Raw genomic sequence first — 67424 nt, 5'->3', positions numbered from 1 at the left:
GTCTCGTTGTCGAGCTCCTCTGAGATCCAGGGATCTACGTCCGCCTGGATCAAGATCCGAGGTTGCGCTCGTCCAGGGATACATTGCGCCTCAGATCCGAATGGAGCGACCGGTGCTAGTGGATTACGGGCGGGACGACGCCGATTAGCCGGGGCTGGGTTTGGCCCTCGCGGATCCGGATCCGGGTTGGTACCAGGAACCTCGTCATCGTCGGGATCATCATCCGGGGATCCACCGGATCCGCCGATCACAGGTCCACGCCGGGGAGACGCGTGCTGACGACGACGCTCGGCGGATCGGGATTGAGCCATCGCCTGCAGAGTCTGGGCTTCGAGCAACTCGTTGGTGATCTGGGCGGTTTCTTCATCCTCCTCTTCATCATCGTTGGTACCGCCAGTGCCGCTGGTATCCTCGCCTTCCTCCTCCTCGTTCTCGTCGTCAACCTGTTCGGCCGCCGGGTGGCCGTGATCTTCTCCGGGTTCGTCCTCGTCGTCCTCTACGAAGCCGCCGTCATCGTCGATTTGGCCTTCTTCAGCCAGATCGTCCTGATCCGGGTGGTGCGCTGGTTCCGACCCTGATTGATCTTTAGCCATCTCGACGTCGGAACGCTTGGCTCCCTGGTTAGGCACGGATCGGAGTGGGCGCTCGCCTGGACGTGCTGAATCGCGATTCGCCGCAGTGGAGTCACGGCGAGCACGTTTCGAGGGCTCCGGATCGGCGATCTCGCCACTTCGCTTGGGACGCTTCTCTTCCTGATCTGGGCGCTTGGCTGCTTCAGCGGGAAGATGCTCTGGGGCAGGCTGATCTGGGATCTCGCCGGCGCTCTGGCGATCTCCTTGAGGCTGAGGCAGCTCTCGAAGTGTACGGAGCAAAGCCGCCGGATCTCCCAACTCGTCGGAGGGGAGAGGTCGTGCACCTACTGCAGTGACCACGATCGCCAGACGTTGGAGAGCAACGTCATGCTCCAAGCGGAGAGCATTGCGATTCCGCTGTAGAGTGTCATGATCCAGCTGAAGGCGTTCATGTTGCTCCCGGATCTGATGGATCTGGCTCTCAAGCAGACCCACAGTCCGCTCAGCAGTGTCCAAACTCACCCCTGTGCGGCAGATATGCGTCAGTTCACGGCCAAGGAGTTTCACGCCAAGACGGAGGAACGTACGGAGATCCTCGAGCTCAGATCGTGCGCGATCTGCGTCCAGTATAGCGTTGTCCCGATCCTCCACGGTACTTATCAGATCCGCAGTGGCTGCACCTTGGTTGGATCGAGCGGTGTTGAGATCGGCTTGTGTCTGCCGGAGGAGCGCCCGGACGCCTTGCAGCTCGTCGCGGGTGATCCCCAAGCGACGGTCAGCCTCGGTGGATGCAGCTTGGGCCCGATCCCGCTCTTGGATGAGGCGATCTCGCTCCTGCACCAGATGATCTGGGGCGGAAGCAACGCGGGCCGCCCGATCTCGCTCATGTAGGGCGTCCTCAGCGTGGTAGAGGGCCTCTTGCGCTCGGATCGTGACACTCTCAGCTAATTCACGCGCATCTTGGGCGTGGTCGATCTGCCTGTCCAGCGACCTCTGCTCCTCGTGGAGATTATGGATCTCGGCGCCAGCCAACTCTACCTCACTCGCGAGATGGTCATTGTTGTCGCGAAGTCGATCTCGCTCCTGCGTAAGCCGAGCGACCCGACGTCCCAGATCTTGGGTCTCTGCAGTTTGCTGCGTGATCTGACTGTGCAGGCTCGCGACCTGCTGGGCATGGTCCCCACTCACGTCGCTGCTGGCGGAACGGAGGCCGGAGACCTCAGAGTGGAGACGTTGGAGTTCCTCACCTTGATTCTTGTAAAGGCGTTCCAACTCGCGCAGTTCGTGAGTCTGCTGAAGCAGCGTTCGAGAGATCTGGGTCCGCTGACGCTCGGCCGTGTCGCGGGCCGCCGTAGCTGCTCGGAGATCCGCGACGAGCTGGACCGAGCGAGTAGAGAGAGCCCGGTTCAAGCGACGGAGTTCTTCAGGCGTGGCGCCGGTCGGAGCAGTCAGATCGGGTGGATCCAGATCCGGGCGGTTACGCGGAGCGCTTGGATCCGTGCGCTGGCCAGACGACTTGCGGTCGGGGCCGGACATAGGGAACACTAGCGCGCCAGTGGGCAGAAATCAAAGGTGCCCGCAGTGATGCCGTTGTGCGGCAACAACTACGCGCAGGAGGCGATTGTGGAGAAGCGAATTCCGGGAAAGGGGTGATTGGGAGCAATCGGCAAAAAGATGGATCTTGACGGAGTCATTATACCGCGGAAGTGACACCCGAGAAGCCAGATCGAAGGGATCTGGTGATGCGGGTGGATCGGGGCTGTCAGATGTGTGTGGCGTCAAAGGGAGACTACTGGAAATACTACAAGATGACACAGAAGACGTCTACATACGGCAGAGGGCCAGATCCGCACTATCGGAAGTGGTTGGATCCAGATCACATGTACCCATGTGGATCCAGACCCGAGTCACCTGTACACGGGCGGATCTGAGCTTCTGAGGGATGACTAGGATACGCTAAGCGGTGGATGGAGCTTACGCCAGCCGAAGGACCCCAGATCAAGACAAGTTAACCCAGATCAGGGACGATGGGATCCGGATCACATGTACCCATGTGGATCCAGATCCAGATCACATGCACCCATGCGGATCTGGGCCTCTGAGAGGTGGCAATGGCAAACGAAGTGGGGAAAGGAGTTTGCGACGACCCAAGGACTCAAGATCAGCGAGGATCAGCGTGGATCAAGCGGATCTGGGAGAGGTGGATCCAGATCACATGTACCCATGTGGATCTGGATCCGGATCTCGTACGCCAGGGCGGATCCAAGCCTCTGGTAGACGGCTAAGACGAGGAAAGTGAGGAAAGGAGGTCGCAACAGCACAGGGACCCCAGATCAACGCAGACCGACCCAGATCAAGGCACTTCGGAGATCAGCGGATCTGGATCTGGGAATCAGGTGGATCTGGATCTGGGGATCTGGTGATCTGGTGATCTGGTGATCTGGGATCTGGTGATCTGGTGATCTGGTGATCTGGGACTCAGTGGGTGATCTGGTGGCTACAGCTCAACGGAGGGAACAAGCGACGATGCAGTGAAGGTAGAGGTGGTCCGTAGAGCCGGCAGGTACATATGGGAAGATAGTTCGGATTGGGTGATAGGATTTTGGGATAGGATTGGACATAACCATAAATCAGAGTCGAATTTGCCTGGAAGTGCTCAAGTGGTCTACTCGCAGCGGGGAAACGCATATTGGCCCCGCTCGACGTAAGCTGTGGAGATTGGATTTGGCTCCACACGCACCCCAAGACTACCAAGCGCCAGCAAGCGGCCCTCACCCCCCAAAGAGTCGAATTTGCCTGGAAGTGCTCAAGTGGTCTACTCGCAGCGGGGAAACGCATATTGGCCCCGCTCGACGTACGCTGTGGATATTGGATTTGGCTCCACACGCACCCCAAGACTACCAAGCGCCAGCAAGTGGCCCTCACCCCCCAAAGAGTCTAATTTGCCTTGGACAACGCAAGTACCTTCGCCTTCGCCTGGAATCGGGATCGACATTGGCCCACCAAGAAGCAGCAAGGTACTGGGTAGCAGATCTAGTGTTGGTTGAATAATCTGGATAATATATTGGCCAGATCAACCTTCCTAGTGAACTCCCTACAAGTGCAGATCCCAGATCACCCGGAGTTAACTACTTGGCCGGGTGATCCAAGACTCTCAACTACCCTGATCCCGCTATAGGAAGCGGCAAGTACGACAAAGGGCGACCTACCAACTCGCAACAAGGGCCTACAACACACCACAAGGCAACCACTCGGCCGGATCCAGATCCAGGCCGCCAGATCCAAGTCGGGAGTCACTTGATCTGGACCAAGAACCGCGAGCAGAGTGAAGATTTCCGCGCTGCTCCACCGGATCCCCGCGTCTCGCCAAGACGTTCCTACTTCAACACTTGGACTCTTCAGCAGTTACCAGAGGAGCAAGATCCAGCCCTACCGACGGGTACACAAGGTGAGGAGTTCAGCACTGATCACGGATCATCGGAGTACCCCCTCCGTTAGTCGGTGTCCGGGCGCTGTTGGGAAGTTGGATCTAGCAATCTCGCAGATTTTGCTGATCCCGCTACACTACAGGCGTCTGTTGCTCCCTCAGGAAGCGGCTCATCGCGGCTTGGAAGTAGGACTCCAGCCTGCCAGTCGATTCGTCGGAGCCGGATCCGATCGCCGTGGTGGCTTGATCTGCCTGCTTGGCCGCCTGCTTCCTGGATCCAGATCGAGGGTGATCTGGGCGCTGGGCCTTGGATCGAGCTTGGAGCATCGATGCGCCAGACGGTCCGAGCGACATACGTCGTGGTTCCGATGAAGTGTCGGATCCAGCTTCCGCGGCAGACACGAAGGGCGATGACGTCCGGCAGCTTGTCGAGTCGGCCTTGGTGGATGCTGATCCGGGATCTGGGACCATCGGCACCGATGTCGCCGGGATCTCACCCACCAAGACCCTCAGCTTGTCGAAGTGGCCGTGAGTCGAGGCTTGGATCTGGTCCAGATCCAGATCGAAGAGATCGTTTGGATCAAACTGTCCCGCCACAAGTCCGGTCTCCTTCAGCAGATGCATAAGGTTCTTCGCCGCGACCAGCTTGCTGTCATCCGTCGCGGGAGCTGCGATGGGGCCTTGAAGGTGTCCGATCTGCTTCAGATCCAGGATCCGCATCACTGGATCTTGGACGATGAAGTCACGCAGCTCCGCACGGCGGAACGCGAACTCCAGAGCGGCTTCCGACCATCCGGATCCGGGATCCTTGGGGTCTTCTTCGTCCAGATCCGGGGCCTTCATCTTCCTCCGCGCCGCCGATGTCTTCGGCTGGTCGTGATCGAGCGGCTTGGGCAGTGGAGGGGTGGAGGGAAGTTGCTCACGTTTGAGCTTAACCGGTGAATCAGCAAATATATACCGATTTGTGCCAGCCTTGGTTTGTTTTGTTGGTGGATCTAGACTCACGTCTAGATCCACCGGGGTCCCCGAAGGGACCTGGGGAGGAGGTTGAGGTTTGTCTTCCAGATCCGGATCCGGATCTGCCTCTCTTCCGTCGACAGAGGTCCTCCCAGCACTCTGTCGATCCGTGGATCTTGCTTCGTTCAGCGGCGTCGTCGTCGATCCCAACTCCGATGACGCCTGGTCCCCTTGTTCCATCCTCACTTGAACTTCTTCTTGGGACTCACGATGAAATCCCGAGTCACCAGAAGATCCGGGCACGCGCACCATTGTAGTGTAGCGGGATCAGCAAAATCTGCGAGATTGCTAGATCCAACTTCCCAACAGCGCCCGGACACCGACTAACGGAGGGGGTACTCCGATGATCCGTGATCAGTGCTGAACTCCTCACCTTGTGTACCCGTCGGTAGGGCTGGATCTTGCTCCTCTGGTAACTGCTGAAGAGTCCAAGTGTTGAAGTAGGAACGTCTTGGCGAGACGCGGGGATCCCGTGGAGCAGCGCGGAAATCTTCACTCTGCTCGCGGTTCTTGGTCCAGATCAAGTGATTCCCGACTTGGATCTGGCGGCCTGGATCTGGATCCGGCCGAGTGGTTGCCTTGTGGTGTGTTGTAGGCCCTTGTTGCGAGTTGGTAGGTCGCCCTTTGTCGTACTTGCCGCTTCCTATAGCGGGATCAGGGTAGTTGAGAGTCTTGGATCACCCGGCCAAGTAGTTAACTCCGGGTGATCTGGGATCTGCACTTGTAGGGAGTTCACTAGGAAGGTTGATCTGGCCAATATATTATCCAGATTATTCAACCAACACTAGATCTGCTACCCAGTACCTTGCTGCTTCTTGGTGGGCCAATGTCGATCCCGATTCCAGGCGAAGGCGAAGGCACTTGTGTTGTCCAAGGCAAATTAGACTCTTTGGGGGGTGAGGGCCGCTTGCTGGCGCTTGGTAGTCTTGGGGTGCGTGTGGAGCCAAATCCAATATCCACAGCGTACGTCGAGCGGGGCCAATATGCGTTTCCCCGCCGCGAGTAGACCACTTGAGCACTTCCAGGCAAATTCGACTCTCATTTATGGTTATGTCCAATCCCATCCCAAAATCCTATCACCCAATCCGAACTATCTTCCCATCTGTACCTGCCGGCTCTACGGACCACCTCTACCTTCACTGCATCGTCGCTTGTTCCCTCCGTTGAGCTGTAGCCACCAGATCACCCACTGAGTCCCAGATCACCAGATCACCAGATCACCAGATCCCCAGATCCAGATCCACCTGATTCCCAGATCCAGATCCGCTGATCTCCGAAGTGCCTTGATCTGGGCCGGTCTGCGTTGATCTGGGGTCCCTGTGCTGTTGCGACCTCCTTTCCTCACTTTCCTCGTCTTAGCCGTCTACCAGTGGCTTGGATCCGCCCTGGCGTACGAGATCCGGATCCAGATCCACATGGGTACATGTGATCTGGATCCACCTCTCCCAGATCCGCTTGATCCACGCTGATCCTCGCTGATCTTGAGTCCTTGGGTCGTCGCAAACTCCTTTCCCCACTTCGTTTGCCATTGCCACCTCTCAGAGGCCCAGATCCGCATGGGTGCATGTGATCTGGATCTGGATCCACATGGGTACATGTGATCCGGATCCCATCGTCCCTGATCTGGGTTAACTTGTCTTGATCTGGGGTCCTTCGGCTGGCGTAAGCTCCATCCACCGCTTAGCGTATCCTAGTCATCCCTCAGAAGCTCAGATCCGCCCGTGTACAGGTGACTCGGGTCTGGATCCACATGGGTACATGTGATCTGGATCCAACCACTTCCGATAGTGCGGATCTGGCCCTCTGCCGTATGTAGACGTCTTCTGTGTCATCTTGTAGTATTTCCAGTAGTCTCCCTTTGACGCCACACACATCTGACAGCCCCGATCCACCCGCATCACCAGATCCCTTCGATCTGGCTTCTCGGGTGTCACTTCCGCGGTATAATGACTCCGTCAAGATCCATCTTTTTGCCGATTGCTCCCAATCACCCCTTTCCCGGAATTCGCTTCTCCACAGCACAGAGGCGGCAGTGGGCGACGGGCGTCGGATGACGCTCGGCGAGTTAAGTGGAGCGACCAGGACAGGCGTGGACGCCCTGAGTATGGGCCGTGCGCGGCCTGCGGCGATCCACGTCACTCAGCGCAACGGTGCTTCCGGCGGTGCAAGTTTTGCACGCAAGTACACCCGAATGGGCAATGCGAGCACCACAAGCTCTTCGAGGAGGCAGTCAAATTCCTGAAATCGAAGCACGACAAGGACTCCCTTCCGAATGAGCTTCAAGGCATATTTTCCAGCAATTTATACGAGCGCGCCCGTCAACTATAACTGGGTTGGGGACTGGCGAGCTGCCACAGTTGGCGGAGCCGGCGATTGAAGCGAACTTCGAGTTCGCCGCTGTTCGGCGAAGCGAAAGGCAGAGAAATAATGATGCGACCGAGACTGAACGTGACAATGACAGGAGACTTAGCTTGGTCGACGAATTAATCTTACTGGAACCAAGTCAGGAGGTCGACGAATACGCGGGAATTATCACAAGTGCGACGGTGCGCGAGACGAGGACACCGCGGGACCGGGCGGTAACACTGCTTCAATGTGAACGCCAGGGGTGGTAGTCATGGACGCGGTTTGATAAATGCTCGCGGATGCGAGCACTTGTGATGGGAGCAGTAAATGACAGGAGGACGAAGATTCTGCTGGACACGGGCGCGAATGTGAGGGCGGTCAGCGAATCTTTCGCGAAAAGATTGCGGCTGAGACGGAGGGTGAATGCAGACAAGCGAATTTACATCCAAGGTATCGCTAAAGACAAGGTTTGGACGAATGAGCACGCCGTGGTCAAGGTGACTCTCGGCAGGGAGCTCGTCTACGAGTTTGAGGTATGGATAATGCCACACCACGCGGGGGTAGACGTCATTCTCGGGACAGATTTCATGATACCAGCGGGAGTTAGGTTGGATCTTTTCCGGTCAACGATGCAGAACCCTGACGAAATAGTGGTACCACTGATTAAGACACAAAGGGAACTTGACGAACGGGCTTCAGGACAGCATGTACCCGGGCGTCCATCGAAACCAATGGAAGTAGCCTCGGGTGAAACCGTCGAGTTCAAGTTGCAACGCAACCCGCCAAACGAGGCCACGCAAGAGTTCTGGACTCGGCGAACCAAGGATTTGGTCCCAACTATTGTGCTGGGCAAGTCTGGTCGGCCGGCTAAAGTCCGGTTGACGAATGTTACCGAACGCCAAGTTTGGTGTCCAGCTCACCTGACGTTTGTATGGTGGATACCGCGTGGAGATCTGCCACTCGACGATGGATACGTGCAACTCCACACCAAGAAATATCGCGAGTGGCAGATTATCGCCTACGGAGCGTCGAAAACCAAGCGCCTGCTGGAGCAAGAACGCCATCTCTACGAGGAATGGCTGGCAAGACAACCCCCAGCAGTAGAAAGGAAGGAATATGCGTCGCCGGGAGGCACTCACAGGCGACCTGACGACGCTCCATGCGGCCTCACCTGCGAAGAACAGTGGAAGAAGATCGAGGACCTAGCAGATAGAGACGCTCGAGAACAAGGGGTGATCGATGAAGTCTCGCCGAGTCGAACAGAGAGCGAAATATCAGACGAAGCACCGAAGTTAAGCTTTCCCTATACCACCATGAGACTCGGCGGTGAGCTCTGGACCCCCCAGCAGCCTGAAGAATCCAAGGAAAGTCGACCGACGAATCAACAAAAAAACGGATGTGAAGACCCACGGCTCCCACTCGACGATGATCGAGCTGCACAGCTGTTCAGTATGTTACAGTTGCAGGGTGGGGGAATGCGAGCGTTGAGTGCACGACCACGTTTCGTTCAGGGTACAATCCTCGATTGTGTTGGAACTGTCGCTAAGCCTGTATACGTGACAGTCGCCAGTTTGCCAGAACTCGACCAAGAATTAGGAGGTTCGGCTGCAGACGACCCGCTCGACGATCTACGGCTCCGCTACGCTGCTTCCACGGAAGCCCTCGCGACGGACAGTGACAACACTGAGGGGAACGAGGTTGAGCATGAGGCAACGGAGATACACTTTGAAGATTACGCACATGAACTTGCTTTCCTTCCAGACCTCACCACACCAGCCTCGACGAAGTTGGATTATGGATTGCCGAACGTGAAGAACTCGGCGTTGGATCCGGTGGACCAGCGCCGACTCATCGAGACACTGCGCAGGCATGAAGAAATCATGATTGCTAGCGGAAATGCACTACCACCGCCGGCGTATGGTGTGGTGTGTGACATCGATGTGCGAGGCCATGCCCCAATCAAGCAGCGAGCTCGGCGGATTCCGTTAAAATACCTGAGGAAGCTCTATGAATTACTGAAAGGATTGCTAGAGGCTGGACTAATTGCGTTCTCGAGCAGTCCGTGGGCCTCGCCGATCGTAATCGTGCTAAAAAAAGAACGGTCAAGATATACGGCTGTGCATCGACTACAAGATGGTGAATGCGAATACGCTTATCATGGAATACGCTATGCCGTTGGTCGATGATTTACTGACTGAAATGGAGAGTTACCTATGGTTCTGCTCGCTGGATGCAGCCAGCTGTTTTTGTGCGATCATGATGACGATGCGTGCCCGGTGGGTGTCAGCGTTCGTCTGCGCGCTCGGTCATTTCGAGTGGTTGCGCATGCCGTTTGGTTTAAAGAATGCGCCAATGATTTACCAGCGGATGATTGATAACGCGCTCTGGGGATACGTACAGCCGAAAGGAGGCTGGGGAGCGTTCGCTCAGCGAATGAAGCAAGCTGAAGCCAAAGCGCAAGCCCTACGCAAGGAGTTTGTGGTGCGGTCTCGTGGCTCGCCGAACGTTGACCAACACAGCTTGCAGACAAAGTATGAGGCCGACCACTTGGCCCTTGCCGAGACCGACCCGCTTATGGATTTGATTAACAGCCCAGATGCCGACATGTTTGCGACTGGCGAACCGGGCCAGTCCCGGCTGGTGCCGGTATTCCATCGCCGATCTTTCGTCGACGACATTTGCTTCGGTGAAGCATCGTTCGACGAGTGTCTCATGACCTTGGACCGGCTTCTATCCCGATTCGCCGAGTGCCGGATCAGTGTTAGCTTCACGAAGAGCATATTTGTCCAGTCCAAGGTCGATTTTCTGTCACACACAGTCACCAGCGATGGTATTCAAGCCGACAGCAAGAAGCTCGCTGCCATTGCCGAGCTACCCTTCCCCTCGTCGAAGAAAGGAATGCAGTCATTTCTGGGAGCACTGAATTACTATGGACGATTCATCCAGGGGCTGGCTGTTTATGGTGCAGTACTATACCAAACTAAAGAGAGCGACTTCGCACCCGGGGGTGACCTCCGGGTGGCCCGTAATGCCTTCACTGCACTACGGCAGAAAGTCGCCGAATCACCGATCCTACGGCATTTCGACGGCGCCAAAGAGGTGCATATAACGCTTTACGCCAACGAGTGGGCGCTGAGCAGTACACTCATGCAAATGCATGGTGACCTGCTCCACCCAGTCCGATTTTGCGGTCGGGTGCTCAAGGAGAATGAACTGAACTATCACCCTGCAGAAAAGGAGGTATTAGCTCTCCTCCAGGTGCTCAAGGTATGCTACACGCTGCTCGCGGGGAAGACACTCCACATTTATACGCGCTTCTTGACCCTGGAATGGGTATTCCAGTCCAAATCATTGTTTGGCAGGTCGGTGCAATTCGCCGTCTTCCTATCGCAATGGCATCTGAAAGTCAAGCGGGTCCGGGAAAGAGGCATTGAGTTCGCCAAGCTATTGCAATCGTCGATCACGCCATTCGTGGCGCTCGACGAGGCAGTGGCACCTCTCGCTCCGACCTCGAAAGGATCAGCAAGTGTACGAATGGCTCCACACCTTCTCTATGCGAGCGTGTCACGCGATTACGAAGGTTACGTCCTATCCTTTGATGGGTCAGCGAAAACAAAGAAGCACGGCGGACATGGGAGTTGCTCCTGGATTTTGTGGCGACTACCGGCATGGGACATCGTGATCGCTGCGAGTGCGCATCTGCCATCGACGACAGCCAATATCGCCGAGTATAGTGGCATGAACAATGGGGTCAAGGCGGCGATAGAACGTGGGGTGACCGATTTAATAATAGTCGGCGATTCACGACTTGCAATCCAGCAATCCATGGGGGTGATCGCGTGCCGGAAAGAAACGCTGCAGATGAAATTGGTACAACATTAGGAACTCACGGCAAAACTCAACTCAGTGCGGTATCTTCACGCAATCAGAACATACAACGCCTCAGCCGATTCGTTGGCCACCGAAGCTAAGTCACCAAAGTGGTGCTCAGCCAAACAAGGAAGACCGAGCTCAAAGCACTCAACAGGATCTCGGAGGTGCTGTACGTTGACGAGCAAATAGCTACCGAAGCAGACCTGAACGCCCAACGAGCGACGGACAGCAGACAGTCAACAGAGAACGAAGTCAATGAAGCACCGCAAGTTACCGCTTTAACAAGGCGTCACAGCCGGCAGGTGAAGCCTGTAGGCGCGAACAATCAACGAACTATTCCCCGAAGCAAGAGGTCGACGAAGCGAAACAGGGTAAACGCATCCAACACATCGCCAAGTTCGGCGAGCAAAGCACCCGGAAAGCTCCACACGAACACAGACTCTGCAGGACCGAATCCGGCGACAGCCGAAGACGTCAGTCGATTGCCGGACCCGGTGACAGTACAATCAGAGCGTATCCGACGAATTAGAATTGCCCAGGACGAAGAGAGGCGGTGGGCAGACTTGAAAACCTACCTCCGGGGTGACATGGAGTTCCTCAGCTTCACACAGGTGACCAATGCAAGCAAGCCCGCCGACCGGTTTGTCCTGGACGAAGAGGATGTGCTGCACTATGTCGGAAAAGGACGCAAGCTCGACGAGACTGGCGCCACAGAAGCTCAGCTAAGGTTGGTGGTACCGACGACTACGATCGCCGCAGTCCTGCAGAGCTGCCACGACTCGATCGAAGGAGGCCACCAAGGAATCGCGCGCACGTTTCACCGGGTCAAGAAAGATTACTTTTGGATTGGGCTTTACGCGGCAGTAACGCGCTACGTCCGTGCCTGTGCAGATTGCAGCACCAGCAAAGGCAAACCGCACCTAAAGGGCTACTCTCCGGGCAATGTGCTCGCCGACCGCCCGTTTCAGCTGTTGTCAATGGATTTTGTGACACCATTGCCGAAGACTCGACGAGGTAACACATCGCTGCTGCTATTCCAATGCTCTTTCACTGGATACGTAATCGCCAAGGCTATGAGCAGCACCAAGTCACAGGACGTCGCCGACGTCTTCGAGGAATGCGTATTTCGTCGTTTTGGAGCCCCCTCGATGATCCGACATGACCGCGATCCGAGGTTCATGAGCGAAACTTTCAAAGCGTTCCTCGAGTTAATTCAGTTGAGGTCGCGGGCGACGCTCAGCTACCGACCCCAAGCAAACGGACAACAAGAACGCTCAGTAAAATCAGTGATCCAAGCCGTAAATGTGTACGTAGAAGACCCACTCCAGTAAGACTGGGACGAGATTGCTGAGGAAATGGTGTACGCGATTAATAATTCGATGGATACAACAAGGAAAGAGACACCATTCTACCTCGTCCACGGCTGGGATACTCAATCAACGTTGAAGGCAATGACAAGCTCGCTGAGACTCGGCGATGGTGACAAGAGCGACGCAGCGGTTTGGAGACGCGAAGCTAGCCGACAGCACGAAATCGCACTATCTATGGCGAAGCATTACCAAGCAACGGAGAAGGCTCGGCGAGCGAAAGAACACAATGAGGCCCTGAGCAGGACGGAACGACTAGCGGTACCACTCGGCGAGCGAAGCAAACCGGCGAGCGAAACCACTCATCGACCACTGTTCCAACCGGGGAGCAGGGTGTGGTTGTTTATGGAACGAGTGAAACCCGGCCTCGTAAAAAAGCTCGCTCACCGATGGCATGGACCTTTCCGCATCAAGCGCAAGGTAGAAGAGTTCGCATACGAGCTTGAGCTGCCAAACAAAGCCAGCTACCGATTCTACCCAGTTGCGCACGTGTCCAGACTGAAGGCTGTAAGCGAGGATGATCATCGACCAACCGCAGAACTTATCGAAGGACTCGACGAAGATGAAAGGTTCGACTTCGATGAAGAACTGTTGCCTGAAGACAGCTGGGAACCAGAAGCTGGAGACGATAAGTACATCGTTGAAGCCATTTTTGACGACCGGTGGCCACTTTCGACAGGCACAGAGCGCACCCAGCGCGAATTCCACGTAAAGTGGCGAGGCTAAGACGAACCGACGTGGGAACCAGTATCAAATTTATCGTGCGGAGGACTACTGTTTGACTACCTCCTCCAGCGCAAGCGCGAGAACCGCTTCCAAATGGTTCAAGTTGCCGATGAAAGTTAGCAACAGCGCCAGGAATCCATCGACGGTGAGTACAGGCCGCCGAACTATGGATTTGAGCTACTGTACTACATATTGACCTCGGCGAGGGTGAGTACAGGCCCTCGTCGAGTGTATCACGACTGTACCAACTACTGCATAAATTGATTTGAATTTGATTGATATGGACTGGGCGCTGTGCGGAAAAGAGGACAACACTACGAAAAGAAAGGAACTTCCAACTACGACTACATCACAATACTACTTGAAGCTTGACGAACCGCACAGCTCGGCGAAGAACGAGAAATTAAGCGGAGTGAACAACGTTCGGTGGAACGAACGAGGTTTGGCCCGGGCGATTTAGTGGAACTCCAGTCGCCGAATGTAGAACTGGTGGCTCGGGCTCATCGACCAACGGCTCATCTTCGACCAGCCTGCCGACGGCGTCCGAATCCATGCCCGCCGGGACGAATAGTGGGAAGCCAGGATGAGCGGGGCGAAAAATGGTGTTATATGGGTGACGCCCGGGTGTATTGAGCCACCAGTTCCGCCAAGGCTCGTGGCTGTCAATCTTGGCTAGCTCGGCGACCCAGTTGGCCGACTTCGGGAACCATGGAAGGTTCACGAGAGGGCAGAATGGGACCGCAGGATCAAAGCATACCTCTGTATCCAGTAAAGGAGCCGGCTGGTCGTCGATCTTGTGGTTCACGACCTCCACAATAGTATCACCGAGCTCTTTCATCGCCAAGCGTAGAAGATCCGAACGCTGCTTGCGATCGTGGAGATACCGCTTCAACTTCAACCATAATTCCGTGAACTTCTCGTCGATCTTGTCAGGGTTTTTCGAAGCCAAGTACGTCTCGGCGAGCCAGATGTTAACACTGGACTCAACAATCCAATGCATCCGCTCCCAGAGCGCCAAAAACAAGTCCCAGCGAGCGATACCACGCGATCGGCATAGGCCGAGACTGAGCGACTCCAAAAGCGAGCTGGGCTTCTTCGACCGCTTGCCCTTCTCCACAGGAGGAAAGACATCCAGCACAGCATCGTCGACGAAGATCATGCTATTGGGGAGACGGTGAAATGCCACACGCCAAGGATGCTTGGAGCTGTCGAAATTAGTGAAAGCCACCAACCCAGCGATTGAACACGGCGTTGGCCGCACTCGTTCACCATCGTCAGTCTTCTCATAGACCACCTTAGGGACGCACGTGGCCAAAATTTTGTCCCAACACCGGCGGGAAGCCTTGTGAAAGAACGGCAAACTTCGAAGACGCTTCATCGGCCCCGATTCGCGAGATTCCAACCGAGTCGACTGCGCAGCGCGAGCCACTAAAACCTTCACATCAGTATGATGAGGAGGGGGACCATCCTCCTGCTTGACTCGGGCTTTCTGCTTGGGGTTGGACACCTTGGGCTTGGCAGCTTTAGATCCAGATTTCCTCTTAGAAGTGGCCATGGGATGGCCCGCCGAGATTTTCTTCGATGATCTCGTCGACCAGGCTGGAACCTTCGACGGTTTGGTCGACGACGCAGTCTTGGTCTTCCTAGCACGAACAGACTGAAGCGGAGGAGGCACTGAACCTGGCGCCTGGACAACGGAAGCTGTTGAACCCGTCTCGGGTACCTGAGCAGGGGCATCTCCGAGCGAGCGAGGAACGGACACAGCATCAGAATCACCCGGAGACTCAGCGAGTCTCGTCGGCAAATGTAGAGAAGGTGCAGCAAGACTGTTTCTCGCCGACGTTGTCTCACCGTCCGACTCGGAAGACCCCTGGCTGTCTTCAGAACCCTCGTCCTCGCTTCCATCGGGATCGCTGGGACTCCAAGCCGGATGCTTCCCAGGAGGAAAAACCCGGATCATGACAGAGTTGGTAGTGAGACGAGAGGATTTGGCACCCAACGAAGCAAGGGTAGAAGCTGCTTCGACCTTCTTCGCCGGCGAATTCTCCGTAATAAGAGGCGTACCAGGGGTAGAGGAACCGATTTCTTCAGTCGGACGCGGTTGAAAGAACTGGCGACTTGGTGGAGGTCCCTGGGGAAACACCGGGCACCGCCTTGTCGCCCTGGTGTTGGGAAGAGCACTCCGCGGCCGCCAGCGAGGTAGACTCGACCGCTTCCGAAGTCGACAGCGCCACTCGCTCGACGACCGAGGTTAGCTCAGCAACGACCTCGACCACATGCGACTCGTCGGCAGTAGCTTCGACGAACGAAGCATCACCAAATACCTCAGCGTCGCTCGCACACTCCTGGGCGCGCACCTCTCGCTGAATTGTGGATCCGTTCAACCCTGCGGTCCGAGTAGGGTAACGAGAAGGCAGAGCAGTGTCGCCGACCGGTGAAGCCGAGGCTGGGACTCCACCGACGACAGTCTCTGAGCTCGCCGACCGATCCGATGTCCTCTGTTTCGGCGGCCGATTCTTCCCGACCGACGCATTCTATCTCAGCGGGACAGCTTCCTGAGCCAGCCGGTGACGAACCTGTGAGGCCTTCTTCTGCTTCTTTGACTTCACAGCCGGACGAGGAGAGCCTTCGTCGCATAACGTACTGGACGAGTCTGCGTCTGGATCCCGGGACCGACGCCTCTTGGAGCGAGCAACGACCGGCGAAGGAGATCGCGATCGAGCGACCTCGGATGGAGCGGAAACCGGCGACGAGAGACTACCCGCGGGAGCAGGCGGAGCCGATGTGCTGGGGTGTGAGAAGCTCAGCGATCGCTGAGCTCGCTCCAGAAACCGACCAGCGCGCGACGATCTCGCTTGAAGACGGCGCTCAGAATCGTCCGACTGCTGGCCCGACGAGTGAGCAGGCCCACTTCGCGGTGGATGAAGAGGTCCACGCGAGCCCCGATTCGAAACAACAGGCCCCGGCGACCTAAGTTGAGGCCGAGAAAGGGGAGCGGGAGTGATGGGGGTGGCTGGTGGCGGTAAAGGCGGGATATACTGCCCAGTGTCACCGAACACTCCAAGCCCAGCCTGACCCAGTGTCTCGGAAGCGTCATGAAACGCTGCAAGTTCGTCTGCTGTCAAGCCGGGCATCGGCTGACCTGAAAATAAGATCGACGAGAGGACAAGATTGATGAGCGCGTGAATGGCGACCACATAGGCACGAAGAACTTACCGAGCATCGCAGCGACTGTCAGGAAAGAGTTCTGCCTCTGGAATTCGCTGACTAGCGGCGAGAACTTGAGATCTCGGACCAGTGTGCGGATCTCGCGATCTTTGTCTTGGAGTCGGCGCTTCAGGAGAGCGTACCCCGACCCATCCTGCATTAAGATCGCCCCGGACAGCTGCTGGACTTGCGCGTTCAACTCGTAACAGCGTCCGAGGAGGAGCTGACGGTTCGCTGAGTCTCGACGATAATCGTCCATCTGGGCCGCGATCAGGCGGTTCTTGTCCTGGACCTCAGCAGCACGACGTGCGCGCTCGGCTTGAAACGAGGTCCGCTCAGCATCCAGCAGGGTCAAGCTCATCTCTCCTTCGATGCTGGGTATTGCATGCGAGCCAACTGTTCCTTGAGAGACCGAGCGGGCGCAGAAGAGGTCTCCGACAATTCACGGTAGCGGGCAATTTCCTTGGACGCTTCACGAAGGTTGTGAGCCAGCAGGTCCGCCCGAGTACGCTCAGCGAACGCTTCGGCTTGCTTCTCGCCAGCCACAGCAGTCGGATGACGCCCATCCACGACCAGTCCCTCCAGCACAGGCAGCAACTCGTCGATCGACGAGGCACCTTGCAGTCGGCGATAGAGCTCGGGCGAAGGACCAACGGAAGGCTTGGCGAACATGCACGCGAGCAGCTTGCACATCTTGGCCTCACGCTCAGCCATCGAGAACTCCAGGCGGACTTCGCGCAGCGCTAACACTCGCTCCAAGTCGGCGAGAGTCAGTGGGCGAGCCTGCATCACCTCCGGCCCCGGGGTCAGCGGAGGCGCGGCTGGCGCTTGAAGCCCTGACGCAGTCAGCACGCGTGGGCGCTCGACCTTCACCGTGAGAGGCGTGCCGGAGGTCGGAGGAGCTGTGGAGACAGCGGAAGCAGGCGGCTCCCCGCTCACCGGCGCGAGACTCGACGTCAAGTCAATCGCAGTCTGCCAGACAGTAGCGGGAACAAGGCGACGACAGGTGAGCAGACGGATCGGTGGGCAAGATGACACGTGAGGTGACTACTTACCAGAGGGGGCGCAGGAGGTGGAGTGTCATCTGTAGCGTCGCTCATGGTGTCAGATATGTGGAAGCTCGGCGAACTGACAGTTGGTATTCCGATGGAGAAGAAAATCGCTGTCTGAGAGTGATGATAAGGACACTCGCCAGCTAAGTTCGGGTCCCGATCAGGAGGGTTGTGGTGAAGCGATTTCTGATTCCACACTAGGGTACATAATTCGGTGACCAGAGCCGGTCCGGTCCAAGTCGTACACGTGACACCGACCCGAGGAGTTTCGCCGAGGAAATCGGCGAGCTAAAGGGTCGGTCAGCGAAGTGACTTAGTTTTAGTATGGGAGAGGCCGTAACAACCCATTTTCATTAGATATTTGTACAGGGACCTTAGGGAGGGCCGTTGAGCCCAGCAAAGCAAACATAAATACAGAGTGGAATTTTCGGGGTCCAACACATGCGGCACGCGGCGACTCTTCGAGGTACGACCGTCCCCGTAGGACTAGATCATGCCCACCGCTGAGATCGGCTTACCGAAGTGACGGAAGTGATCTCGGCCACCCGGCAAGTCCACGAAGCGTGTGTGAGTGTGTGGTGGTTTCTGGACATCTGCCCCCAGGGCAAGGAGCTCGTCGAACGTACGAGCGCGGGTTTTCGGCCCGCCAGCGAATTAAGGTCGGTGCGGCTTTGCACCGACGGCCCGTCAAGGCGAAAGCCGCCGTCCATCCTTTGGTGGAGGGCACGGGTTCAAGGAGGAGAAGGAGAAGAAGAGGTGGACGAAGTAAGGGGAGCGTGCTGTGTGCTCGTGGCACGGCTCCTGGAAGGGCTTGGCAGGTGTCTGGGAAGGAGCCACTACACCGCTGTAAACGGACTGGGCGATCTTCGGATCACCCGACAAGCCTACGCTCGACGATCGTAGGTGTTGTGGGTGTGGGAGTGGGAAGCTAACGATTTTGGCACGTCTGCTACACCACATTATGCAGAAGCTGCTGACGTCAATGCCATTGACGCCATGCGAACGAGCACACCCACGTCGTCTCTGAAAGAACTGGCGACTTGGTGGAGGTCCCTGGGGAAACACCGGGCACCGCCTTGTCGCCCTGGTGTTGGGAAGAGCACTCCGCGGCCGCCAGCGAGGTAGACTCGACCACTTCCGAAGTCGACAGCGCCACTCGCTCGACGACCGAGGTTAGCTCAGCAACGACCTCAACCACATGCCACTCGTCGGCAGTAGCTTCGACGAACGAAGCATCACCAAATACCTCAGCGTCGCTCGCACACTCCTGGGCGCGTACCTCTCGCTGAATTGTGGATCCGTTCAACCCTGCGGTCCGAGTAGGGTAACGAGAAGGCAGAGCAGTGTCGCCGACCGGTGAAGCCGAGGCTGGGACTCCACCGACGACAGTCTCTGAGCTCGCCGACCGATCCGATGTCCTCTGTTTCGGCGGCCGATTCTTCCCGACCGACGCATTCTATCTCAGCGGGACAGCTTCCTGAGCCAGCCGGTGACGAACCTGTGAGGCCTTCTTCTGCTTCTTTGACTTCACAGCCGGACGAGGAGAGCCTTCGTCGCATAACGTACTGGACGAGTCTGCGTCTGGATCCCGGGACCGACGCCTCTTGGAGCGAGCAACGACCGGCGAAGGAGATCGCGATCGAGCGACCTCGGATGGAGCGGAAACCGGCGACGAGAGACTACCCGCGGGAGCAGGCGGAGCCGATGTGCTGGGGTGTGAAGCTCAGCGATCGCTGAGCTCGCTCCAGAAACCGACCAGCGCGCGACGATCTCGCTTGAAGACGGCGCTCAGAATCGTCCGACTGCTGGCCCGACGAGTGAGCAGGCCCACTTCGCGGTGGATGAAGAGGTCCACGCGAGCCCCGATTCGAAACAACAGGCCCCGGCGACCTAAGTTGAGGCCGAGAAAGGGGAGCGGGAGTGATGGGGGTGGCTGGTGGCGGTAAAGGCGGGATATACTGCCCAGTGTCACCGAACACTCCAAGCCCAGCCTGACCCAGTGTCTCGGAAGCGTCATGAAACGCTGCAAGTTCGTCTGCTGTCAAGCCGGGCATCGGCTGACCTGAAAATAAGATCGACGAGAGGACAAGATTGATGAGCGCGTGAATGGCGACCACATAGGCACGAAGAACTTACCGAGCATCGCAGCGACTGTCAGGAAAGAGTTCTGCCTCTGGAATTCGCTGACTAGCGGCGAGAACTTGAGATCTCGGACCAGTGTGCGGATCTCGCGATCTTTGTCTTGGAGTCGGCGCTTCAGGAGAGCGTACCCCGACCCATCCTGCATTAAGATCGCCCCGGACAGCTGCTGGACTTGCGCGTTCAACTCGTAACAGCGTCCGAGGAGGAGCTGACGGTTCGCTGAGTCTCGACGATAATCGTCCATCTGGGCCGCGATCAGGCGGTTCTTGTCCTGGACCTCAGCAGCACGACGTGCGCGCTCGGCTTGAAACGAGGTCCGCTCAGCATCCAGCAGGGTCAAGCTCATCTCTCCTTCGATGCTGGGTATTGCATGCGAGCCAACTGTTCCTTGAGAGACCGAGCGGGCGCAGAAGAGGTCTCCGACAATTCACGGTAGCGGGCAATTTCCTTGGACGCTTCACGAAGGTTGTGAGCCAGCAGGTCCGCCCGAGTACGCTCAGCGAACGCTTCGGCTTGCTTCTCGCCAGCCACAGCAGTCGGATGACGCCCATCCACGACCAGTCCCTCCAGCACAGGCAGCAACTCGTCGATCGACGAGGCACCTTGCAGTCGGCGATAGAGCTCGGGCGAAGGACCAACGGAAGGCTTGGCGAACATGCACGCGAGCAGCTTGCACATCTTGGCCTCACGCTCAGCCATCGAGAACTCCAGGCGGACTTCGCGCAGCGCTAACACTCGCTCCAAGTCGGCGAGAGTCAGTGGGCGAGCCTGCATCACCTCCGGCCCCGGGGTCAGCGGAGGCGCGGCTGGCGCTTGAAGCCCTGACGCAGTCAGCACGCGTGGGCGCTCGACCTTCACCGTGAGAGGCGTGCCGGAGGTCGGAGGAGCTGTGGAGACAGCGGAAGCAGGCGGCTCCCCGCTCACCGGCGCGAGACTCGACGTCAAGTCAATCGCAGTCTGCCAGACAGTAGCGGGAACAAGGCGACGACAGGTGAGCAGACGGATCGGTGGGCAAGATGACACGTGAGGTGACTACTTACCAGAGGGGGGCGCAGGAGGTGGAGTGTCATCTGTAGCGTCGCTCATGGTGTCAGATATGTGGAAGCTCGGCGAACTGACAGTTGGTATTCCGATGGAGAAGAAAATCGCTGTCTGAGAGTGATGATAAGGACACTCGCCAGCTAAGTTCGGGTCCCGATCAGGAGGGTTGTGGTGAAGCGATTTCTGATTCCACACTAGGGTACATAATTCGGTGACCAGAGCCGGTCCGGTCCAAGTCGTACACGTGACACCGACCCGAGGAGTTTCGCCGAGGAAATCGGCGAGCTAAAGGGTCGGTCAGCGAAGTGACTTAGTTTTAGTATGGGAGAGGCCGTAACAACCCATTTTCATTAGATATTTGTACAGGGACCTTAGGGAGGGCCGTTGAGCCCAGCAAAGCAAACATAAATACAGAGTGGAATTTTCGGGGTCCAACACATGCGGCACGCGGCGACTCTTCGAGGTACGACCGTCCCCGTAGGACTAGATCATGCCCACCGCTGAGATCGGCTTACCGAAGTGACGGAAGTGATCTCGGCCACCCGGTAAGTCCACGAAGCGTGTGTGAGTGTGTGGTGGTTTCTGGACATCTGCCCCCAGGGCAAGGAGCTCGTCGAACGTACGAGCGCGGGTTTTCGGCCCGCCAGCGAATTAAGGTCGGTGCGGCTTTGCACCGACGGCCCGTCAAGGCGAAAGCCGCCGTCCATCCTTTGGTGGAGGGCACGGGTTCAAGGAGGAGAAGGAGAAGAAGAGGTGGACGAAGTAAGGGGAGCGTGCTGTGTGCTCGTGGCACGGCTCCTGGAAGGGCTTGGCAGGTGTCTGGGAAGGAGCCACTACACCGCTGTAAACGGACTGGGCGATCTTCGGATCACCCGACAAGCCTACGCTCGACGATCGTAGGTGTTGTGGGTGTGGGAGTGGGAAGCTAACGATTTTGGCACGTCTGCTACACCACATTATGCAGAAGCTGCTGACGTCAATGCCATTGACGCCATGCGAACGAGCACACCCACGTCGTCTCTGTTGGACGACGTGAAGGCCGCGTACGCGCACGACGCGGACGCGGACGCGAAACTCTTGCTGGCCTATGGCACAGCACCTTCTGACAAGGCTCGTCAGAAGTTGCCCAAGCACCTCCGTGCGCGTGCACACCGATATCGGGTGCACGACGGACTGCTTCTTTATAATGCAGTCGACGACAACGCGGACCGCGTTGTCGTGCCGAATGACCATGACCTGCGACTCAGGGTCATGTACGAATACCATGATGCCCCGACTGCGGGACATCTCGGACGTGAGAAGACATATGTCCTTCTCACGCGCGACTTCTACTGGCAACGCCTGTAGTGGGTCTAACTTGACTCACTACTTTAGCTTACACGTTGCGCAACGTGTATGAGGAAGCGTAAGTACTTAGTAATTACTTAGGTTAATTATATTTGAATACACAAATATAAGTTAACTTAGACAAGACTCCAAGTAGCTAGTTTAAGGTAAAATGAGAACTGTATTGTTTGTAAATTGATCTTCCTCTAAAATCTGCTAAAAACTGTTTATCATCTATGAAAGGGTTGGCAGCGGCTGGCTGTCAGAGCCCCGCTAATATGCATGTCTCTGATTGGTAGAAAGATGCTGCTTTCTACCAATAGGATCTTTTGGGTATGTGTGGACCACTCACTGTGGTGGTCCACTTCAATGTATCCATCGGTGTGTCTTACACCAATGTGAGGAAGTATCCAAAACGTTTAACAGATAACCTATCTGTTAAATTCACAAGTGGCTTGCAGCCACTTGTACGTGTAACCCCGTTACACTATCCCCCTTAAGGTTAGACGCGCGGGGTCCCCGCACGTCAATCTTTGGAATTGACCATTCGTCAATTCTCCGCGTTTGGAGAAGAAATCCGCGCTCATTCAACGATGAGCGCGCCTCAGAAGAAGTCCGCAAAGTCGATGGGGAGTCATCTCACCATCGACGACTACTCGAACGCCAGAAGGCGAAGTACGGTGACGTCGTCGACTTCGACGACAACGATGAAGACATGGAGGGCGAGGAGGACTCGCCCTCAAAGCGTAAAGACTCAGTGTCGAGCGAATCGCTCGACCCTCACGCCAAGAACGTTCGCCCGCGTGAAGGGGGACGAATCGGACGCTTCGAGTTCGAAGCGTTCGCGAACTGAGAGTGATACCCCACTCGCTTCTGCTGAGGCTCTCAGTACTCCGCGCGCTGCAGCTGCAGCGCGTGATTTTAAAGCGCTGGCTTCTCCGCGCGCTGCGCCTGCAGCGCGCGATCCATGGATGCCGTCCGCGTCCGAGATCGCGGACCGGTTTGGGAACTCGGTACCTCCGAATGAGGTGCCGCTGTACGTATGCAGCGCCATCAAAGATGACGCTGTGGCTGCCGAGCTGCACTTTGATGCGGAAACGCATCAAAGGCGCGATTACTACATCGGACTCTTTCATGAGCTCCGATGGTTTCAAAGCAAGAAGACCTCTTCTCGCAGCAAAGTGCCCGAATGGCAGGCACTTTGTCAAAGCTGGAACGCCTTTGTTGAGAACTTCAACAAGAGGCCGAGTGCTTACCGTGATCGGATTAAGCAAGCGCGTGATCGCTTCGAGACGTACTCGAAGCGTGGAAAGCTGGAGCAACTTCATGTTGCTGCTGAGGAGGCAAATGTGCCGTGCGCTGTGCCCGAGGGCTTTCAGTGCGCGAAGTGCTTCCCAGGCGCGGTCCGCTTGAGCGACCGCGACCTGAACGGGTACACGTCGTTCCGTGTGCCCGAGAGTCTCAAAGAGCTCCGTGCTAAGTTCTTAGCACGTGAGGGTTCGGGCGCTAGCGATGATCGCAGCGCTCGTGTTACTTCCGCTGCGCCAGCGCGTACTGCTCTTCGTACGCCCTCACCATTTCCGGAACGTCCTCCAGCAAGACGTTCGGCGGCTCCCATGTATCTCGATGGGGAGGAAATCCTCTCCAACGAATACGAAAACGAGCCCCTTGAGGGTTCGTTTTCGGGATACTATGGTCAACAATCCGCTCAACAATCCAGCGGGTTGAGCCGCGGGCGTCACGGATCGGCGGTGGCGGGGTGGGAACACGCCCGGGTATGATCAGCCCCGGGCTGATCAGTATGCGCCTCTCCACGACCGGGTGACCGTCGTGGAGCGTCTGTAGAGCCGCTGAGTTCGCCGCCCTGAAGCAGGAGCTGGCGAACCAGAAGGCTTAAGTCGCGGCGGTCTCGCAGACCGCCTCGAATATCCAGGTCGAGCTGGGGACCCAGATGAAGGGGTTGCTCCAGCGCGTCCGCGCGCTGGAGGAGAGGTTGCTCGTCGCCGAGGCCAAGTCCTCCGCTTCTGCCTCGGCTCCTGCCGAGGCTTCGGGTCAGCCGAGCTAGATGGCTCGTGCTGCCGGTATGGCTTCAGCCGTCCGACGTAAAAGGTCGGATGGAGGCGCATGCTAGACGGTATGTCTAGCGTGTATGCGTTGCCGTGCCGTGCTAACACAGTGAACGGCCCGATGAAGCGCGGAGCAAGCTTGCTTGCTCCGAAATCCGAAACTGCATGTCTAGGCAGGTTTTGTGTAGCTAACAAAACTAATGAACCAACTTTGAATTCATTTGTGTTGCCTCTGCCCGCATTGTCTGCGTTCAGCTTCTGTTGATCAACAGAAGCTGCTATTGTGTCTTGGACAAACCGAATCACGGCTTGTCTTTTGGTGATGAAGTTGATTGCATCCGAGCTGAAGTCATTCAGCTCGCTCTCCGCTAGAGGCCTGGCCTCTGCGTGGTTCTTTGCGGTGTCTGCGCCCTGCGCAGACCCGTGGTCGTTAACCATGTTGTTAGGGAGTCTGCGCCCTGCGCAGACCATGTGGTTTGTCCATTGTTGCAGCTGACACTGTGCAAGTGTCAGCGGTTTTCTGCGGCTGTTGTATTGCAGTCGTAGATCCTCCCCCACTTAAAGTGGGAGCCATCACTCCGAGTAAACTCGGTAGACGTGGATGCCGCATGGCATTCACATAAAACGGTGTATGCCCGGTCGAGGCATGCACTGAGTTATTGATGGCAAACTCTGCCATCGATAAGCACTCGCTCCAGTATTGGAACGAGTGAGCGTAGCTCTTCAACATATCGACGAGCACGCGATTCACGCGCTCGGTTTGACCGTCCGTCTGCGGATGATCCCCAGTCGACATGGAAAGCTGGCTCCCAAGAAGTGTAAACACTTCTTGCCATAGGTGCGCTGTGAAGCGCGGGTCTCTGTCCGACACGATGTCGGACGGCATGCCATGGTGTTTGAACACCATGTCGACGAGCAGACGGGCCGTCTGCTTCGCGGTCACCTCTGCTGGCACCGCAGCAAGATGTACCATCTTGCTGAAGCGGTCTACAAAGACCACAACACCGGTATTCCCTCCGCTATCCGGGGGAAGACCAAAGATGAAGTCCAAAGACATGGACTTCCAACACTCCGACGGAGTCGGTAGTGATTGCAGTGGAGCCTGCGCGAATGGCGCAGGCTTCACGCGTTGGCATACCTCGCAAGCACGGATGTACTTGCGCACCCACTTATACTGGTGGTGCCAGTAGAAGTCGCGCGTGAGAAGGACATATGTCTTCTCACGTCCGAGATGTCCCGCAGTCGGGGCATCATGATACTCGTACATGACCCTGAGTCGCAGGTCATGGTCATTCGGCACGACAACGCGATCCGCGTTGTCGTCGACTGCGTTGTAAAGTAGCAGTCCTTCGTGCACACGAAAGCGGTGTGCACGCGCTCGAAGGTGCTTGGGCAGCTTCTGACGGGACTTGTCAGAAGGCGCTGTGCCATAGGCCAGCAAGAGCTTCGCGTCCGCGTCGTGCGCGTACGCGGCCTTCACATCATCCAACAGAGATGATGTGGGTTTGCTCGATCGTATGGCGTCAATGGCATTGACGTCAACAGCTTCTGCATAGTCCGGCCGACGTGATAACGCGTCGGCCACCACGTTCAATCTTCCGGGTTTGTATTCGACCCGGAAGTTATACTCCGCAAAGAATGAGAGCCATCTCGCCATTCTTTGTGATATGTGTGGTGACTTCACTGCGGTGCGCAGTGATGCATGGTCGGTGTAGACCACAAATGGTCTACTCCCAAGCAAGTACACTCGGAGCTTTGCGAGTGCATACTTCATGGCAAGGAGTTCCTTGTCATGCGCCGGATAGTTGCGCTCAGCTGGCTTCAGCTGACGCGATTGGTAGTAGACGACACGATCACGGCCCTCGTGATTGTGCTGCATTAACGCGCATCCGATCGCGAAATCGGATGCGTCACACACTACGTGAAATGGGCGATCTTGGTCAGCCACTGCCAAGATTGGCGCCTCAGTCAAGCCCCGCTTGACTGTATCGAATGCCTTTTGGCAATCGGGTGTCCAATTCCACACAGCTTCTTTCTTAAGAAGCTGTGACAGCGGGCGGATCTTGCCCGCATAGTCCTCCACGTACTTGCACAAGTACGTGGCCAAGCCAAGGAACTGCCTCAGTTCCTTGACACTTGAAGGCGTTGGCCATTCGTTAATCACTCTGACCTTTTCTGGGTCAGGGCGGACACCATTCTTCCCTACGAGACACCCGAGGACGGGTATCTCGCTTGCCCCGAAGATACACTTCTTCAGGTTCGCGTAGAGCTTTTGCTTTCGCATAAGCTCAAGTAGCTGCCGGAGATGCACCCTGTGCATCTCTACGTCGGTCTTCCCGTCCACAGCCCGGCTGTGGATGAATACATCATCGAAGTAGCTCGGTGCGAAGTCGCGCACCGAGCGCAACAAGTGCGTCACGCACCTGTTGACAGTCGCAGGGGCATTCGTAAGCCCCTGTGGCATTACTAGCCATTCCCAGAGCATGCCGCTTGGCGTGCTCACTGCCGTGAGAGGGATATCGCTCTCACGCATTAGGATTTGATAAAATCCATCTCGCAAGTCGAGAGCACTGTAAACGGTGCTCCCGGCCATCGAATCGATGATAACATCTTTTCGTGGTATCGGCGTCTGCGCCGGTACCGTCGCATCGTTCAGCTTGTTGTAGGCATGAACGATGCGCCATCCGCCCTGTGGCTTCTTGACACAGACCGTCGGAGCACTGTGCGGGGACTTTGATTCCCGCACTTGTCTCTGTTTTTACGACGACTTTCAAAGAAGTCGTCGATCGCTTTCACTTGCTCTCGCGGCAGTGGCCACTGCCGCGTGACACAGTACTTCGTGCCCGGCACGAGATCAATCTCGTGCTGAATGCCCTTATCCTGCGGAAGCTCCGCAGGAATGTCTTCCGGGAGTACGTCTTTGTACTCCCTCAACAATTCGTAATAGGGACTCGACTTCAGCGAGTCCCAACCTTGTTCCTCGAAGCGCTCTCGCTTCGTCTTCGCACTGAGAGTGTCTTCACTCTCAGTGGTACTTCCCATGAAGAGCTGCCTCAGCTCTTCGCTCTCGCTCGCCGTTCTTTCGCTGTCCGAAGAACGCAGACTTGCTCGATGCGTCCATCGTGCAAGTCGCGCGTGAAGCGATTCCAGCTCATGGCTGGAAGCGAAGTCAACTCCGACGCCGTCGTCGGAGGACTAGCGAGTTCCATGTCACGATACTGGAATCCAGTATCGGTGCGCGTCAAGACGCTTAGCGTCTTGACATTCGGCGTCACCGCCGCAGTCTGCCCAGCAGACTGCTCTTGTTGCGTCTCGGTCCCGGACCGAGACTTGCGCAGCGTTTTCCGCTTGCGCCGTCTTCTTGTTGTGCGGAGCCCGGCTCCGCACAGTTGTTCTTCTAGTCCAGGCCCGGCCGTGGACAGTCGTTCGCCGGCGGACCCTGTCCGCGGGCGCGCGGTATCAAGCCCGGCTTGACCGCATTTTCCTTCGTGCAGCCCGGCTGCACGGTAATGTGTCCCTTCGCCGGCAGACCCTGTCTGCGGGCGCGCGATATCAAGCCCGGCTTGATCGCATGGCGCTTCGTCGTGCAGCCCGGCTGCACGGCAGCATGCAAATTGCGTCAGTGCGGTACGTTTGCAACCGTCCGCACTGTTTGTAGCGTCAACTCCCGGAGTTGACACGCCTTCGTCACCTCGACGCCATTCATTGGCGGAGCCCCTCATGACTGAGGGTGCGTCGGCTCCCGGAGCCGACGCGTCGTTGTCGACCTGACCGCTTCGGGTCAGGGACTGTTCCTTACACGCTTGAACGTGGGTGTTGGTTCCCGGAACCAACACATCTTTTTCTTCCGACGTCGGCATCATTGCCGACGTGGGTCTCACTTGTGCGCGCCCTCGCGCACTTCTTGGGCACTCCGGGACAGCAGCATTAAGCGCTGTCTCGACTGGTGAGCCGCGCGCACCTGCTGGTGCGTGCGCTGCGGTAACAGGGCCATCGCTCTCTGTTCTGCTGTCGCGTCCGAAGCGCACGAGCGTGCGCTTCTTCCAGTCTATCACCGGATCATGCCGTGCAAGCCACGGCATGCCCATTACTACGTCGAACGTATCGTCCAGGTCCAGGACGATAAAGTGTTCTACAAACACTCGTTGTTTGTACGAGAAGCGCACGTTCACGACGCGCTTCTCGGTCTTCACGATGGCACCTGTTGCCAGTCGTACCTCCAGAAGACTTCGAGGTGTATCTACCTCCTCGAAGTCAAGTCTCGACAGGCTTCGTAGTCGAACAAAGTTGTTCGACGCGCCTGAATCTACCAAAGCTCGAAGAGAGTCACTCGCTCTCTTCGAGTAAACCTTCAAGATGACTAGGTTCGGCCTGTCATCTTGTTTCTTGCAGTGAGAGCTGGTCTCACTGGGGGCTGCAGTCCTCAGTGTCGCGTGCCCGATGTCGGCACGCGCGACTGCATTACCAGTAGGGCGCCCCGCGCCTACTGGATGTTCGCGTTTTTGTTGATCCGCGGCGATGCCTAGCATCGCCACGACGGCCACCTCCAGGGGGCATGGGAGTCGTGCACTCCCGTGTAAGTGACCGATCCTTCCGTAACGGAAGCATCGCACGTTACCTCCCTGCTGCCGGTAACCAGCAGTTGTTACATTCGAGAGGTCCATTGGTTCTGGACCTCCCGGCCTCGCTACCGGGCGCGGTTGCGGCCTCGGTACGTTCACATGTAGTTTAGCCTGCCGCAGGCTAAACTCTTCTTGCATGGCAAGAGTAATCGCAGCTTCGAGAGTACTCGGGTACTCTCGGAAGAGATAGGTCTTCACAGGCCCATCTCTAAGCCCCTTCATGAACGTGACGACCTTGGTCGCCTCGTCAATTGGGTTAGTCACGATATTTGATACCAAATATCGTGCGCGCTGCGCGTAAGCATGGACGTCATGCTTACCCTGCTGAAGGTCGAGGAACTCCGCCCTCGACCGGAACTCGTTTTGCGGGGGCTCAAACGCTTGTTTGAGCTCCTCTTTGAACACTTCGTACGTGCTGAAGCACGTAGGATCGGAGAGTCGGCGTCCATACGCCCAACTCCTTGCGCGTCCGCCAAGGCAGGACATGGCGAACGCGACCTTCGACAGCGGGTCGAGCGTCGAGCCGCTATGGCTGTGTCGAGTTCGACAAGCCATCGGAGGAGAGGCTCGCCCTCTCTTCCCACGTAATTGCTTACGCTCAACTTTAATGGTTGAGCACGCGGTGTCGTCCCTGACGACGCCGTCACTGAGGAAGCAGCCTCACGCTGCTCCTTCATGATGAACCCCAGAGCAACACCATGTTGCTCCGTCGGCGATAGCGTACGCAGCATTGTAGCTATCGCCGCTTCTCCAATGACTGTTGACAGTCGTTGGAGGGCCTCCCACTCTGGGTCAGACAGGTGGGGGCAGTCAGCGCGTGCAACATGCGTTGCAGGCGTGTTGGAGCTCTCCATGGGCACCTCCGTGCTCATGTGGTTCTCGGCTCCGCGTTCGTACACCGCGTACGAACGTCAAGCAGTCGGTCGTTGGACGGACTACAAAGTGCTACCAGGTGTAGTGGGTCTAACTTGACTCACTACTTTAGCTTACACGTTGCGCAACGTGTATGAGGAAGCGTAAGTACTTAGTAATTACTTAGGTTAATTATATTTGAATACACAAATATAAGTTAACTTAGACAAGACTCCAAGTAGCTAGTTTAAGGTAAAATGAGAACTGTATTGTTTGTAAATTGATCTTCCTCTAAAATCTGCTAAAAACTGTTTATCATCTATGAAAGGGTTGGCAGCGGCTGGCTGTCAGAGCCCCGCTAATATGCATGTCTCTGATTGGTAGAAAGATGCTGCTTTCTACCAATAGGATCTTTTGGGTATGTGTGGACCACTCACTGTGGTGGTCCACTTCAATGTATCCATCGGTGTGTCTTACACCAATGTGAGGAAGTATCCAAAACGTTTAACAGATAACCTATCTGTTAAATTCACAAGTGGCTTGCAGCCACTTGTACGTGTAACCCCGTTACAACGCCAGTATAAGTAGGTGCGCAAGTACATCCGTGCTTGCGAGGTATGCCAACGTGTAAAGCCTGCGCCATTCGCGCAGGCTCCGTTACAATCACTACCGACTCCGTCGGAGTGTTGGAAGTCCATGTCTTTGGACTTCATCTTCGGTCTTCCCTCGGACAGCGGAGGGAATACCGGTGTTGTGGTGTTCGCCGACCGCTTCAGCAAGATGGTACATGTTGCTGCGATGCCGGCAGAGGTGACCGCGAAGCAGACGGCCCGTCTGCTCGTCGACATGGTGTTCAAACACCATGGCATGCCGTCCGACATCGTGTCGGACCGAGACCCGCGCTTCACAGCGCACCTGTGGCAAGAAGTGTTTACACTTCTTGGGAGCCAGCTTTCCATGTCGACTGGGGATCATCCGCAGACGGACGGTCAAACCGAGCGCGTGAATCGCGTGCTCGTCGATATGTTGAAGAGCTACGCTCACTCGTTCCAATACTGGAGCGAGTGCTTATCGATGGCGGAATTCGCCATCAACAACTCGGTGCATGCCTCGACCGGGCATACACCGTTTTATGTGAATGCCATGCGGCATCCCCGTCTGCCGAGTTTACTCGGAGTGATGGCTCCCACTTTAAGTGGGGAAGGATCTACGACTGCAACACAGCAGTCGCAAAAAGCCGCTGACACCTGCACAGTGTCAGCCGCGACAACAAGGAACAAGACAACCAGGTCTGCGCGGGGCGCAGACCTTGGCAGGAAGAACCAAGGGTCAGCGCAGGGCGCTGACCCCCAGAACAAGGAAAACGAGTCTGTGCAGAGCACAGACTCCACAAGGAACAAGGACCACGGGTCTGCGCAGGGCGCAGATACCGCGAAGAACCACGCAGAGGTCGACCCTCTTGCGGAGAGCGAGCTGAACGAGTTCAGCTCGGATGCGATTGACTTGATCAATAAAAGACAAGCCGTAATTCGGTTTGTCCAGGACACGATTGCAGCTTCTGTGGATAGACAGAAGCTGAACGCCAATAATATTGGCAGGGGCAACACAAATGAATTCAAAGTGGATTCATTGGTTTTGTTATCTACTCAAAACCTGCCTAAACATGCAGTTCGGATTTCGGAGCAAGTACGCTTGTTCCGCGCTTCATCGGGCCATTCACGGTGATGGCACGCCACGGCAACGCATACACGCTAGACATACCGTCTAGCATGCGGCTGCACCCGACATTTTATGTCGGGCGATTAAAGCCATACCTCCATCACGAACCAAGTGGCTCGTCTGACCCAAAGAGACAGACTCGGCAGGGGAAACCCTCCTCTCCAGCGCGTAGTCGCGCTGGAGCAGTTAATACAGTCGGGCCTACAGCCCGACCGACACGTTCAAGGCGGTCTGGGAGACCGCCACAGCCGGGACACGATGGTTCAGAGCGGCAACCACCACGCTCTGAAGGTACTCCACAACCGTCACCTGGTCGTGGAGCAACACGAGATGAAGGTCAACACGGCGTTGACCATCGGGGCGTGTTTCCACCACCTCCGCCACCGCTGCGAGACGCACGCGGAGAAATTCGCTGGATCGCCCAGCGAATTGTTGATCATAGGAAAACAATCCGAGGTCCGGATTGTTTTCGCATTCGCTGGAGAGGTTTCCCTCTCCAACACGACACGTAGGAACCACGGAGCGTCCTGATGGAAGACGTTCCGGACATGGTGAAGGAATACGAAACCCAACACGCACTACCAGCAAATGGTAGTGTGAGCGCTGTAGTAATCTACAACGCCTGACGACTCGCGTGCTAGATAATTAGCACGGAGACCATGAAACTTTCAGGTATACATATAGTATACCTGTTGTGGTCGCGGTTGCTAATACGCACCGCCAGCTAGACGGACAGTGCGCACGACGCACGGACACCAGCCTCCACCGCAACAGCGTGGAGTTGCTAATACTTGCCCCACTTCGAGAAGGACTCGAAGTGCTTTGGCACTTGCTTACCCGATCACGGTAAGCAACATAAATTCGCTTAGAGATGTCGACGCACAGACGCGGTCGACATCGAAGAATCGTACACAGACACTGCGTTGTCTGTTCCCGTGGTAGCGGCGCACCTCGCCCTACCGCGCACGGTACTCAGCAACAAAGAGCTTACCCTCTGTTGCAATGGCAGTCTTCGGCTTGGTCGTACTCATTGCGGATGAGTACGGAAATCCCCAGCACAAACAATTGACAAGCAGTCAATATTAATTGACGTGTCGAGACCGACACGTCTAAGCTGAACGGGGGGTGGTGTAACGGGGATACACACACAAGTGACAACAGTCACTTGTGCATGACATTTGTCACTTATGGTTTAACAGATAAATATCTGTTAAAGGTTTTAGATACTTCCTCACATTGGTGTAAGTCACACCAATGGATACATTGAAGTGGGCCACCACAATGAGTGGTCCACACCTACCCAAAGATCCTATTGGTAGAAAGCAGCATCTTTCTACCAATTAGAGACGTGCATATTGGCGGGCCAGCCGCTGTCAACCCCTTTCATAGATGATAAACAGTTTTAGCAGATTTAGGAGGAAGATCAATTTACAAACAATACAGTTCTCATTTTACCTTAAACTAGCTACTTGGTGTTTTATTTGATTTATATTATACTTGTGGACTCAAGTATAATTCATTCAAATTATTAATAAACTCCTATGCCTCCTCATACACGTGGCGCGACGTGTAAGCTAAAGTAGTGAACCAAAGTAGGCCCACTACAGTTAGTACTTCACAACGACTTGTATAGTAAAACATTATTATTACTGCTTACTCGTCGACAGTGCAGTCATCAAGGGTCCCTCAGTTAAAGTCTTCGTAGAAGTGAGGTGTAACAAGATGACTGGTCATCAGAGCAGGGTAGGGTACGTGAGTTACTGTAGGGTTACTACCGGGTTACTCTGAGAGGGTACTATTTGGGTAGAGGGTATTAATCGGGAATTTCCGTTAGTATAACGTTCGGCTGCGAGATTTGTTTGCCCAGCTAGCCATTGTGTCTTGATGTTTTCCCCTCCAATACTTATTCCACACTACTTTTACCAGACGTTAGAGTTGATGCGATCTTATTGACCAAGCCTGTGTGGCACCAACAGTGCCAGATACTATCCCTACTCACATCTTGCCCAGATTTGAATCGAAGTTAGCGGGTGTGTCATGTCTCCCCAAGGAGGGGAAAGCCTATTGAACAAGAGCGTGAACCCCATTACGCTGTGCTTACGGTGGCATCACCATCTTCCGATTTGTCGAGTATAAGGTCTAACAGTTTACTCGAGGTTGCGTCAGTCGTGTCTGGTGTCGGTGTCGGCCTATCGTGTCCACTGTAACCTTCCGCGCTGGTATCACTAGGTCATCTAGGGAGTTGGTCGGCACCTCGGCAAATATCGCATCTTTGGTGATAAAGTATAGATCCTCCCGAGACCATGCCAAATCGCACGAGGGACCTATTGACCTACAAAAGACTAGGTAATTCGGGATAATCTATGGTTTTTCGTGTGCAAATCAGTCGCTCAAGAGAGGCAATGTAACTATTGGAATATCACGCTTTTCACGAACTCCTGCACTTGAGCACTCCCATGCCAACTGTAACGCCCTTACGCTCGCTACCCTTCGATCTTATCTGTTAAGGTTTTGGATCGGACATGTTAGAGGAAGGAATAGCAGAGGAATATAACAGCGGAGGACAGCGTGAAGGTGCCGAAGGAAGAGGTCTTGGAGGAGGAAGGATGCCCGGAGGTGCTTGTATTAGCAGTCAAAGACGGAGTGAGGACTGGTGGTCCCTGGCGGGGAGATAATCCCCCTTATTCTGCAACTAAATCAGTGGTCTACATTGTACGGGACAGCTCTGTGAGCGAGTCCCATGTTCTCCTGCAAAGCATCAGCACGTCGGAGATGCGCAACTTTAACATTATCCAAGTGCATCGACTCGAGCATGCACTGGTTCGATCGGGAGCGAGATCAACACGTAGAGGCGAAGTATGAGGGGGCATACTGCTTGCTCGGTGTGGTAATGCACAGACATGGTATTGAATTGGTGCGAATATAAACCCGCTAGCATGCGAGGACACATCTCGGCATCTGTCCAGTCACCAGCGTACCGGTCGAGATCATTAACTGGGGTTCGTCAGTGTGCAGGCAGCACTGGACACACTTACACTGGTATTTTGATTTTGTCTTGTATGTGGGCATGGAAAAGTCTACGTAAATCGGCAGAACACACAGCTACACGCTGAAAAACCGTGATTTGCTGGGAGATCTATTTATTAATAATCACGATATGCTTGCTGTCTCGAGAAAGATGTGTCTCCTCAGAGAACCACCACTTTTTCGCGCAGTTAGGGGTATTTCACCATCTACCAGGTATCCCGCTGGGTTTATACTCGGTCTCCGTAAAAGACCCAGTCTTTGACCAGAATATGCCGAACATGGAAAGCGTTCTACTATTCGTGTCCGTGTTTCGAACACTTCAAGTTCTCCCGCAGAGAACACCTTCCTGAGCCGAGCTGCTGCGCGCCGTCATGCCTGGAGACCAGGCTCTAATGACGCTCCCCCTGTTGCACAGCATCCGTTGGCGTAGTCGAAGCAGCATCTAGCTCCAGTGCAGAACCCATGGCGACCGTTGTTAGCAGCACCAGCTCGTGGCGCAAGCGACTATAAATACAGCCTTTGTCTAGCGACAAACGACGCGAACCAATCAGATCAGGGGCATTACGCCTGTCTATATCACCTAAAATAAAAAGCCAGGACTATACCTAGACGCCATCGACGCAGCCACGCCTAAAGCCCTGGTTTCTCTGGGTCTCGGAATAAACTACAGACAACGACGGATAAATCCGGACTCACTGAATGACATCCTCCATACTATAAGGCAATCTCCGCTCCCGACACAAAAATCCGGAGAGTAAAAATTCTGCGATTGGATTAGTTGATAAAATAACTTATGGTACAGAAAACGAAGTTGAAACCGTATGGAAAAGCAAAACAAATCCGTATTTTTAGACAGTTACCTTAGGGTACCTAGGAATTGTTTTTTTGATGCTGCGAATTATCGCCTTGTCGGTATGGCGTTCCACACAGCAATAGTGGCATGAATAGCACGAAGGCGTTTTTCATTTGCTGTGCCTCCAGTAGCTTTAGCACTATTTCTTAGCTTCGCTTTTTAGTGGCACCATGACACCAGCACTAAGCGGTTGGCACAACGGTGAGCTGTTCGGAGGCAACCTCACACCCGGATATGCGTCATGCTGACCTCCCACACCTCGGCGCTGCTCGCTCCCCCCCCCCTCCGCGTGCTCCAGATGCCCCACCACGTCCCCAAGACGGCGGCGCTTCAGCTGGTCCGTGCTCTAGTCCTACACGGGAACTGGGTGGCTCATGAGTATGGCCTTCCTGGAGCCGGGGAACCTCGAGGCGGACCTGCAGAGCGGCGCCTACACGCGCTACCAGCTGCTCTACGTGGTTCTACTCAGCACGTCCTTGGGAGGGCTCTACCTAGGTGCTGGCCGCCCGCCTGGGGGCCACCACCGGCCGCCACTTGGCCCAGTTGTGCCGCTCCGTACCCTGTAGCCGTCACTTGCTCGACGCGCTTCATTGCGCAAATGACCTCAAATTACTGTGTCAGCAAAGGAGTTTAGCTTCACACCACTCATTATCTTTAACTTTCTGATTGGCTCTAAAATAATTCATTTAAGCATTTCATTGGATAAAAATGGGGTTAGATATTGTATGGGGATCGAATGGGGATCTGTCTCACCCGGATTTTAGTGTCGCCCGGATTTATCCGTCGTTGTCTGTAAACGATTCTGATTGGCTGGCTGTTTATCCCCAGACAAGCTATTAATTCCCACCTCCAAGGGGGTGGGAATGGTTTGAGGATTTTAATCCGAGATAGGCATCAATTCGGAGAGGCAGACAATCGTGTGGATGCCATGGAAGACAAAGGCAACGACGCTGCAGCGCTTGTGGCACGTACTCGGGGGACCCGGGAGGAGCGCGCTTCGTCTCAGCCGGAGCTTCTTCGCGGGCAGAATCTCCTCCGTCGTCAGAGGTACTCACAGTGACGGGCTGCGCAGGGGGTGGGGAGGCCAACAGGCGGAGCGCCGCATCCGGCGCGGGCAACTACAGCATCTCCATGACACTTGTTTGCATGCCGATATAGTGGAAATTTCCAATTGTGAGGCGTCCTCCCTCGAGGCTAGAAAACGATTTTGACAGGGTATGTGTAGCAGCAACACATTCCCCAGCTCCAGCAATCTGGGGACAGCGTTGGGGAATTGCAATTTCGTTTATTCCGAGACCCAGAGAAACCAGGGCCTTACATGAATTATACATGTACATAGACGTCATAGTGGGTGCGAAAACGAGAGTGGAATCATGAGATTGGGTCATGTCTTTCGCGGGTGTTGATGGCGGGTGATTTTGGCTGTACTTTAAAAAATTAAGAGTTAAGAATATAGTTTAAGCAAAATACTCACTGCATTAGATGTTTCTAAGGGCATGATATCAACATGAAACATGACAAAAGCCTGATCAGACCAAGGGTAGATTTTAAACATGTAAATTACATGAGGAAATGCAGGAATCCTCACCCTCAGGGAAGATAGGAGATATTTCGGATGGGAATTCTGGCTCTATCGAACAGTGAACGCGTTGGCCCAGACTAGCAATTGGGGGGGGGTCACTTTGGAATTTGCTTTCCCTCGTTCAAGTCTCGTATCCCAAGAAAGGCTATTATTAATAAAGGAGGAGTATGCGCGTTCACTTCGGCGTTATAGCGCTGACTGTCACACTTCTCGCCTCCGCTGTACATGCAGCCGCTGGACCCCACCAGGCAATAGTGTCTGCTCGTCAGGGAATAACTATCGATCAAGGGCATGTTGGCACCAAACGGTCCCTGAGAGCGGATGGCAAGTCGAAGATAAATTATATCGAAGATCCCACCAGGGACGAAGAGCGAATCCAGTTACCACCAACCGAAGAACTGGCGAAAATCAAGGCCAAGTTCCCCCAGGCGTCGCAAAGCGATCATTTCCTCCAGAAGATGCAGTTCCACCTATGGAACAGGGATGGACTTAAACCAGACGATGTCTTCGATCTAGTGAAGCTTTACGAAACTGCAAAGACGGACGTTTACGCCAGCAAGTATCTGAACGCGTATATAGCGTACAGGCAATACTACAACAAAATTCACGGAATCCCGAACTGGTAGGTACGCGTTTCGCAATCAAACTCCAACACAGTACACTGTAACGAGCTCTTCATGCAGTTAGTTCTTGTACTACTACTACTACCTTAAACAGAATAAATGAGTCGTAAGGGGGAAATTGATTTAGACTCGCTGGACGAGTTGCACTGAGGTCGTCAAATTGGCGACAAAAAACAACTATTCATGCGTGGCATTTGCAGAATGGGCTCTTAGACTTGTCGGTTTGGCTAGTAGGACTCTACTTGGGCTAAGCGCTAAAAAGGTAAATGAGGCTCTGGGTATCCGGACCTTTGAAGTCCTAGAATCTTGCCAACACCGCGAGGTGTCTTCTTAATACTTTTATGAAAGAATGCCTCGAGCATCTTCTATCCCAAGATCGTTGCTCTGCCTCTCGATAAACCTAGCGCTTGTTGAAAAATCGACTTCCTAATCCTCAAAAGCTGTTGACAAAAAACATCGTGCTGGGATTGTCGAGTGTGGCCATTTTTGTTTACAGACAACAACGTTGACTCCCACCAAAGTATGTGTTTAGTCTTGCTGCGTGACCTCGACAAGTGTATTCGAAGCTTCTCTTTCATTTTCTGAAAGTACTTTATTTTATTTTGTTCGTTAGTACTGGCTGTTCGGAATTTACACAACATTCGGAGCTCACTACCGTTGACTGCTTAGACACACCGACAAGTCGAAACAAAAGAACTTCACAAGCATTCTCAAATATTTGGCAACATCCAGTTTCTTCGGAGAGTTCCAACGAAGAAACCACGATATACTCCGAGTACGTCATGTTCAACTACACCTCACCCATCGGACTGGCATCGTATTCCAGACACTGATCGAATAAACGACAAGAAGATAGCACTACTACTTGTCATGTTTGTCATTGAGCAACGTTATCCACGGTAATTCAGAAAGCAGCACAACAACGATAAAAAACAATGCAACACATTTCAAGATGTGGCAACAGCGCAAGGGTATACAGCAGAACTTAAAGCAATTAATTTGCTGAATTATCAGAACAATTCATCGATTAATCAGCTGTTCAATTGTTTTATGATTGCAACTGGTCGTGCAAGGTGGCGATTAACTCGCGCAAGAGCAATGACTGGGTTAGCGAGAGCTCAAACGTTTAGAAGTAACCTACACGAAAAAAAAATCATCGAGCAATCGCATGTACCGACTTCTTCGGGAAAATGTGAAGAGCAAAAAGATCTGAACAGTACTAGACTCTGTTCCCTGTTTAAGGCCTCCTTTTTCAAATGGTCGCGATTCAACTCGAGCGCTCCTGCTAGATTTGGATGTCGTTTCACCCCCTCGGACTGAAAACATGGGCTGTAGATTTTCCGTTTTCAAATCCTTAAATCACACAGTACAGTGAATTCAAGTAATTCTGGTTGAAATCAATCAGCCAGCAGTGTGGAGAATACCTTTTCTGGCCTGTACATTTGTCTTGATTTTTTTCGGGATAAGCGTTCAGATCTATCGGAAGATGTCTAGTTAGCAATGTCGCTATACTAAAACTTGACTGATTTCAGGCGAGCACAGCAAGGATACAAACGATACTTGCAATCTTTTCAATTGACGTATCTGTAGTCAATACTAGGGGAAATGAAGAACCGATGTTAATATTGTATAGTAGTTTTGTACGATCACCAGATAATTTTGCAAAACTACTTCGAAGTATATAGCAACAGTTAAAGAAAAACAACGAACTGCGATATCAAGCGGGCCTTAAAGCCCGCGAACCAGTGTCCGTGCTAGTTTAACACGCATTTGTAACGCGAATCGCGCGCGCGAAGCTCACAAATTGCATTTACTCGCTGCGGGACACTGATCTCTTGTCAGCGACAAGTTGCTTGTATGCCACAACCTCCTCTGTAGTCCCAAAGATTTGAAGCGCGCTATCCACCCGTGTGCCTATTATACTTGATCAGAGCCACAGCCGACATACGAGAGACAATATCCATCGTACTCTTTACAGAAAAAAAATGTCCAATGTTGTTGTTCACATCACCGTCATCATAGTTGACAATCATCATTGTTGACAAGAATCGGTGTTCCTCCAACAAGTTGTAAGCGGCGAACAGTGATGGTAAAAGCTATTATGAGCTCTTTCAATCTCGTTTCAAACGGGAGACCGCACTTCAAATATCAATCGAAGCCCCCATAAGGTTATGATTTCGCCGTCCGCAAAGTTCACACGGCTCCGCGCGATTGCTAGTTTGTAGCTGCCTCCGAGCTTCCGGGGCGAGTTGTATATCAGATACATGTATTGCCGCTTTCACTAATTTTGCCACCCTATCAGGGCTTCTTAATCGGACTTTGAGTATAATCACGATGGTACTAAAATCATATTATGAAACTGTAAAACGGACGTCGGGCCGAATAATTTTAGCCCTCAGAACTAACGTTACTTTAGATAGCAAGATGCAAGAGCCCCTCTTTGGAGCAGAAGAAGGCACGATGCCTAGTACGGTTCGTTACTGCTTGACGATAAAGAAAGGTGAAGCACCGTGACAAGGGACGTATGGCGAGGTTTGATTTCACAGTCGGTGATGTGCTCGATGTTTTGCGCGCGAAGGTAGCAACCAAGTTCGAGTCAGCTATACGGAAGCCGCTTGACTCTACTACGATAGTGTATTTGAAACCAAGCAACAATGCCCCCCAAAAGCTATACCAGCCTGTTGCAAGTTCCAATCAAGCAAAACGCAGTAGCCACCGCCGAAGAGTGCACTCTGCAATGCCAAGCACGAGAGATACCATACGAACCGGAGTGTCGTACGCATACAGCAAAATAACAGGTCTCCATCTTAGGTCTTCGGAGGAAGTCACTGTAAGCGAGAAAACCCCGAATGGACAGGTGATTGGCGGCATTCGGACTTTCTCGTCCTCTAACTTGCCTCTAATCTGAGTTTTAACTTTTAGCACAGGTCATAGCAAATCCCACCCTACACCTAGTCTCGCCTATCTTATTCCCGGTTTAAGACCTCGACTTGGCCAAAATGTGTGAAAGGCACAATAGCTGTTAGGTGTTCCAGCTGTCCGGGTTACAGTAGAGGAGACCACTCACGGTGGGACCACTTGTCACCCTGCCAGGGTGACTGACCCTGGTCCACCTCTGACGTTGACTGTCCCTTACGCAGACTCAAAGCCAGCATGTGCGGCTAGCTTGGTGAGCTACAATAGGACAAGCAGTGCTCGTGTCGGAGCTGAGACCACCCACACCCTTGATCTTGCCGCACCGATCAGCTGGACCTGTCGAGGCTCTGATGGGCACATTGCACTGACGATCGACTGCTGTCCGCAGCCCGCGGTCCATCGTCGCTACACGCTTCACTTTTCATTTTGGACACTTGCTCGAGGACTCGAGGTTTCCAGTGGTGATAATATCACCATATTATGGTGGTCAAGTATTACGCGCCGAGAGGCTCAGAGATGCTGCCGTCCGATCTCGACAGGCCCACGTTTCTAGCGAACGACAACAGCACTCCCACTACGCTGGCGGGCTACGCCATGCTGGAGAGCAACACACCGGTGGAGTGCACACAGATCCACCACCAGGAATCCCAGAGCGAGAAGAAGTCGCTGCAGAAATTACCCCCGACTCTACCAATGCCGAAGATACTTGGCTCGGTCATCCGTTCACCGCCGCCGTACGTCGAGACAAGACCGAGAAACAGCTCTCTTGTTGCCATGCTCGATGGGCCTGCTCCTGGTCAGGCTAAAGCTGCTCTGGGAGGCTCTGGACTTGCAACTTCCGGGGTGGCCGGCTTGAACAGCAGCCACTCGAGCTTTTTGCCGAGCGGGTCAGCCTTGAACATGCGTTTTCATCCGTCCATGACTAACATGTCAAATATGTCGCGGCCGAGTCGGTTAATGAACAAAACAGAGCTCAACGAGTTGATGGATCAGCTATGGAAAGGTTCAATATCAGGTGGACTCGGCAAGGCGCTGGTCACGAGCGCAGTCAGCTCGGAGGACTGTGCCAACCCTAGAGCACCAGGTCAGCTATCGTTTTTTACTAAACCATTCAACACATCTCGCAGTATTTCCAAGCGCAGTGAAGCCGCAACTCCTCCAGGGTCAAGCGGTGCATGGAGAGATTCGATGGCTTTTATCCCGTTGCCTCGGGAATCGGTTGCCATGATGGTTGACGCGGTTCGAGTATCCGCGCTCGAAGATGATGAGAAGTGTCGGTTCCTGTTTGAAATGTTCGATGTGGAGCATCGGGGTGTGCTATCGAAAGAGGGCGTGAGAGCGTTCATCGAAGCCACTTTTGCCGCCAACGGTGTCGAGTTTCTCGGGGCCTTTGACTACGACGCTGTTATCGATAAAGTATTCGATCGCTGCCGCCAGCACGATAAAATGACCTACAGCGAGTTCAAGAGTGCGTTCGGAGCCGTGGTTATTGAAGTCGACGACGACAAGAGCAAAACGGCGCTCGAACGACTGAGTATGATGGCGACGGAGACGCAGCGCCAGAAGGAGATTGTGCACAACAACGAGCAGGGTGGACACTGGTACCGCATCAAGAAGTTCTGCCGCAGATACAATGCCGAGATTTTCTGGTTGGCGCTCTACTTCCTGCTGATGGTCGCAGTGTTCATCGCCAAGGCCTCGCGGTTCGCCTACGACCCTGCAGTCGGGAACTGTCCACGCATCGCCAAGGGCTTCGCCGAGATCTGTCTCGTGAACACGATGTTCGTGCTGCTGCCTATGTGTCGGAACTTCGTGACAGGCCTTCGCACGCTCCCGGTCGTCGTCAGCCACCTTCCGATCGACAACCACATCGAGTTCCACAAGATATGCGGTGTCGTTTTGCTCATCGCCTCGCTCGGACACACGGCGGCTTGGCTGGCCATCGTGATTTACGTTCGAACAGTGCCTCTCGCTGTGTGGGAGGAGTCTCGCTATCACCACCTCACGTTCGTGCGCGACGAGAACCTGCTTCTCTTTGCACTCCGAGTGCCGATCTGGACGGGCGTGGCCATGCTCATTTGCGCCGCCATCGCTGCTCCGTTGTGCCTCGAAAAGGTTCGTCGCGGCAAGTTTAACCTGTTTTGGGTTTCGCACATGCTCTTCGTCCCGTTCCTCGTCTTGATGGCGTTCCACGGCTTCGCTCGCTGGGTGGCTGCTCCTCAAGCGCACTACTGGGTGCTGCCTCCGATCATCATTTACCTCATCGAGAAGCGCTATCGGATGACTCAAGTGTTCGGGGGACAGACCAAGATCGCTCAGGTGCAGCTTTCGAAGGAGGCGGTGGCGATCTTCATGAAGAAACCCAAGTCCTTCAATAAGCGACAGCGTTTCTTGCCGGGCATGTACGTCTTCGTCAATGTACCGGCAATCTCCAAATTCGAGTGGCATCCGTTCACAATTTCGTCGGCGCCAGAAGACAAATTCATCAGTCTCCATATCCAAAAATCGGGGGATTGGACTCGGGCACTCTACGACAAGCTGCAGCAACTGCACAAGGAGTATGAGATATCGCAAGCTGAGGACCAAGGCTGCCCAGTTTCGTCTCCGTACCCGACAATCTTTCTTGATGGGCCCATCGGCGCGCCTGCACAAGACTACTCTCGCTATCGCGAAGTCGTCTTGGTTGGCGCGGGCATTGGCGTGACCCCGTTCGCGTCAATCCTCAGAAGCATCATGCACCAGTGGGAAAGCTACCGATGCCCTCAGTGCGGCCACGTCCGGTTCCCGCCGAGCTTCCAGCTGCGCAAGATCTACTTCTACTGGGTCATTCGCGAGCAGAAGTCGCTCACGTGGTTCACGAACACCATGAACCAACTGAGCGAAATGGACACCGACAACCGCCTCGAAATCCACAACTTTTTCTCGTCCGTGAAGAGCGAGGCGGTGATCGCCCCCTTACAAGCTTTGCAGAATTTCATCCACGACACCGAGGGCCAGGATATTATCTCCGGGCTGCATACGAAGCAGCGGACACACTTTGGTCGACCGGACTGGAGCGCGGAACTCACTCAGGTGGCGCTCAATCATCGTCAGCTGGAGCCGCTCGAGGATGGAGATGGCGAGCGCGAGGAAATTGGCGTGTTCTTCTGCGGTCCCAAGCCGCTGGGCAACATCATCGATGAGCAGTGCACAATTTTGAATCAGACGAAGGTGAGGCGTACACGAGACGTGGAATTTGTTTTCCACAACGAAAACTTCTAGAAGCTCGACTGCGTTTGTATTTATTCAACTATCAAATACTTTGAAGTACTACTCAGGAATTTGTGGCTTTTTGGCCCCGCCTATCGTGTCTTCATGTGTAGTTAGTTACACAACGCGAAAAGTCATTGCTCCAGAAACAACAAGCCCCGATATTTCCTTCTTGTATCGAACAAGAAGCGTTCAAAATGCATGTGTGATCTTTTCTGGTGTTTTTCTCCCACGACCAATTCAGAAAACAATTCCTGTACCGCTCGTGCCTGTTCCTCCGAACCAATCTCCATAAGCAAGCAATTCCTTGCTCCACTATGCCTCAGCTCTCTCTTGCTAGAAGCCGGATCTCTTCCATTTGCCACCGTGGAGTTGTCTTTGTAAAGATTGGCAATACTTTCATACAGAAGGCGGTACATGCGCAAACCCCTCCGGATCTTCCCCGGCGTCGCCAACTGCAGACCCACCGTCAGAAAACAAGGCAAGGTGGGGTTCGTACTCGAGAACGTCAGCTCCGACGAGGGGTAGTTCCCGACTAGGAATGTACGGCGGGTTGCACAGTATCACGTCAAAGCGTCGGTAGAGCAATTCATCGTCTGCAACATCCCCTCGAAGTGTAGGCAGGGTCTGTAAGTCTCGAAGCAGAAACTCAGCTCGTCCGTCCAGGTTGTTTGAACGAGCGTTTTGCTTTGCGACAGCGAGAGCACCGGGAGAAATGTCAATGCCAATGCCAGTAGCACATGGAAACTCGGACAATGCTGACAGCAGCAGACACCCGGAGCCCGTTCCGATATCCAGGATCCGCAGCGGCGTCTGCGGATGAAATTGCTCCTGCACAGCCATCCAAAAATGAGCTTTATGACCTCCACGATAACCAAATAGAGATAGATAGACCGATCACCTACCACCAAGGTTTCAATCAGCACTTCGCTGTCACTACGAGGGATGAGCGTGTCCTTGGTCACCGCGAACTCCAAGGACCAAAACTCCTTCCTGCCGAGCACATAGGCCAGCGGCTCGCCCGCTGCACGCCGCTCCAAGGTGAAGCTCAGTGTCTCTGCTTCATGTTCCGTCAACTTCTCACAAAAAAACTAAATTAGTTAGGAAGATATAAAGTCTAGCGTAAGTTACGAGGAAAACGTCTTCTGGCACACCTGGCGCTCTCCGTGGAAGAAGACGTCGCTGCTGGACGCCAAGCGAGGCTGCAAAGCGTTGGCCACCAGCGCGTTGGCTTCGTTGCGAGCCGAGTCGTGGACGGTGGGGCCCGCCAGTGCGCCGGTCACGTAGCTCAGACGCTCGCGGGCTTCTTGCACCGCCTCCAGCACGATCTGCTGGCTGTGGATACGACGGCACAAGGCCGAGGAGTGCCGACGCAGCCCGAAGATGCGCTGCATGTAGAAATGGTGGTGGTGTGGGTAGAAACTGTGGCAAGCACGGGGCATCATGGGTTCATCAAATGGGAAGCGGTTTCATTGAAGGCAGTGGCTATATAGCCCGACTGGGGTGGAAGAGAAAGGCTTGAGGTGCCCGACAACGCCCGACCGATGCCCGACACTGCCCGACTAAAAAAAGGATTCAGTCCAGCATTCGTGTGAAACGCAATGCATGTATACGTATATTCGGATGCGAAATACTTAGTGAGCTAAGCGATAAGTGACGCTCGGTAACACCCAACTACGATCTATTGAATGACAGATGATCCAGTACTATTGTAGTCAAATGTCTTACGAGTACTCCTTCCAAATGCAAACCCTTAATTCTGTTTTGCAGACCCGCAGTTATTTCTCTACGCAACCCACTCAGTTCCTTGTCCAATTATTGCGCTGAGCTATCATGTGTAGCGCACGTTTCACTAACCTTAAAAATGGTAAAGAGCAATGCAATTATCAACTTGTTGAAAGGGTTAACTAAGCGCACATGGCGATGTATCTGTAGCGCAGATACTGCATATTTGAATTGTTGTAATAGACGTCAAGCTTGGTCTTACGTACCGTTGGAGACAAAAGCGGAATGCATTTCAACTTGGCTGGGAAATCAGTCTGCTGCGTGAGCCCCCGACTGGCCCGACTGATCGACTTGCCCGACTGACACCGACTGACTCGACTGACTGACATGCCTGACTGACCGACTTGCCGACCGACCGACTGACCTGGATGGCAATCCGACCCGATTAGGCTCGATCAGACCAAACCAAGACCAGTCTCACCTGTGCACTGCAGCCCTCCGCCGGCTTGCTTGTTGACTTGGATTTGTATTTTCCGTGGTTCGTGCACACCAACGTCCTAGCATACTGTCCCCACGAAGCCGAAATCACCCTCATCAACGCCACCGTGTCCAGCCAGAGCCCGCTTGGTCGCGACACGCTCACGAAGCTCTTACGGAAGAGGTGCAAGCGAGCAGAGCAGAGCGCCGTTGCCTCTCGTTGGCACTCGCTGTCCGTGTGTCTCTCCGCCTAGTCCCGTGCGTCGGCCTCTATCTGCACCGCCGAACCACCAGGACCAAGATGATGATGCTGCCCGCCGACGAGGTGCCGCCGCCGTCCTCCCGCGGCGGAAGCAGCTCCGCCGCGCTCGTGCTGGCAACCACCACCGCCGACGACGACGACGGCGCGCTCCGTTTCCCCCTCCCCGTTTGGCGCTCAGAAATTTTGTGGCTGGCAGCGGTATACGCGAGGTATACTATCCGCAGTGCGAGGAGCAATCGATTTGCTAGGCAAAGGGTAACCCAGTCGGGCAAAATAATCACTCTCTTCATTGAAACCTTGAAGCCTTGAAACTTTCAAGGGTGCTCAAATCATGCGCATCGCAAGACCGCACTATAATTGATGGTGTTGTATTAGTTGTAGAACGCCCTAGAGGAGGGCGTTTAATTCACATGATGATCAAATACTTTACCGCGTACTATTCGGTATTCTACGTTATTAATAAATGCTTTTTTATCAAAGTGTTTACAGCATCGACCAATCGCGAGCAGAAAACTTTGACCATCCCATTTTTGCTCTGAGCAGCAGCAGATCAAGATTTCAGAAGCTTTGACCATCCCATTTTTGCTCTGAGCAGCAGCAGATCAAGATTTCGGAAGCTTTGACCATCCCATTTTTGCTGAGCAGCAGCAGATCAAGATTTCAGAAGCTTTGACCGTCCCATTTTTGCTCTGAGCAGCAGCAGATCAAGATTTCAGATGCCACGCCGCACTGCGCGCAGCTTTAGACACACGGAGACAAGCCGCCATCTTACGTTGCGTCCTAGGCGAAAATGACTCGAGCGAAGATGACACAGACACTCAGTATGCGGCAGCAAGCAGGTGCTATTGTGTACCTATGTAAACACTGTAGAGTCCTTTGTATCATTCGATTTTTAAATGCACGCATTGCTTGTAAGAACCCGCCATTTTTAGCACTTTTGTCCGGCCGCAGCAGCAGCTAACGTAGAATACCGAGTAGTACACGGCGGTGTATTGTTATAAACCGCCCTTCAGTGCCTTGCCAAGGACTGCCGGAGTGACGAGCACATCCCATATGGGCGAAAATAGTAGGACAGCGGTACACGTACATATGTAGTATCGCATCAAACGTGCAACATTTGTCAGCAAAAAGTGATGCTTGAAACCACATAAAAGAGACAAAGGTCAAGCGACTTTCGGGTCAAAGTGCAACCTACAGTTGGAGCTGCCATATCTCGAAATCTACATACGGCTTTAGGTTAATAGTGGGTAAGTGAGCTAACCATACCAGTGGGGACTTCTGTACGAATGTTTAGCACTGTACAAGCTCTCCTTCAATAGATCGTCCGTAGAACCCCTGCGGACTGTTAAGTGCAATGCGTGTTAATACACAAATGAGACGGCGTCAAACAAAAACAAACTATTAAACCAAGGTACGAATCGCTATTTAAGCCTGTCATTCGAAAAAGACGTGTCTTGTGCTCATTATAAGCTATCGTTTCCTGCGAAATGTTGAAAACTTGAGGCATATGAAAAAGATATCTCGCTTTTCCGATCCCGAAAGTTTCGACTTTTCTTCGGAGCGAATGACCGCAATATTTTTTTCAAATTTAGCTTATTGCATATTGTAGGAAAACTCGTGCGAAAAGTCATCGACTAGGAGTAGCTTGACGTTTTCTACGAGTATTTTATACTTTCCACTTTTAAGCCCGGTAAAGTCCGAAACTTGATTGTACAACTTCAAATCGATAACTTTAAATGGTAGCTTAGTATCATTTTGTTCGAGGCAGTCTCAAATGTGAGTGCACTAGAAAGCAAGGCACGTGGGTACCAACGTCAACTATGTAGCCAGCTTCATCATTACGTTATTTTACAAAGCGGCGGGCGTGGACAGAACAACACATCCGAAAGAGAAGCAGCAGGCTTGCCAAGCCTCTCGGAATCCAAGTTGGATCCTGGCGGTAAACGTTCGAAAATCTTCTATACCTAATCGGGTGCAGTGAAAGACTACTGGGAGTCGGACGCAGTCTGCAAGGAATAGTCCAGTATCATAGGCTTTGCCTGCTGAACAACCGTTTTTCTGCGAGTTCTTCTGCGTGTCAGAATTCTGCCACTGTGCAATTTGCTCGACAGCACCGAGAGACGTCATCGGCGAAGAATGCGGCTGTACAGCACACTGCTTACGGTTGCCACGCTACTTGCTATCGGTACCTCGGTGGCCGTTGGTGGCAACAGCCAAAACGAGATTTTGAAGGTGACCAAGGTGGCCAATGCGGGCTTTCCAGACGCAACTCGCGTGCTCACTCCTGACGAAGCCACTGAGCAGCGAGTTTTGAGAACAGTAGATGATGACAACGAAGACGAGCGCGTACTCGGTATCCCCACCTTCTTAACGATCGCGGAGACGGCTAAAAAGATTCCGAGTGCGTCAACTATTGCGGCGGTCGCCAAAAAGCTGCCAGGCGCGTCAGTTGTCGAAGATTTGACTCAGAAATTGCAGTATCAGTATTGGCTGAAGACGAACAAATCTCCGGACGAAGTTAAGACGTTTCTGCAACTCGACGATCTTGGGGCGAAGATTCTGGATAGCCCGAAGTTGGACATTTTGATCCGATACACAAGAATGTACAACGACCAGAAAAACCTCCCGCAGACGACAATGATCGCCGAGTTGCTGAAGACGATCCCCGTCGACAGAATGGTGGAGCTTGCCAAGAAGATCCCTGGGTCAGAAAAGATGATTGAGAATGTCCAGTACCAGCTTTGGCTGAAGGCGAACAAGTCTCCCACGGAAGTCAAGTCTCTGTTGGGTCTTGATAATCTCGGAGTAAAGATACTGGATCATCCAAAGCTGAACATTTGGGTTCGATACCAGCGGATGTACAACCAAAACCACGGGATCGTTAACGCAGCATAATTGCAGTACTGTGGGCCAGCGCTAGTTCCAGTAAGTTTGTTCGTATACTTTTATTGTAAGAGAAACGAGCGTCATTTGATCAAATGCGAACACTGCCTTACTTAGCTAGTGAAATGCATATGCCGTAGCGAATTGATTCTGCCTCGAGTTTCTCAAACGTCCCTATTCGTGCCCTTCCAGCCGCCCGTTTAGGCCAGTCGGGAGGTGACGAGTCGCGAGAGCGGAGCCATCCATGAACGAAAGTCTCGCTGCCCGACAGGAAGCTCTGCAGCGACAGAACCAGGAGCTGAACCAGCAGGTGGAAGCGATCGAGCAGCGTCGACAGCAGCACTTGGCCTCTGCTAACAGACCCTCCTCTTCGTCGTCAACGACATCACTACGTGGGACTCGATCCGCTTCGCCGCAAATCGAATCGCCTACCCGAAAATCCAAGTCGTTACGTCACGACGAAGATCATGATCAGCAATGTTACTCCAAGTCGAACTTGGAAATTCATTTGAGCCGATCGATCGACTCCTTAGGCTCTCAAGACTTAAACGAAGCGCGGCGCCACTTCGCAAAGAGTGACAGCAAGGAGACGGTGGCGACGGGATCGAGGAGTAATTCAGCCACACGATCTCAGCGCCAGAAGAAGTCAACAGGAAGTGAGACTTCGCCTCAAGATACGTCCCGCAACAAGAAGAAAATCGGCGCTAGTGGTGATACCTCCGATAATGCTGATCCTGTTCGAGAGAGCGACCCACAAGGTCTAGGCCTCGAGGCCACGGTTCGGTATCAAAAAGCACGCTTGCGTGTTTTGCAGGACGAAGCAGATGCAGCTGTGGCTCAAACGGAGCAATTGGTTCGGACGATTACATATTGTGCTGTGCCCTGTCCTCACTCACTTACTTGGTTGTATGTTTTCACTTCCCACGAATTCAAGCAAGCAGCGCATAATAGTTTAAAGACGGAGATGGAGAATCTTAAGGCGGAAAACGCGACACTTATCAAAAGGATGCAACAGACACAGTTGCTGCTTGAAAAGCAGCGTGAGCTCTCGTACGTACCACGAAGTACCAGTCTTAAAACTCTCTCGTCTAAAATGTTTGCACTGTATGCAGTGTTGCCCAGGAAGCTAAGCAGCGGATTCTGGAGGGACAGCTAGCAGCAGCAAATGGACGAGTTGAGGAGACTCAACGCACTGAGAAGCTTGCCTCACAGCAAATTCGTTCGAAAGATGTAAGTTGCATTGGCCAATAAAACGAATATTCCCTTGATGCTGAAGCCGTTTTCTTGTGTAGATTCGGCTCAACCGTGCGCTTGAAGAGATTGAGAAAGTTAAGGCGCAGCTGCAGGAAGAGCAGAAGAATCATGGCGAGCAGATGGTCGCCAAAGCTGACTACGATCAGGTTATTCGCGACAACAAAAAGCTCGACAAGCAAAAGGTCAAAGCAATTACTCTAGTACCTGTTTCTTTCTTCGCCATCTTGGACTCATTGTTGGTGTCGTGCAAGCAGGGCGAGTTATTGGCCGCATTCAAGAAGCAGATGAAGCTCATCGACTTACTTAAACGCCAGCGAATTCACATGGAGGTACACTTGAAGAAATGCGTGAGCCTACTGCGGTCATCGACTTACTTCTATTTCGTTGCAGGCTGCCAAAATGTTGTCATTTACAGAGGCGGAGTTCAGTAAAACGTTGGAACTTGGCTAGACGTAGCTCCATCGATACCACAGCACTTGCAACGCTATCACTTCATTTGCATGAGCTCCTGCTGTAGCGCGAACTGAGCCTCCACGCGTTGGGCTTCTAGCACCCGCGTCAGCTCGATCTGTGAAAGCAGAGACACACATTTTACCATTTGCGCATTCCATGCTGAATATATGTGGTAATTCTTACCTTCTTCTCATTGAGATAATGGTATGCCTGCCAGTGCGCCTCCTGCAGAGCTTCAACTTGAGAGATGCTCAAGCTGTCGTTAGGCTCAAGTTCGCGGTCGCTCACCGACGATGCGATGAGGAACTTCTCGACACCAATCTCCAGCTCGGCTGCAACGGGAAAAGTTCGCTGGAAACTCCCGTTCAATTGCTCGTATGATATGCTCGTTGAGACAGCCTCATCGTCGTCGGATGACATTTGACTCCGTGGCGACGCAGGCTTCTCAGGGCGGGAGGTAGGCTGGTTTGCCCATGGGTTTTTGCGCTCGGTTGAAGGGGCTAGAATCGACTTCGAGGAAGCTGTGCCCTCGTTCTGCGTAGATTGTGGTGCGGTGGCATCCAGCTTGGAAGGTGTATGTGAACTCTTCTTCACATTTTTGTTGGTAGAAGGCTTACGTTGCGTCCTTGTAACGCTCCGCACAGTTTTAGCGCTTCCACTAGGCGATTCCTTGCGACCTAAAGAATAATGGTTAGTACGCACACAGAGCTTAGATTCACGAGTAAGCACACTTACGACTCTTCTTGGGAAGAACATTCTTCCAGTCGCCATCATCGTATCCACTGTCATACACAACTCCAGACGGGTCAGCACCAGCATTTCCAGAAAGCGATGAACGATCTCCGGCCTTCACGTATTCAATCTTGTCAGCCTCAGAGTGTTCGCCACTTTGGACTTCATTAGTTTCGGAGCTTTCCGTTGGCGATGCCTTAGGGACACTTTCAGACGCATTCACTTTTTTCTTGGCCTTCTTGGTTTTCTTTTTCCCGCTCTTTGCTGAAGGGAGCTGTTTGCGGTCAGATGCTCCTTCCTTTTCCTTCAACGCCAAATCTATCAACTCTTGCTCCACCTGAGCGCTCAGTTGTGCCGCTTCTTGCTCGTACTGGGCCCACTTCAAGCTCAACAGGTCTTCCATCTGCGCCGAGGTCACACCTGAGATTCGCTTGCTCAAGTCGATAGCCGTATTATGAGCCTCATTCCGCAAAGAAATGTCAAGCTCTGGTGCGTTTGAAATCAACGCATCCATTGCAGCCAGATTTTCGCTCAGCACTGCCAAGTGCAGTGCGGTGTTACCTCCCGATTTCTCTACCGCGTTCACATCGGCCCCATGAGCAAGCAGAATCTTCACAATAGCAGCACTTCGCTCCATCATCTCGTTGACACTAGGCGCTCCAGGACGAGGGTCCGCGCCAACGCGAGCAGCGCACATGAGAGCGTTCAGGCCGCTCGCGTTGACTGCGCTCATGCTCGCACCAAGCCCCAGCAGCAGTTGCACAGCAGTCACATTCTTTGCCACGCAGGCCATCATGAGCGCTGCATTTCCGCCACACCCAACAATTAGCCACGTATATCAACTCTCCTAGTTTAAAGCCACGAACCAGAGTCTCCGTGGGCGTTCGCCTGCTCAACAATTCCGCGCAACTTCTGGTTACGCTCGGGGGTCGCAACCAGCTCCTCCATCACCCGCGTCTGGACGAGCAACAGACAGCATCCAGAACGTAAGAACCATTGCGCATAGTACTAAACAACTGGAATGCAGCCGCACGTTCTTGGACATTGCTGTCAGGTGCAGCACCGTGGTTCGGTTGGTGTTGGTGGCGCAATCCACTGCGGCGGTTCGGTCGACCACGAAGCCCACGAGGTCGTCACGACCTGAAGTTGCGCAAACGCCAATGGCAAGACGCTGGTAAGTAAACCCACGGAACGCGTCGACCCGCGACTGAGCGCACAGACGCACCACAGGCGCAGACGCTCATGAGGACGCTCCAGCCCATGTCATTGGGGCGATCGAAGTCGACGCCTCTCTCCGTGAAGAACTGGACGCACTTGTCATAGTCCGCGAACTCCACCAAGCGGTGGGCGAACGCCTGCGCCTTGTCCGCAGCAGCAGCGTCGGTCTCCATTGGCATTTTCGAGCGGCTACGCCAATCAAACGGGACTGGCTCGGGAGTCGTACTTAGACGGAGCAGACGTTGGGGCCGTTACGGCAGGTGGTCCGACGCTGCTGCTCGATTTACTTGTCGGAAGGTGCAGCAAGCGGCAACTCGGTGTGCGGAGCACTGGGAGCAGAGCGTGGCAAGCGGTTGATCGACCGAGACTGAGCGCTGGAGCTCAACTGCAGCAAGCTACGTGCATTGGTAGGGTGGGTGGCTACAGTCGCAGCCGATTGGCTGCTGATGTTGAAGTGGACTGACAACGATGGCTACAGTATTCATTCGCCTAGAGGGCTCCTGTCGCCATGAGCCGCGAGCTCGATGGCCTGCTAGACAAGCTGTCCCGAATCAACCAGGAAATGGGCGGAGAAGAAGGCAAGGGCAAGAAGAAGGACAAGAAGGGCGACCAGTTCCACGAGCTCAAGACCAAAATCGGCGAGAGGCTCCACCACCTCAAGATGGTACGTCGCGACGCCCTCGGCGCTGTATTCAGTGACCGGGCTCGCCACTAACGAAGAACCGTTCTGGGCCTGCTGCAGACATTGCAAGAAAATGATGTAGCGGCGACGAAGAGAGGCAAGCACCCTCGCGAGGCTATCCGGCGACAGCAGGAGATCCGAGAGGATATCCGTCTCGTCGGCGTCGACATCAAGGACCTTACGACCAGCTACGACCTCGAGATGAAAAAGAGAAAGGTGGCGTTAGGTAGCTACGTGCGAGCGCTTCACTCACAGCAGCAGCCATCTTACGCGGTATTCTTTTCTGCTTGCAGAGTAAATTCTCGCCCGAAGAGCTGGCGATGCGAAAGGAGATCGTTACGCAGTACTGGGCCGAATATGAGCGCATCAAAGAGCTTGCAGCCGCAAACTACCGCTCTCCTGCAGGCCGGACGACCTTCGACACTGGCGGCGTTGCAGCGCCGATCGGGTCATTCGAAAATGGCGCCTTCACGGCACGAACGAAACCAGCTGGAGCACTCGGAGGCCCGGTTTTCGGAGGACTGGGTGGCGGTCTCGGTGGAGGAGCAGGAGGCGGTGGCGGCGGTGATGGTCCGATTGAGCGGGAAGTGGTCACCGACGACCAGCGTGCTATGCTGGCAGATATCCAGAGAAACGACCAGCGCTTCGTAAGTATCACTGACAGCTCGAAAAGGTCCACGTTACATATCATGTCGCTTACTGCCTTGCCCTTTGCTTTGTATTGTATGTTTTCAGGACAACATGATCGAGCAGATTGGAACGGGTGTCCAAGAGTTAGGTCAGCAAGCTCGAATGCTGAACGAAGAGCTTCAGCAGCAAGCAATTATGATCGATGGACTGAGCGAGCGCATTGACACCACACAAGCACACGGTGAGAAATTCACACTCAAATTGCTATTTTCTTTCGACTCTGACCTCGCTCAATTTTTGTAACGTTGCGCAGTGGAAAGCGTCAACAGGAAGATGAAAAGACCCTGGAGAAAGTTGGCCGAGGTGCCGACAAGTGCATGATGGACATGATCTGTCTCATCCTGCTGCTCGGGATTTTCGCTGTGGTCTACAACATGTTTATCAAGAAGGATTCCACCAGTACCAAGACAACAACATGAGCTGCCCTCCAAGCGAGACATGTTCGCAAGAAAAGCTGTTGCACCTGAATCGGCAGCTACCTGATACCCCTCGACTAGACGTTTATCTTTTGCTGCAGTAGCTCAGACTGAGATTCAGACTCCTCAAGGAACAGGAAGTACGCACCTATATACCTCAATCCCTTCATTGCCTGGAGTTCATATTACCGCTTACTCGTCGACTGCCTCGCTTTCAACTTCTTGCTCGACCGCGAAACCGCAAGCAAACCGTGTGCTGTCAGCGCATTAGCTGAGCCGTTCACCAGCATACTAGCTTTGCTGTTCACCAGCAGACTAGCGCTGCTGTTCACCACTTAATCGCAGCGCGCAAGTCGGACCGATGAAAAACTGAAGAACCCCACGACGCACGCTGGGGCCGAGCTTCGCCCTGTATCATCTGTACTTTCGGACTCTACTGCGGCCCATAAATCGATCGGGGCGGAGGCCCGCCCATTCCTCCCGGTCCAGGCGGCCCTCTCATACCCGCGCCCATGCCCATGCCCATGCCCATACCCATTCCCATAGCACCCATCGGAGGAGGCCCACGCGGCGGTCCTACGCACATGCGCACACGAACAAACAAGCACACGTCGGTCAGTGCACGATTTATCCAGCAGCAACCAGGCCAGCAGCAGCAGCAGCAGCAGGAGTAGCATTGCTCACCTCGGATCATGGGCGGCCGCATGCCTGGAGGAGGCATCATGCCGCGCGGAGGCCCGCGGGGCGGGTATCCCGGCATCCCGTTCGGGGTCCGCTGGGTCTCGGGGCAGCGAGCCGGCAGGCGCCGGTCCGCGCAGCCACTCGCCAGCTATACAGCGCAAGACAGGAGGAGGAAGCGTTAGCAGATACAGCACCAATACACACCCACAGTTAGGGAAGGCAATTGCAGCGCGGCGTACGGTTCATGACGACGCCCTGGCCGGCCAGGAACTGCTCGTAGTAGAGCTTGACGTTCTCGCGGTGCTTCCAGCCTCGGTTGTGCTGCTTGCGGCCGGCTTGCTGCGGGGAATCGCGCACGGACAGGGAGAGGAGACAGCACAACGTTAGATACAGCGCAGAGCGAGGCCGGCGGGCGCGGGCGCCACGCACCGAGTCATGCGTGAGGTAGGTGTCGCAGTAGTCGCAGTAGTAGCGCGGCATGGTGGCTCGGGCTCGAATGGCAACATCTTTGGCAGGATTAGTGGCAACTACCGCATCAAGCGAAAATGTTCGTACGCGCTTTATGAAATATACGGTACGTTTATTCTGCGTGTGCCACACGAGACGAAAGCTGGGCGTACTTCTGCGTCCCGGTAAAAGAGGTGCATCTCTGGGAAGTTTTGGTAATTATCATTTTGGTATCAGAAAACATGCACTTCTTTTTCCGGAACGAAGACGCTTAGCAACACGCAGAGTCGCATGGGCGGGGCGACGTGCCGTCGCGCGTTGTCCAGGCAGGCCAGGGAGAGATGACCTCTCACCCGTATCCCATTCCGCCGATGATTGGCTCGAGTTCAAGTCTGCCCATCTCCCCGTCTTTAGTCAATCATAGCAAGGGCAAGGCAACAGAACTGGTGGCTGGCTGCAGCGGCGGCGGCCACAGCCTCACACGCAAGATTTCCCTGCTGAGCCGAGTCCTCGCCGCCGCCAGCAGAAGCAGCAGCAGAAAGCTCATCGCCCGAGCCATGTCGACCGAGAAGCAGTGGTTCAGCGAGACGGAGGCCATGTGGCCCGGCCAGAAGTTCTCGCTCGAGGTGGAGGAGGTGCTGTTCCGCGGCAAGTCGGACTTCCAGGACGTGCTCGTGTTCAAGTCGGCCACGTACGGCCACGTGCTGGTGCTGGACGGCGTGATCCAGCTCACGGAGCGCGACGAGTTCGCGTACCAGGAGATGATCACGCACCTGCCCATGTTTGCGCACAAGCAGCCCAAGCGCGTGCTCATCGTGGGCGGCGGCGACGGCGGCGTGCTGCGCGAGGTGACCAAGCACGCCTGCGTGGAGCAGGTGGTCATGTGCGAGATCGACTCGATGGTGTGCGACGTGTCCAAGAGGTTCTTCAAGGACACGGTGGCCACGGCCTTCGACGACCCGCGCGTGACGCTGCTGCACGCCGACGCCGCCGTGTACCTGCGCGAGAACACGACCGAGAAGTTCGACGTGGTCATCGTGGACTCGTCCGACCCCGTGGGCCCCGCCGAGGTACTCTACCGCGCCGAGTTCTACGAGAACATGAAGAACTCGCTGTCGCCCGACGGCGTCATCTGCACGCAGGGCGAGTGCCTCTGGCTGCACCTGGACCTCATCGTGGACGTCATGCAGCGCTGCCAGGGCCTCTTTCCCACGGTCAACTACTCGTACACGACCATCCCGACCTACCCGTCGGGCCAGATCGGCTTCATCATGTGCTCGCTCGACCAGAGCGAGGGCGTGCTGGCCAAACCCAAGCGCACGCCCGACGCCGAGATGCAGGAGTCGCTGCGTTACTACAGCGCCCAGATCCACGAGGCCGCCTTCGTGCTGCCCAGCTTCGCCGAGCGCAAGATCGCCGCCGTGCGCAAGTGACCCCGCTCTTTAGCCTGCCACAGATTCCCTACCACCATCAACCTACCGATCCTGCACACATGCTGCAGGAACTTCAACAACTGTGAATAAGAGCGTATGTTTAACGTCTATCGTGCTTGTAGGTTTAGTTACCTGTCCATGACTGCAGTACACTCTAACTCGAAGTAGCCACGCTCGTCGGTGCCGCGATGCCGCTGGGCACGAACAGCGTGATTTTGTCCTCCTTCCAGCAAAAGTCGGGCGTCTGCTCCTGGATGAGCTTCCAGATGTAAGGCACGAAGAACTGCTCCGGGTCAGCCTCCTCCTCGTACCGATAGCTAGCGTCGTCGTCGTTCACGGACGCTTTCGATCTTGATGCGCCTCCGGTCCTGGAACTGGCACTCGAAGCTGCTACGAGGCTAACACATTCGCAGCGGATAATTTCCAGCACCGTGTCAGTGTCAAGCACGTCGTCGGGCGAGGTCTTCGCGTCTACGACTGCCTGGAATCGCGCCAGCGTGCTCCACACGGGGCCGTTATTCACCTGTGCGGCGAATTCGGAGTGCTGTTGCAGTGCCGCAAATGTGCCCGCGCGATGCAGCAGTGAATAAATAAGTTGCGGGTTGCGCGGTAGCAACTTCGCCTTCAGGCAGGACGACACCACACCCAGCAGCAACCGGATAAATTCGACATACGCTGAGCGCTTCTGTGCTAGCACCTCGTTCTCCTCCTTGTCCGAGCTCTTCAAGCGCTTCATCTGCGTCACTAGCTTTGCTTCGTTCTTGGCAAGCATGTCAATGAGCCCCACGACGCCTTGCGCAGCATACACGTGCAGATTCTCCGCTGAACGCGCGAGGTTGGACAGAGCCGCAAACGCATTCAGGTGGATGAAGCTGTCCTGGAAGTGGGTAATGTTGCGGAAAATAAGCCGCGTGAAGATGACCATCATAAGACTGCCCAGCGAAACATCCAGCATGTAGTGTTCCTGGTACCATGATACATTGGGCATCACTAGCTGAGTATGTGCGGTACGAACGAACTCTGGGTCCTGCGTAAACGTGAGCAGCACGATCACCAGCATGTACAGCCGGCTAGGCTCCACAGACCGCGCGTGATACAACGTCTCCAATAAAGGCAGTAAAGACGCTCCATATCGGCATTGCCCACAGCAGCATCCAACATCATTGGGTTTGAATATAGCAGCGTGTAAAGCATGAGATGGCTCGCCTCGTACGGCGCGTGGTGACCCACAACCTCGAACAAGTCTGAGTACAAAAGTTCCAATTTCTCAGCATTGGAGCTCACGGTTGTGTCACCTTGTCGCATCAAGTGAACTCGAGGATCCTCGATCTCTGTGCTCTGACTGTCTGCGTCAGCTCCATCAGCAACACCGCAAAGCGCTCCTCGGAAAGGGTTGCTGGCCACTGGCGCATCACTGTCTCGACAACTCTGTAACAGGACAAGTAGCAGCAAGACGCTTCGATCGGCAAGGGGACTTGCCGTATCCTCACGAGTGGTGAAGTAGCGGATGAAGCTCCATGGGAATCGGAAAATTGATGCTGGCGGCATATAAACAACACATAAGGGTAAGAAGAATGATCGTTCAGTGACAGCGGGTAGTCGAACTCACCTGCAATTGAGCCAACGCCTTCGAGTGTGAAATAAGAGAACTGTTCCTGCTCATACGCCTGGTCGGAAATCCCCGACATCGCAATGAGCGACATATCACGAACCTTCCGCAGTGCTACCACTGCAGTGTTTGAAGCGGCATTTGGTCCTGAGGCCTGAAGTTGTTCGATACTATTCTGCAGCAAGCGACGCACCACGCCTGAAGCCCAATACGATTTCTTGCCATCGGGCAGGGCAGCGGACATCAACATGTAAAGGAATGGGTTGTGTGCACGTAGGTCGCCGGCTTGTTTGGAATGGTCCCGCGGATATGCTACCGGCGACAGGAGCACCAGCAGCGTGTTCACCACTTCCACATGCAAGTCGTGCGTCTTCTCGCTACAATTCCACCAAGTACACCAGTGAATAATATCATAAACGTCACACAAGCGATATCGCGGCATGGGCAGAAGAGAGGACGTACTTCGGCGGAAACTCAATAAGAGCCGTAAGAAGTGTATCTAAGAACCGAAGCGCTAGATCATCCGAAAAATACTCGGGCGCGGATGCATCGTTCATATCTTTTCCCCCAACTTCATCCATCTGGATCGACAGGCTATCTGTGCAACGCAGACAGAGGGCCAAACAAGGCACGTCAGCAAAAAGTATAGTCCATAGCTAACCAGGGCATCAACCTACGCCTTGTCGTCGCATCACTGTGATTCGATGTTCCAGCAAACTCCGTCGTCGGTTGGTGATTGAAGTGCGCCAGCAACGAGCACTCGTCCGTCCTCTCGACAAACCGCATCGTGAACTGGCGCACCAAGAACAGCGCGTTCACAGCTCTGAGCACGTGCGTGTCCACCGTCTGCGGCTTGCCGTCCACGGGGTCAGGCCCCACGGCGCCAGGGGCGAACGCTGCCAGCTCTCTCCGTCATCCCGGCCACCTTGCAGCTGAACGGCAGCGCGTGGATCACATAGCGCAGCAGCACGCGGAAGTTGCCTGACTGGAGGCTGCTCTGGGCTGTCAACGCACCAACAATTCCGGCCACAGTCAGCCCCACACGCTGCAATACTGCTGCAAGTCACTGCACTGCGTGTACCTAGCGTCTCCCCGTACTCGCGCGTGAGCAGCTCCACCTGCGCCTGCGACAACTGCGGCAGCGGCTTGGGGCCCGCCAGCACCGCGTGGTACGCCGCGTCTCCGCGAGGCACGGGCGTCTCCCCGACAATCTTCTCGAAGGCCGCTCTCTCCTGCGCAGAGGCGAAGATCTGCTCCACTGCGGCAGCCGTGGCGGGTGACGAAGTCGACGCTCCCATGACGAGCGTAGCAACAGCAAGAGACCGAAGAAGGAAATGACGTACCAAGACGTTATTTTCGGGCTATTTTCGGACTCGGCACCCCATTGGTGAAAACGAGAGATGGATACATTTCGGATAATGTAGCCATGTGCGCTTCAACAGCTCTACTGCTGCTCGATGTCGAACTCGCAGAGCAGCGGGAGGTGGTCGGACGGAGAGATGGTGCTGGGCAGCGCGACCTCCCTGCTGGCGTCCTCGAACGACATGATCTCCATGAGCGCCGCCGGTCGCAGCCTGGGTGAGCGGTAGAAGATGTAGTCCAGCGTGCCCACGAAGCGCGGCACCAGCTTGCCGTCATCTGTTTTCGCGTCGCCGTTGACGTTCGTGAAAGCGGGTTCTCCATCTGGGCTGAACTGTGCGTAAGCGCTGCTGAAGTGGTTGTTTACCGTGATGAAGCTGTACACTTTGCTGTCTGGCAGCGAGTTGAAGTCGCCGGAAAAGATGGTCGGGGTGGACGCATCCAGTGTGCTAGTAAACGCCTCGATTGCGCGCAGCATTCGGCGCGATTGCAGGAGCTTCACGTCTTCTTGCATCGGATCCCAAAACAAGTGCGTTGTCGCGACTACAAAATCCAATGGCGTATCGACGTGCTGGAAGTGAACGACTGCGCCGACGCTGCCCCTCTGGGAGGCCCTCGAAAGCAGCTCGTGGTCGATGTCTGTTCGCCAAAAGACAGGGATTCGTCGGTCAATACTGGTTTGCGCTTCAGCTAACAAAAATATAAGTGCGCGGGCCGTGCTTACCTGACTCGTCTCCGTTAGGCGGGTCAGACTTAACTGCGTGGACTCCCTCACCTTCAGCTTCTTCGCATTCCAAAGCACCGCCACACCATCCGGCTTGGTACTCGTTTTCTTTACGAAGAGGCTAAACACAGAGGTGATAACAGCGAATAAAATGAATTCACAGCATTCAATCAAGCTTTCCAATGCGTATTTGAGCCGGTACCCCTCATATCCGAGCCTTTTCATCGCGTCGGCCCAAAATTCGTTGTAGTTGTCAACTTCCTGTTCCAGAACCAGCAATCAACTGCAGATTTTAGAATCAGCAGCACAAATAACCTCCCTCAAACGTTACGGCGTCGTCTACCTGCAGACAGATGACGTCGGGTGCCACGGGGAGACTCGACGAGAAGACTGCCTCCTGCCAACACCAGCAGCAAAATCACGCCATCAACACATTTGCCGGCACTGCAACCCACTGCTCCCGCTGCGTACCAAGTTCTTGGACCTATTCTTCCACCGGAGCTCGCTGGACTTGCAGTACGGGAAGAAGGTCGAGCGCACGTAGCACTGCGCCAGCACGTTGTACGTCATGACCCGAAGCTTCTGCGAGGAACCAGAGGCTGAAGCCAGCACGTCCGCGTGCGCACATCACACACAGAGGTCAGACCCGCGACGACGACTCGCATTTCGGCCCGCAGACCCGCACGCACCGGCGCCAGCGCGCAGCGCGCATGCCAGCGTCTTCATGGCTACAGGTGGAGCAATAAGCGGAGCCCGAACCTATGTGCGGTGATTGGCCAGATAGTTAAGTCCGGCCAATCACGTGGCGGTATTTCGCGGAATCTTTTCGGCGAATGACAGCGCTGTATTTAAGTTTGCGGCCGTTTGAGTGGCTGAAAGCTGGCGGGCCGATTGAATGGCGAGCACGCTCTCGTCTGGGCCTCCGATATTCCCGAGCGCGAGTAGTGCTGAAATCACAAAGGCTTCCTCAATTCAAAGGTAAGGGACGAGCTAGTGTCCCCGCGTGTGTCGCGCCCGGCCACGGCCCCCTCCGGCTGGAATGGATGCGCATCATCAGTGGAGCGATGCCCAGACAGCAAATGAACGCAGCAGGCCAGCCGCAGGACAGGGCAGGCGGCAAGCAAGCAGGGACAGCAGCGTTGACGCATACAGAGAGCACAGGGGCCTAATGCTGCGTGTTGCTTGTAGATGGTGCAGGTTACTCCCGTCATCCGCCCGAAGATCGTCAAGAAGAAGGTGACGAAGTTCAAACGTCACCAGTCCAACCGCTTCAAGCGCGTCCCGGAGTCATGGCGTCGCCCGAAGGGTATTGACGGCCGCGTGCGCCGGAAATTCAAGGGCGCCATCAAGATGCCGAACGTCGGCTACGGCTCCAACAAGAAGACGCGCCACCTGCTGCCCAACGGCTTCCTCAAGTTCGTGGTCAACAACGTGGCCGAGCTCGAGGTGCTGCTCATGCACAACCGCAAGTACTGCGCCGAGATCGCCCACAACGTGTCGGGCCGCAAGCGCCGCGAGATCATCGAGCGCGCCGAGCAGCTCAACGTGCGCGTGACCAACCCCAACGCCCGCGTGCGTGCTGAGGAGAACGAGTAAGCGTTCTGCTCGACGAGCGACCAACTACAGGAGTGACGACTCGACGCGCGCGAGACGCCCGTGCGTCTCGGTGTTGAGGCGGAGCTTTACGACGAGGACAGGAGCCAACTGTGAGAAAGCAAGGAAGCAGCTCCAGCCCCAGGCGATAACCGATAATGCACCGTTTGGCGCCCAGCTGGATTTGTGGACTAGCTCGAGTGTAGTGTGTTTCCGATTGCGTTTACCTGTGTGCTGTCTCATGGTGCTGTGCGTTGTGCTAGTGCGCGTCAGGCAGGCCAAGGCTTGTTACACGAAGTGAAGCGGTTCGGTGTGGAAATGGGACCGATTAGTTACGGGAGCTTGGCTGCGATAGGGTGAAGTTGCCTGGCTGTTCAACTACAAGATCTTGTCCCGGCGGTGCGTGAAGTGGTGTCGGAATGCAAATCACGTACCAAGCCAGGATACGCAGAGCGCCATGGATGTGTTTTTCAGGATGGTTACACGTTTACTGCTTATTCACACATGTTGTAGTGCATATTCAATGGCGCCTCAGTGAGTGTACACCACGCGCAAGAGTTCGAAGCCTTCGGGCCGATGCCACTTCAAACGATGGGCTCTTCGTCGGTGTCGTCGCTTCCTTTCTGAAACACCACCTAAGCACAAGTCAGAGGACAGGATCTGAGCTATGGCGCCATCAAGCCAACGAGTAACTGGGCAGTACCTCTTCAAACAACTTGTGAATTTCCACCCATTCGGGATGGTCGTCGCCCTTCTTCATCAACATATCCAGGATATCCCGATAGCAATCCTCCAGCAAAACTCTCGCCTCGGGAGTCAGCAAACTTAGAGTGCCAAAGCTGCCACTGGGTCCGCATCGTCTGAATACGCTGTCTCTGTAGCACTTCGAGTCCAGCTTGAATATCCACAATCCCACTCTCAAGATATTGCTGTCGTGTTGGTCGAGTGGAGCCGTGCTTTCTAATAAGATGATTGACCTCTTCATTTGTGTCGTCCAGCTCCTTCAGGTCTTGTGTCTGCTGTAGAAATGATGCGAGAAAGGATGCACGAAGTGCTCTGGTCAGCACGCCAATGTATTGCGCCAAAGCTTCCTCCGCTCGCTGCTTGTACTGCCCAGCAGCAACCATCTAACACCAGCAAAATGTTAGCATCTCGTCGGCCAGGCTGGATCTACGTTTTCATGAATACTAGTAAAATTTTACCTTCTGCAAGTCTAATACAACCACCAGAGCTTGGTTAAACAACTCCGATACTTTCTTCGCGAGCTCATATTCTTGCTCGGCTTGAGTCAGTTCTTCTTTACACGCCTGCTCGACAGTCTTAGCTGTCCTCAATATGTCGCTCGCACGATTCACAGCACTTTGGTTTTCACGCGAAGCCGAATTCAAAAGGCTTCCGTCTTCTCTCTGACGCTTACCATCATCTCTTCCGTGTTCTGCGTGGCTTGCTTCGCAGCAGCACCATTCATTCACATTTTGCTGCACTGAGATAAAATTTCCTCGAGCTGCTGAGTCTGATCTTGGTGCCGCTGGTGGGCGACCTTTTGACGACGCTCCTGCTCGGCTTCACTTATGGGAGCTTAGAGCAGCAAGCTAACAGTCGCTGTGACAGCTTCGCTGCAACTTTCAATAAGATTCAGACAAGCATCCACGTGCTCTGCCGTCATCTGCTCAGGTTTTAATCCTTCAGCAGTCTTGTCGCGCTGCATAGCTGTCGCTTCGACTCTCTTGTGAAGAACTTCTAGATGCGCCACCGCGTTGGTCTAAGAGATTAACACGGGTGAGTATTAGAACTGCATGGTCATGCTGCAGTGGTGACGTTCGTACCATATCTGGGTCTTCGCTGGTGGACCTGCGGTCTGTTCCGGCAGCAAAGCGGCGCATCTCTTCGCACAACGCAACAACCACTGCCTTGAGGTTCATCCTGGCCAAGGGATCGAAATCTACAGTATCTAAGACGATCGTGGCCAGGGTCGGATCCATCGCCCCAACAATCTGGTTCAGGCGGTCACATAGCTCTTGGAAGGTTGCTTCCTCTCTCCCGAGTCTGCTTCCTCCTCGGGTTCTTCTTCATCCGAATCCAGGCTCTTCTTGACCTTCTTGCGCTTCGATGCGTCGTTTGCGGACAGGGCTCGCAGACAGCCATCGTGTCCTTGTAGACGCTTCTCAAAGTTGGCATCTCGCTGTATGCATCAGCAGAAAATGCCAGTAAACTTCTGTGAGCCACTGTTTGCATCGACTAGCGAGCTAAACAACCAACCTTATATTCGTGGCAGAATTTGGTCCGTTTTGGATTCGTCTTGGTGTTTTCCCGACGACGATGACGCCACACCGACGGCTTACAACTCCCTAGCATCCGTCTTCGGCACCGCGATGCGGTCGAGGTATTGCATGGTGTCGATGGCCCACGGCTGGTCGTCGTCGTCGTCGTCCGTTCTGTCCTTGTAGTAGCTTTCGCAAATATCCCCTACGCAGCGACCGGCAAAGTGAGCTTTGCAGGCTTGGCTTCACCTCCCAGTATTCAGGCGTACCAACTTTCAGGCCTGCGCGTTTCGCAGGAGACGCGTTCTCCACCGAAGACACGACGACCTTGCCGCTCGCATTCGCTCGGACTTGAAAGCCCAGCGACGTCTCGGTCATGAGCACCAGCAGAAATCGCTGCACGTAAAGGGTTAGCGACTGAGTGCGCGCGCCGATATAGCAGACGACAGTGCTGTCCGCCTACTCACCGTGCGCTGGTACTTGCGATAGATCGGGCCCATGGTGTGCAGGCCCCAGCAGGAACGTGGATCGCTTTGGTCGACAGCGGATACCCTCGCTATAGTCACACAACGTTTCAGAATATGTGTCAGAATATGTGTATTTTGTGGCTTACCTGGGCTGCTAGACGCTCTGCTTGAAGTGCCCCGGAGTTCCTTCGCCCAGCTCCACAAGCGCAGTCAGTCAAACTTTACGGAGATGTACATGATGCGGTCATCGATAGCAGATAGACACTGGTTGCAGTGTGCTCTCATCATCAGCTATCGCTTTGCCATTTCGCTGTATCAGGTGACAGTCGACCATCCACTTCCGGCGGTATCTGTCCACACCACGACGCTTTCTGTCTTGATCACGACCGCGTTTACGTAGAAATTGATAAGCGCGATAGGACACCGGGCTTGCAGGCCTGGCTTCATAAGCTCTGGGCCCGAGAACCCACGACGCTTACTCCAGCAGCAGCAGACTGCTGCTATTATATACGCTCTCTTGCTTGCTACAAGACCTCGTGCGAACTCCCGTCGCTTCAAATGCACTGGCCCAGCGTCGAAAACAGCAACAAGGACGTGCGTGAGCAAACCTCGCGATTGCGTTTTGGCTCAATCATTCCCATGCAAAGCCTCTGCAACCGCATGAGCATCCTGTTCGCTAGTCTTGCGGTCGCGGGTGTCAAGCCTGAGGCTGGCAGCGGCACTCCCGAGCTGGCGAGATAGACATGCGTCCCTGCTCGCTGCTGCTGCTGCGCGCCGCCCGCCAGGGCGCCGGCGGCGTCTCGACGGCGACGCCGATGTCGCTGCGCTCTGCGGGTCTGGGCGGCGTGCGCTGCATCTCAAGCGCGCGGCGGAGGCGCGGCGCGAGTCCATCAAGATGCGCAACCGCCGCGCCGTCATGTACTTGGCGGGCACGGCCATCGCCTGGGTGGGCATCTCGTACGCCGCCGTGCCGCTGTACAAGATCTTCTGCCAGATGACGGGCTTCGGAGGCACCACGCAGCGCGTCGAGTTCGTGGCCGACAAGCTCACGCCGCGCGAGGACGCCAAGCCCATCCGCATCACGTTCGACGGCGGCGTGAGCGCCAACATGCCGTGGGTCTTCCGCCCGCAACAGCGCGACCTGCTGCTCGTGCCTGGTGAGACAGCGCTGGCCTTCTACACGGCCAAGAACAAGACGGACAAGGCCATCACGGGCGTGGCCACGTACAACGTGTACCCGCCGTCGGCCGGCGTGTACTTCAACAAGATCCAGTGCTTCTGCTTCGAGGAGCAGCGGCTCAAGGCCAACGAGGAGATCGACATGCCCGTGTTCTTCTTCATCGACCCCGAGATCTGCGACGATCCGTCCATGAACGGCGTGCACAACATCACCCTGTCCTACACGTTCTTCAAGACCGACGACGTCAGCGAAGATGAAGTGGACGACGAGGACTGAGTGCGACTTACCGGGGCTAAGCAGGCTCCAGGATTCAGGAGAGTTCATAAGTATTGGAGATGGAAATCCAAGAAGCGGGTGGGGAGCTACCAAGGTATGAGGCATCGCTGAGCACGAACACCTGGAATCCGCGAGTTAGACGACGGAAACAAGTACAGTTTGACATTTTGCTTCGTGTCGCCTTCCACTTGCTCTCACAGCTCGCGTTCTGGTGGTCGGCTTTGCCCTCATCTGCTCGTCTACAACTTTCGCACCACGTCACAGATTCATCTTCCATTGGCCGAAAATTCAAACGTCTTTTCCTCCAATCCGGCTGCGCTTCCCCACCCGCTTTTCCGCGCGGGGCTGCATACAAAGAACAAGTGAACGAGCGCCGAAGGACGCATTACCGAGTCGAGCAGCATGGCCAGCAAGGAGGAGCACAACGACGACGAGATCCGCGAGCAGGACCGCTTCCTGCCCACCGCCAACATCTCGCGCATCATGAAGGTGTCGCTGCCGTCCACGGCCAAGATCGCCAAGGACGGCAAGGAGACGGTGCAGGAGTGCGTGAGCGAGTTCATCTCGTTCATCACGAGCGAGGCCAGCGACAAGTGCCAGCAGGAGAAGCGCAAGACCATCAACGGCGACGACATCATCTGGGCCATGAGCACGCTGGGCTTCGACAGCTACGTGGAGCCGCTCAAGCTCTACCTGCAGAAGTACCGCGAGTCGGTCAAGGTGGAGAAGAACGACAAGAAGGACAACGTGGGCTCCTTCGGCGCGTCCTCGTAGACGCCCTGGGTAGGCAGGCGGGGCAGCAGCAGCAACAGCAGGAGGATGGAGCAGTAAATACACAGAAAAAACAACATATACAGGGGACTGGCTAGTTGAGGGAGAGCTCTGACTAACGACCGCTGTGGTTTCGAGCGTCTTGCAGCAGCTGCAGCATCTGGAGCTTCGACTTCCTGCGGGCGGCCTGCAGACACTCGACGACGCTGTCTCCGTAGTGGTCGCC

General features: G+C 54.7%; 16 protein-coding genes across 18 annotated transcripts; 8 read left to right on the top strand and 8 right to left on the bottom strand.

Annotated features, from left to right (window-relative positions):
• Nucleotides 1-40872: 40872 nt before the first annotated feature.
• On the top strand, nt 40873-43617 carry IUM83_19813 (Respiratory burst oxidase; the record flags this gene model as incomplete). Of its 2 annotated transcripts, none has more annotated exons than XM_067944881.1 (1): nt 40873-43617. In XM_067944881.1, the coding sequence occupies one exon, from the start codon at nt 40873-40875 to the stop codon at nt 43615-43617; it is 2745 nt and encodes a 914-aa protein (XP_067780014.1). The 2 variants fall into 2 exon arrangements, with proteins under 2 accessions (XP_067780014.1, XP_067780013.1); XM_067944880.1 differs by having other exon boundaries at nt 42511-43617.
• A 387-nt stretch (nt 43618-44004) lies between these two features.
• On the bottom strand, nt 44005-44999 carry IUM83_19812 (Release factor glutamine methyltransferase; the record flags this gene model as incomplete). Of its 2 annotated transcripts, none has more annotated exons than XM_067944879.1 (3): nt 44005-44436; nt 44511-44696; nt 44760-44999. In XM_067944879.1, the coding sequence occupies 3 exons, from the start codon at nt 44997-44999 to the stop codon at nt 44005-44007; spliced, it is 858 nt and encodes a 285-aa protein (XP_067780016.1). The 2 variants fall into 2 exon arrangements, with proteins under 2 accessions (XP_067780016.1, XP_067780015.1); XM_067944878.1 differs by having other exon boundaries at nt 44511-44681.
• A 3206-nt stretch (nt 45000-48205) lies between these two features.
• IUM83_19811 (putative secreted RxLR effector protein) lies at nt 48206-48964 on the top strand (the record flags this gene model as incomplete). Its single annotated transcript, XM_067944877.1, has 1 exon — nt 48206-48964. One exon carries the CDS (start codon nt 48206-48208, stop codon nt 48962-48964), a length of 759 nt encoding a protein of 252 aa, XP_067780022.1.
• A 232-nt stretch (nt 48965-49196) lies between these two features.
• Nucleotides 49197-50656, top strand: IUM83_19810 (Testis-expressed sequence 9 protein; the record flags this gene model as incomplete). Its single annotated transcript, XM_067944876.1, has 6 exons — nt 49197-49805; nt 49887-50002; nt 50065-50182; nt 50245-50388; nt 50461-50535; nt 50597-50656. 6 exons carry the CDS (start codon nt 49197-49199, stop codon nt 50654-50656), a joined length of 1122 nt encoding a protein of 373 aa, XP_067780017.1.
• A 37-nt stretch (nt 50657-50693) lies between these two features.
• On the bottom strand, nt 50694-52788 carry IUM83_19809 (Homeobox protein Wariai; the record flags this gene model as incomplete). Its single annotated transcript, XM_067944875.1, has 6 exons — nt 50694-50774; nt 50843-51336; nt 51395-52192; nt 52258-52348; nt 52425-52531; nt 52617-52788. The coding sequence occupies 6 exons, from the start codon at nt 52786-52788 to the stop codon at nt 50694-50696; spliced, it is 1743 nt and encodes a 580-aa protein (XP_067780006.1).
• A 329-nt stretch (nt 52789-53117) lies between these two features.
• Nucleotides 53118-54302, top strand: IUM83_19808 (Target SNARE coiled-coil domain; the record flags this gene model as incomplete). The annotated part of the gene is made up of 5 exons (XM_067944874.1): nt 53118-53273; nt 53352-53507; nt 53585-53938; nt 54027-54162; nt 54235-54302. 5 exons carry the CDS (start codon nt 53118-53120, stop codon nt 54300-54302), a joined length of 870 nt encoding a protein of 289 aa, XP_067780005.1.
• A 15-nt stretch (nt 54303-54317) lies between these two features.
• On the bottom strand, nt 54318-55558 carry IUM83_19807 (u1 small nuclear ribonucleoprotein c; the record flags this gene model as incomplete). The annotated part of the gene is made up of 6 exons (XM_067944873.1): nt 54318-54348; nt 54445-54474; nt 54932-54973; nt 55082-55226; nt 55318-55417; nt 55508-55558. 6 exons carry the CDS (start codon nt 55556-55558, stop codon nt 54318-54320), a joined length of 399 nt encoding a protein of 132 aa, XP_067780023.1.
• Nucleotides 55559-56082: 524 nt separating this feature from the next.
• On the top strand, nt 56083-56958 carry IUM83_19806 (Spermidine synthase; the record flags this gene model as incomplete). The annotated part of the gene is made up of 1 exon (XM_067944872.1): nt 56083-56958. One exon carries the CDS (start codon nt 56083-56085, stop codon nt 56956-56958), a length of 876 nt encoding a protein of 291 aa, XP_067780012.1.
• Nucleotides 56959-57112: 154 nt separating this feature from the next.
• Nucleotides 57113-59865, bottom strand: IUM83_19805 (Dymeclin; the record flags this gene model as incomplete). Its single annotated transcript, XM_067944871.1, has 8 exons — nt 57113-58028; nt 58118-58202; nt 58449-58496; nt 58568-58944; nt 59030-59165; nt 59245-59413; nt 59493-59569; nt 59649-59865. 8 exons carry the CDS (start codon nt 59863-59865, stop codon nt 57113-57115), a joined length of 2025 nt encoding a protein of 674 aa, XP_067780024.1.
• Nucleotides 59866-60011: 146 nt separating this feature from the next.
• IUM83_19804 (Glucose-repressible alcohol dehydrogenase transcriptional effector CCR4) lies at nt 60012-60404 on the bottom strand (the record flags this gene model as incomplete). The annotated part of the gene is made up of 1 exon (XM_067944870.1): nt 60012-60404. One exon carries the CDS (start codon nt 60402-60404, stop codon nt 60012-60014), a length of 393 nt encoding a protein of 130 aa, XP_067780011.1.
• Nucleotides 60405-60469: 65 nt separating this feature from the next.
• Nucleotides 60470-61376, bottom strand: IUM83_19803 (Glucose-repressible alcohol dehydrogenase transcriptional effector CCR4; the record flags this gene model as incomplete). Its single annotated transcript, XM_067944869.1, has 6 exons — nt 60470-60565; nt 60651-60771; nt 60853-60911; nt 60994-61047; nt 61122-61249; nt 61340-61376. 6 exons carry the CDS (start codon nt 61374-61376, stop codon nt 60470-60472), a joined length of 495 nt encoding a protein of 164 aa, XP_067780010.1.
• Nucleotides 61377-61411: 35 nt separating this feature from the next.
• Nucleotides 61412-62246, top strand: IUM83_19802 (60S ribosomal protein L32-1; the record flags this gene model as incomplete). The annotated part of the gene is made up of 3 exons (XM_067944868.1): nt 61412-61418; nt 61612-61628; nt 61839-62246. The coding sequence occupies 3 exons, from the start codon at nt 61412-61414 to the stop codon at nt 62244-62246; spliced, it is 432 nt and encodes a 143-aa protein (XP_067780009.1).
• Nucleotides 62247-62827: 581 nt separating this feature from the next.
• Nucleotides 62828-64165, bottom strand: IUM83_19801 (uncharacterized protein; the record flags this gene model as incomplete). The annotated part of the gene is made up of 6 exons (XM_067944867.1): nt 62828-62878; nt 62947-63138; nt 63221-63370; nt 63446-63456; nt 63867-64005; nt 64070-64165. The coding sequence occupies 6 exons, from the start codon at nt 64163-64165 to the stop codon at nt 62828-62830; spliced, it is 639 nt and encodes a 212-aa protein (XP_067780008.1).
• Nucleotides 64166-64242: 77 nt separating this feature from the next.
• IUM83_19800 (uncharacterized protein) lies at nt 64243-65004 on the bottom strand (the record flags this gene model as incomplete). Its single annotated transcript, XM_067944866.1, has 5 exons — nt 64243-64425; nt 64503-64541; nt 64612-64709; nt 64774-64900; nt 64972-65004. 5 exons carry the CDS (start codon nt 65002-65004, stop codon nt 64243-64245), a joined length of 480 nt encoding a protein of 159 aa, XP_067780007.1.
• Nucleotides 65005-65722: 718 nt separating this feature from the next.
• On the top strand, nt 65723-66427 carry IUM83_19799 (cytochrome c oxidase assembly protein COX11, mitochondrial precursor; the record flags this gene model as incomplete). The annotated part of the gene is made up of 1 exon (XM_067944865.1): nt 65723-66427. One exon carries the CDS (start codon nt 65723-65725, stop codon nt 66425-66427), a length of 705 nt encoding a protein of 234 aa, XP_067780020.1.
• Nucleotides 66428-66829: 402 nt separating this feature from the next.
• IUM83_19798 (nuclear transcription factor Y subunit beta) lies at nt 66830-67201 on the top strand (the record flags this gene model as incomplete). The annotated part of the gene is made up of 1 exon (XM_067944864.1): nt 66830-67201. One exon carries the CDS (start codon nt 66830-66832, stop codon nt 67199-67201), a length of 372 nt encoding a protein of 123 aa, XP_067780021.1.
• Nucleotides 67202-67424: the final 223 nt, after the last annotated feature.

This window comes from Phytophthora cinnamomi (genome assembly GCF_018691715.1).
Source record: "Phytophthora cinnamomi strain GKB4 chromosome Unknown Contig130, whole genome shotgun sequence".
Classification (NCBI taxonomy): Eukaryota; Oomycota; class Peronosporomycetes; order Peronosporales; family Peronosporaceae; genus Phytophthora; species Phytophthora cinnamomi.
Note: the sequence above shows the minus strand (reverse complement) of the source record. Positions and strands in the feature narration are given on the sequence as shown.